At 46.2% G+C, this 66,502-nt stretch overlaps 1 protein-coding gene and 1 long non-coding RNA gene across 38 annotated transcripts; both read left to right on the forward strand.

Annotated features, from left to right (window-relative positions):
• Nucleotides 1–253: 253 nt before the first annotated feature.
• On the forward strand, nt 254–57,688 carry LOC121845709 (zinc finger protein 710-like). Of its 2 annotated transcripts, none has more exons than XM_042317524.1 (5): nt 254–489; nt 28,272–29,809; nt 34,714–34,905; nt 46,643–46,814; nt 55,617–57,688. In XM_042317524.1, the coding sequence occupies exons 2-5, from the start codon at nt 29,069–29,071 to the stop codon at nt 55,805–55,807; spliced, it is 1,296 nt and encodes a 431-aa protein (XP_042173458.1). In that variant the 5' UTR covers nt 254–489; nt 28,272–29,068; the 3' UTR covers nt 55,808–57,688. The 2 variants fall into 2 exon arrangements, with proteins under 2 accessions (XP_042173458.1, XP_042173459.1); XM_042317525.1 differs by lacking the exon at nt 254–489 and adding an exon at nt 24,663–24,760.
• Nucleotides 41,056–46,636, forward strand: LOC121845710. 36 transcript variants are annotated; one of them, XR_006082703.1, is made up of 15 exons: nt 41,056–41,545; nt 41,680–41,730; nt 42,058–42,159; nt 42,309–42,410; nt 42,479–42,725; nt 43,087–43,282; nt 43,333–43,379; nt 44,004–44,054; nt 44,109–44,155; nt 44,206–44,256; nt 44,303–44,451; nt 44,931–44,981; nt 45,164–45,316; nt 45,514–45,756; nt 45,960–45,988. It is a non-coding gene; the product is annotated as an uncharacterized LOC121845710 (long non-coding RNA). The 36 variants fall into 36 exon arrangements; XR_006082705.1 differs by lacking the exons at nt 43,333–43,379; nt 44,004–44,054; nt 44,109–44,155; nt 44,206–44,256; nt 45,960–45,988 and adding exons at nt 43,798–43,848; nt 46,033–46,090; nt 46,310–46,353; nt 46,426–46,636 and having other exon boundaries at nt 45,514–45,709; XR_006082714.1 differs by lacking the exons at nt 43,333–43,379; nt 44,004–44,054; nt 44,109–44,155; nt 44,206–44,256; nt 45,960–45,988 and adding exons at nt 43,798–43,848; nt 46,033–46,083; nt 46,426–46,636 and having other exon boundaries at nt 45,514–45,564; nt 45,659–45,709.
• Nucleotides 57,689–66,502: the final 8,814 nt, after the last annotated feature.

The raw sequence follows: 66,502 nt of genomic DNA on the forward strand, positions 1-66,502 counted from the left end.
AAGGCACACGTCATGTCATCCCTTTACTTATTGACCTTGAGCGAATTGATGAAGTCGGAGCGAGATTCCGCAAAGCCTGGTCTCTGCTCCACTCTGTTGGTGAAGTTCACCATAAACTTCCTTCACCATGGAATGAGGTTTAGTCCGCTAGGGGCAGACCTTGAGTTGGAGCCTATTGGCCTACCGAAATGTGTTCTATGACTAAAAAGAAAGTAAAGGTGATAAATGTATTATATCTTAGTAAAAATGGCAATACTAACGAGGTGTCTATTCTCCATGTCAGTTTATCAGCACTTCTCTCCTGTCTGCCAGCGAGGAGGAGGAGGAGGTCTCTGTTGTTTCTTCATTTACGTCACCCCTCTTTCAATCCCTTCCTCCTTCCGTCCTGCTCTACATACAACGTCAACGGGGGACACCACGTTCCAACTGGTTTCTCATATTAACACCCACCACAATCACTTCGCCACCATAAACCTCTTTTGGAACCAGGTGAGTTGAATATCTGTTAATTGGTGAAATAAAGGAAGGAAACAACAGAGCGAATAGAGTAGACCGGCCGGAGAGGCGACAGTGTTTCTAGTCTAGCGTCATGTATCTCATTCCTTTTCACTCGGTTTGGAAATGGCTCGCTGTGTATCGCGAGTGTGTAATGTGCTTGTTTTACGCGGTTGTTTCTTTATGGCGGTTAACATCGGCTTGTAAACAAAAAGCCCGTCTACGTCAGCCACTATGTAGCCAAAATGTCGTCTTTTATTTGACTTCCACATTCTATGTCCCATGCCACAAACCGATGGCGTCGTGAGGGGGGGATGGAGGGAGTGTGAAAGAGACCCACAAACGAGTAGCGAGGCCACACTAGGTATCCCCATCTCAGAGCTGAGCGCTCCATGCCACTAGCGGGTCTGGCCGAACCTATCTTTAGTAGGCCCGTCCAGAACCTGTCTTTCTTCAACTTAGTTTTCCTGTCAAGTTATCGGCCCATTTAAAGATACAGCGCGTGTTCAGAGGCTAATAATGACCAACCAATTGAAACAAGTCCCGATGTTTTTTTTGTGCTGGTGGATACATTTGGTACGACCATGGAGGAATGGTTAGGCTACTTTGAAACTGATAATGTAGGTCTGCCAGGTCTGAGTTGGTGAAGATACGTTGTTGCAGACACTCCATTGCATCAACATGCAATAGACTCGAGGCTGATGCTTCTTGTTCCAAATGAATGGATTTCTGACCCAATCTCTAGTCTTTTGTGAAGCATCAGCATTAGCCTCAACTACAGTTATAATCTAGTTAGTCCAGGGGAACACAGATCTGGCCCTAGGAGGTCTGGAGTACTGCTGCTTTTCTGTTCTACCTGATAATGAATTGCACCCACAATACAGTCAGGGACAGATATTTAGGCAACACAGTGATATGGATTATTGTACTGCATTACAGGTACGCCCAATGTAATAGATCATTAATAGTAGTCAGATCTTGGTGAATAAACACTGTCGCAGGTAGTGCACTGCATACCAGGTGCTACTGAACATCTGGTTTATGAGTTGATAGTCTGGTACTGGAGATTATAGTAATGTCATGGAGGTGGTACAGTAGATTATAGTAATGTCATGGAGGTGGTACAGTAGGTTATAGTAATGTCATGGAGGTGGTATAGTAGTTTATAGTAATAGTAATGTTATGGAGGTGGTACAGTAGATTATAGTAATGTCATAGAGGTGATACAGTAGATTATAGTAATGTCATGGAGGTGGTACAGTAGATTATAGTAATGCCATGGAGGTGGTACAGTAGATTATAGTAATGTCATGGAGGTGGTACAGTAGATTATAGTAATGTCATGGAGGTGGTACAGTAGGTTATAGTAATGTCATGGAGGTGGTATAGTAGTTTATAGTAATGTTATGGAGGTGGTACAGTAGATTATAGTAATGTCATGGAGGTGGTACAGTAGATTATAGTAATGTCATGGAGGTGGTACAGTAGATTATAGTAATGTCATGGAGGTGGTACAGTAGATTATAGTAATGCCATGGAGGTGGTACAGTAGATTATAGTAATGCCATGGAGGTGGTACAGTAGATTATAGTAATGCCATGGAGGTGGTACAGTAGATTATAGTAATGCCATGGAGGTGGTACAGTAGATTATAGTAATGCCATGGAGGTGGTACAGTAGATTATAGTAATGCCATGGAGGTGGTACAGTAGATTATAGTAATGCCATGGAGGTGGTACAGTAGATTATAGTAATGCCATGGAGGTGGTACAGTAGATTATAGTAATGCCATGGAGGTGGTACAGTAGATTATAGTAATGTCATGGAGGTGGTACAGTAGATTATAGTAATGTCATGGAGGTGGTACAGTAGATTATAGTAATGTCATGGAGGTGGTACAGTAGATTATAGTAATGTCATGGAGGTGGTACAGTAGATTATAGTAATGTCATGGAGGTGGTACAGTAGATTATAGTAATGTCATGGAGGTGGTACAGTAGATTATAGTAATGTCATGGAGGTGGTATAGTAGTTTATAGTACTAGTAATGTCATGGAGGTGGTATAGTAGTTTATAGTACTAGTAATGTCATGGAGGTGGTACAGTAGGTTATAGTAATGTCATGGAGGTGGTACAGTAGGTTATAGTAATGTCATGGAGGTGGTACAGTAGATTATAGTAATGTCATGGAGGTGGTACAGTAGGTTATAGTAATGTCATGGAGGTGGTATAGTAGTTTATAGTACTAGTAATGTCATGGAGGTGGTACAGTAGGTTATAGTAATGTCATGGAGGTGGTACAGTGGGTTATAGTAATGTCATGGAGGTATAGGATTGGTAGTAGATTAGTAATGTCATGGAGGTGGTACAGTAGATTATAGTAATGTCATGGAGGTGGTACAGTAGATTATAGTAATGTCATGGAGGTGGTACAGTAGATTATAGTAATAATAATGTCATGGAGGGGTACAGTAGATTATAGTAATGTCATGGAGGTGGTACAGTAGATTATAGTAATAATAATGTCATGGAGGGGGTACAGTAGATTATAGTAATGCCATGGAGATGGTATAGTAGATTATAGTAATGCCATGGAGATGGTATAGTAGATTATAGTAATGCCATGGAGGTGGTACAGTAGATTATAGTAATGTCATGGAGGTGGTACAGTAGATTATAGTAATGTCATGGAGGTGGTACAGTAGATTATAGTAATGTCATGGAGGTGGTACAGTAGATTATAGTAATAGTAATGTCATGGAGGTGGTACAGTAGATTATAGTAATGCCATGGAGGTGGCACAGTAGATTATAGTAATGCCATGGAGGTGGTACAGTAGATTATAGTAATGCCATGGAGGTGGTACAGTAGATTATAGTAATGCCATGGAGGTGGTACAGTAGATTATAGTAATGCCATGGAGGTGGTACAGTAGATTATAGTAATGCCATGGAGGTGGTACAGTAGATTATAGTAATGCCATGGAGGTGGTACAGTAGATTATAGTAATGTCATGGAGGTGGTACAGAAGATTATAGTAGATTATAGTAATGTCATGGAGGTGGTACAGAAGATTATAGTAATAGTAATGTCATGGAGGTGGTACAGTAGATTATAGTAATGTCATGGAGGTGGTACAGTAGATTATAGTAATAGTAATGTCATGGAGGTGGTACAGTAGATTATATTAATAGTAATGTCATGGAGGTGGTACAGTAGATTATAGTAATGTCATGGAGGTGGTACAGTAGATTATAGTAATAATAATGTCATGGAGGGGGTACAGTAGATTATAGTAATGTCATGGAGGTGGTATAGTAGATTATAGTAATGTCATGGAGGTGGTACAGAAGATTATAGTAGATTATAGTAATGTCATGGAGGTGGTACAGCAGATTATAGTAATGTCATGGAGGTGGTACAGTAGATTATAGTAATGTCATGGAGGTGGTACAGTAGATTATAGTAATGTCATGGAGGCGGTACAGTAGATTATAGTAATGTCATGGAGGTGGTATAGTAGATTATAGTAATGTCATGGAGGTGGTACAGAAGATTATAGTAGATTATAGTAATGTCATGGAGGTGGTACAGAAGATTATAGTAATAGTAATGTCATGGAGGTGGTACAGTAGATTATAGTAATGTCATGGAGGTGGTACAGTAGATTATAGTAATGTCATGGAGGTGGTACAGTAGATTATAGTAATGTCATAGAGGTGGTACAGTAGATTATAGTAATGTCATGGAGGTGGTACAGTAGATTATAGTAATGTCATGGAGGTGGTACAGTAGATTATAGTAATAGTAATGTCATGGAGGTGGTACAGTAGATTATAGTAATGTCATGGAGGTGGTACAGTAGATTATAGTAATGTCATGGAGGTGGTACAGTAGGTTATAGTAATGTCATGGAGGTGGTACAGTAGATTATAGTAATGTCATGGAGGTGGTACAGTAGATTATAGTAATGTCATGGAGGTGGTACAGTAGTTTATAGTATAGTAATGTCATGGAGGTGGTACAGTAGATTATAGTATAGTAATGTCATGGAGGTGGTACAGTAGTTATAGTAATGTCATGGAGGTGGTACAGTAGATTATAGTAATGTCATGGAGGTGGTACAGTAGATTATAGTAAGAGGTGGTATAGATTATAGTAATGTCATGGAGGTGGTACAGTAGATTATAGTAATATAATGTAATGGATGGAGGGTACAGTAGATTATAGTAATGTCATGGAGGTGGTACAGTAGATTATAGTAATAATAATGTCATGGAGGTGGTACAGTAGATTATAGTAATAATAATGTCATGGAGGGGGTACAGTAGATTATAGTAATGCCATGGAGATGGTATAGTAGATTATATTAATGCCATGGAGATGGTATAGTGGATTATAGTAATGCCATGGAAGTGATACAGTAGATTATAGTAATGTCATGGAGGTGGTACAGTAGATTATAGTAATGTCATGGAGGTGGTACAGTAGATTATAGTAAGAGTAATGTCATGGAGGTGGTACAGTAGATTATAGTAATGTCATGGAGGTGGTACAGTAGATTATAGTAATGTCATGGAGGTGGTACAGTAGATTATAGTAATGTCATGGAGGTGGTACAGTAGATTATAGTAATAGTAATGTCATGGAGGTGGTACAGTAGATTATAGTAATAGTAATGTCATGGAGGTGGTACTGTATATTATAGTAATGTCATGGAGGTGATATAGTAGATTATAGTAATAGTAATGTCATGGAGGTGGTACAGTAGATCATAGTAATGTCATGGAGGTGGTACAGTAGATTATAGTAATAGTAATGTCATGGAGGTGATACAGTAGATTATAGTAATGTCATGGAGGTGGTACAGTAGATTATAGTAATGTCATGGAGGTGGTACAGTAGATTATAGTAATGTCATGGAGGTGGTATAGTAGATTATAGTAATGTCATGGAGGTGGTACAGAAGATTATAGTAGATTATAGTAATGTCATGGAGGTGGTACAGAAGATTATAGTAATACTAATGTCATGGAGGTGGTACAGTAGATTATAGTAATGTCATGGAGGTGGTACAGTAGATTATAGTAATGTCATGGAGGTGGTACAGTAGATTATAGTAATGTCATGGAGGTGGTACAGTAGATTATAGTAATGTCATGGAGGTGGTACAGTAGATTATAGTAATGTCATGGAGGTGGTACAGTAGATTATAGTAATGTCATGGAGGTGGTACAGTAGATTATAGTAATAGTAATGTCATGGAGGTGGTACAGTAGATTATAGTAATGTCATGGAGGTGGTACAGTAGATTATAGTAATGTCATGGAGGTGGTACAGTAGATTATAGTAATGTCATGGAGGTGGTACAGTAGATTATAGTAATGTCATGGAGGTGGTACAGTAGATTATAGTAATGTCATGGAGGTGGTACAGTAGATTATAGTAATGTCATGGAGGTGGTACAGTAGATTATAGTAATGTCATGGAGGTGGTACAGTAGATTATAGTAATGTCATGGAGGTGGTACAGTAGATTATAGTAATGTCATGGAGGCGGTACAGTAGATTATAGTAATGTCATGGAGGTGGTACAGAAGATTATAGTAGATTATAGTAATGTCATGGAGGTGGTACAGAAGATTATAGTAATAGTAATGTCATGGAGGTGGTACAGTAGATTATAGTAATGTCATGGAGGTGGTACAGTAGATTATAGTAATGTCATGGAGGTGGTACAGTAGATTATAGTAATGTCATAGAGGTGGTACAGTAGATTATAGTAATGTCATGGAGGTGATACAGTAGATTATAGTAATGTCATGGAGGTGGTATAGTAGATTATAGTAATAGTAATGTCATGGAGGTGGTACAGTAGATTATAGTACTAGTAATGTCATGGAGGTGGTACAGTAGGTTATAGTAATGTCATGGAGGTGGTACAGTAGGTTATAGTAATGTCATGGAGGTGGTACAGTAGATTATAGTAATGTCATGGAGGTGGTACAGTAGGTTATAGTAATGTCATGGAGGTGGTATAGTAGTTTATAGTACTAGTAATGTCATGGAGGTGGTACAGTAGGTTATAGTAATGTCATGGAGGTGGTACAGAAGATTATAGTAATAGTAATGTCATGGAGGTGGTACAGTAGATTATATTAATAGTAATGTCATGGAGGTGGTACAGTAGATTATAGTAATGTCATGGAGGTGGTACAGTAGATTATAGTAATGTCATGGAGGTGGTACAGTAGATTATAGTAATAATAATGTCATGGAGGGGGTACAGTAGATTATAGTAATGTCATGGAGGTGGTACAGTAGATTATAGTAATAATAATGTCATGGAGGTGGTACAGTAGATTATAGTAATAATAATGTCATGGAGGGGGTACAGTAGATTATAGTAATGCCATGGAGATGGTATAGTAGATTATAGTAATGCCATGGAGATGGTATAGTAGATTATAGTAATGCCATGGAGGTGGTACAGTAGATTATAGTAATGTCATGGAGGTGGTACAGTAGATTATAGTAATGTCATGGAGGTGGTATAGTAGTTTATAGTACTAGTAATGTCATGGAGGTGGTACAGTAGGTTATAGTAATGTCATGGAGGTGGTACAGAATATTATAGTAATAGTAATGTCATGGAGGTGGTACAGTAGTTTATAGTACTAGTAATGTCATGGAGGTGGTACAGTAGGTTATAGTAATTTCATCCCTAAAGCCAACACCTCATTTGGCCGCCTTTCGTTCCAGTACTCTGCTGCCTGTGACTGGAACGAATTGCAAAAATCGCTGAAGTCGGAGACTTTTATCTCCCTCACCAACTTCAAACATCAGCTATCTGAGCAGCTAACCGATCGCTGCTGCTGTACATAGTCTATTGGTAAATAGCCCACCCATTTTCACCTACCTCATCCCCATACTGTTTTTATTTATTTACTTGCTCTTTTGCACACCAATATCTCTACCTGTACATGACCATCTGATCATTTTTCACTCCAGTGTTAATCTGCAAAATTGTAATTATTCGCCTACCTCCTCATGCCTTTTGCACACATTGTATATAGACTCCCCCCTTTGTTTTCTACTGTGTTATTGACTTGTTAATTGTTTATTCCATGTGTAACTCTGTGTTGTCTGCTCACACTGCTATGCTTTATCTTGGCCAGGTCGCAGTTGCAAATGAGAACTTGTTCTCAACTGGCCTACCTGGTTAAATAAAGGTGAAATAAAATAAAAAAGTAAAATAAACAGTAGATTATAGTAATAGTAATGTAATGGAGGTGGTACAGTAGATTATAGTAATGTCATGGAGGTGGTACAGTAGATTGTAGTAATGTCATGGAGGTGGTACAGTAGATTATAGTAATGTCATGGAGGTGGTACAGTAGATTATAGTAATAATAATGTCATGGAGGGGGTACAGTAGATTATAGTAATGCCATGGAGGTGATACAGTAGATTATAGTAATGTCATGGAGGTGGTACAGTAGATTATAGTAATGTCATGGAGGTGGTACAGTAGATTATAGTAATGTCATGGAGGTGGTACAGTAGATTATAGTAATGTCATGGAGGTGGTACAGTAGATTATAGTAATGTCATGGAGGTGGTACAGTAGATTATAGTAATGTCATGGAGATGGTACAGTAGATTATAGTAATGTCATGGAGGTGGTATAGTAGATTATAGTAATGTCATGGAGGTGGTACAGAAGATTATAGTAATAGTAATGTCATGGAGGTGGTACAGTAGATTATAGTAATAATAATGTCATGGAGGGGGTACAGTAGATTATAGTAATGCCATGGAGGATGGTATAGTAGATTATAGTAATGCCATGGAGATGGTACAGTAGATTATAGTAATGTCATGGAGGTGGTACAGTAGATTATAGTAATGTCATGGAGATGGTACAGTGGTACAGTAGATTATAGTAATGTCATGGAGGTGGTACAGAAGATTATAGTAATAGTAATGTCATGGAGGTGGTACAGTAGATTATAGTAATAGTAATGTCATGGAGGTGGTACAGTAGATTATAGTAATGTCATGGAGATGGTACAGTAGATTATAGTAATGTCATGGAGGTGGTACAGTAGATTATAGTAATGTCATGGAGGTGGTACAGTAGATTATAGTAATGTCATGGAGGTGGTACAGTAGATTATAGTAATAGTAATGTCATGGAGGTGGTACTGTATATTATAGTAATGTCATGGAGGTGATATAGTAGATTATAGTAATGTCATGGAGGTGGTATAGTAGATTATAGTAATAGTAATGTCATGGAGGTGGTACAGTAGATTATAGTAATAGTAATGTCATGGAGGTGGTACAGTACTTGTTAGTATTGCTAACCTTCGGATTACAGAGGCTCAGTGGGGTTCCAAAATAGCGGCCCTGGTGTTCAGTGCTGGTATTACCGAATGTCCCTGGATGGCACAAGGTCGGTATGAAGGTATGATGATCTTTATATCACCCAAACCTACCAGGCTGTGATAGACTGACAGGATGCTCTCAATGGTGCATCTGTAGGCGGTCTTAGGGGGCCAACCTCCTGATATTGAAGAGATGCTGTTACACCATTTTCACTCAACTCTGTAACTGTTTTAAAGTTACAGTTGGCCTTATGAAATCCCTGAACAGTTTCCTTTCTCTCTGACAACTGAGTTAGGAAGGACGTCTGTATCTTTGTAGTGACTGGGTATAATGATACGCCATCCAAATTGTAATTAATAACTTCACCATGTGCAAAGGGATATCCAATGTTCAATATCCATCTACCAATAGGTGCCCTTCTTTACGAGGCATTGGAAAACGTCCCTGGTCAAAATGTGGAAAAAGTCAAGAGGCGTGAATACTTTCTGAAGGTACTGTAGGTCCTTAGTGATGTGGACACCGAGGAGCCTAAAGCTCTCAACCCGCTCCACTACAGCCCTGTCGATGTGAATGGGGGCGTGCTTGGTTCTCCGTTTCCTGTAGTCCACCATCAACCAGTTTTGATAGTAAAGTGGAAAGTGCAAGAACAAAATTATGTTTGGATTCTTGCGAGGGCATAGTGTACTGTCGTCTTGTTATAGTCTTGTGTCTCGCTCTTCCGGCGCCTGGACGCTCTTCCGGCGCCGACAGAGATGGCCGCCTCGCTTCGCGTTCCTAGGAAACTATGCAGTTTTTTGTTTTTTTACGTGTTATTTCTTACATTAGTACCCCAGGTCATCTTAGGTTTCATTACATACAGCCGAGAAGAACTACTGAATATAAGATCAGCGTCAACTCACCATCAGTACGACCAAGAATATGTTTTTCGCGATGCGGATCCTGTGTTCTGCCTTACAACCAGTGTAACCGAGTGGATCACATGCAGCGACCAAAAAAAAAACGACTCAGAAAAAGAGGGAAACGAGGCGGTCTTCTGGTCAGACTCCGGAGACGGGCACATCGTGCACCACTCCCTAGCATTCTTCTTGCCAATGTCCAGTCTCTTGACAACAAGGTTGATGAAATCCGAGCAAGGGTAGCATTCCAGAGGGACATCAGAGACTGTAACGTTCTCTGCTTCACGGAAACATGGCTCACTGGAGAGACGCAATCCGAAGCGGTGCAGCCAGCGGGTTTCTCCACGCATCGCGCCGACAGAAACAAACATCTTTCTGGTAAGAAGAGGGGCGGGGGCGTATGCCTTATGGCCAACGTGACATGGTGTGATGAAAGAAACATACAGGAACTCAAATCCTTCTGTTCACCTGATGTAGAATTCCTCACAATCAAATGTAGACCGCATTATCTACCAAGAGAATTCTCTTCGATTATAATCACAGCCGTATATATCCCCCAAGCAGACACATCGATGGCTCTGAACGAACTTTATTTAACTCTCTGCAAACTGGAAACGATTTATCCGGAGGCTGCATTCATTGTAGCTGGGGATTTTAACAAGGCTAATCTGAAAACAAGACTCCCTAAATTTTATCAGCATATCGATTGTGCAACCAGGGGTGGAAAGACCCTGGATCATTGTTACTCTAACTTCCGCGACGCATATAAGGCCCTGCCCCGCCCCCTTTCGGAAAAGCTGACCACGACTCCATTTTGTTGATCCCTGCCTACAGACAGAAACTAAAACAAGAAGCTCCCACGCTGAGGTCTGTCCAACGCTGGTCCGACCAAGCTGACTCCACACTCCAAGACTGCTTCCATCACGTGGACTGGGAGATGTTTCGTATTGCGTCAGACAACAACATTGACGAATACGCTGATACGGTGTGCGAGTTCATTAGAACGTGCGTTGAAGATGTCGTTCCCATAGCAACGATTAAAACATTCCCTAACCAGAAACCGTGGATTGATGGCAGCATTCGTGTGAAACTGAAGGCACGAACCACTGCTTTTAATCAGGGCAAGGTGTCTGGTAACATGACTGAATACAAACAGTGCAGCTATTCCCTCCGCAAGGCTATCAAACAAGCTAAGCGCCAGTACAGAGACAAAGTAGAATCTCAATTCAACGGCTCAGACACAAGAGGCATGTGGCAGGGTCTACAGTCAATCACGGACTACAGGAAGAAACCCAGCCCAGTCACGGACCAGGATGTCTTGCTCCCAGGCAGACTAAATAACTTTTTGCCCGCTTTGAGGACAATACAGTGCCACTGACACGGCCTGCAACGGAAACATGCGGTCTCTCCTTCACTGCAGCCGAAGTGAGTAAGACATTTAAACGTGTTAACCCTCGCAAGGCTGCAGGCCCAGATGGCATCCCCAGCCGCGCCCTCAGAGCATGCGCAGACCAGCTGGCCGGTGTGTTTACGGACATATTCAATCAATCCCTATACCAGTCTGCTGTTCCCACATGCTTCAAGAGGGCCACCATTGTTCCTGTTCCCAAGAAAGCTAAGGTAACTGAGCTAAACGACTACCGCCCCGTAGCACTCACATCCGTCATCATGAAGTGCTTTGAGAGACTAGTCAAGGACCACATCACCCCCACCCTACCTGACACCCTTGACCCACTCCAATTTGCTTACCGCCCAAATAGGTCCACAGACGATGCAATCTCAACCACACTGCACACTGCCCTAACCCATCTGGACAAGAGGAATACCTATGTGAGAATGCTGTTCATCGACTACAGCTCGGCATTCAACACCATAGTACCCTCCAAGCTCGTCATCAAGCTCGAGACCCTGGGTCTCGACCCCGCCCGGTGCAACTGGGTACTGGACTTCCTGACGGGCCGCCCCAGGTGGTGAGGGTAGGCAACAACATCTCCTCCCCGCTGATCCTCAACACTGGGGCCCCACAAGGGTGCGTCCTGAGCCCTCTCCTGTACTCCCTGTTCACCCACGACTGCGTGGCCACGCACGCTCCAACTCAATCATCAAGGTTGCGGACGACACAACAGTGGTAGGCTTGATTACCAACAACGACGAGACGGCCTACAGGGAGGAGGTGAGGGCCCTCGGAGTGTGGTGTCAGGAAAATAACCTCACACTCAACGTCAACAAAACTAAGGAGATGATTGTGGACTTCAGGAAACAGCAGAGGGAACACCCCCATCCACATCGATGGAACAGTAGTGGAGAGGGTAGCAAGTTTTAAGTTCCTCGGCATACACATCACAGACAAACTGAATTGGTCCACTCACACAGACAGCATCGCGAGGAAGGCGCAGCAGCGCCTCTTCAACCTCAGGAGGCTGAAGAAATTTGGCTTGTCACCAAAAGCACTCACAAACTTCTACAGATGCACAATCGAGAGCATCCTGGCGGGCTGTATCACCGCCTGGTATGGCAACTGCACCGCCCTCAACCGTAAGGCTCTCCAGAGGGTAGTGAGGTCTGCACAACACATCACCGGGGGCAAACTACCTGCCCTCCAGGACACCTACACCACCCGATGCTACAGGAAGGCCATAAAGATCATCAAGGACATCAACCACCCGAGCCACTGCCTGTTCACCCCGCTGTCATCCAGAAGGCGAGGTCAGTACAGGTGCATCAAAGCTGGGACCGAGAGACTGAAAAACAGCTTCTATCTCAAGGCCATCAGACTGTTAAACAGCCACCACTAACATTGAGTGGCTACTGCCAACACACTGTCAATGACACTGACTCTACTCCAGCCACTTTAATCATGGGAATTGATGGGAAATTATGTAAATATATCACTAGCCACTTTAAACAATGCTACCTTATATAATGTTACTTACCCTACATTATTCATCTCATATGCATACGTTGATACTGTACTCTATATCATCGACTGCATCCTTATGTAATACATGTATCACTAGCCACTTTAACTATGCCACTTGGTTTACATACTTATCTCATATGTATATACTGTACTCGATATCATCTACTGTATCTTGCCTATGCTGCTCTGTACCATCACTCATTCATATATCCTTATGTACATATTCTTTATCCCCTTACACTGTGTTATAAGACAGTAGTTTTTTTGGAATTGTTAGTTAGATTACTTGTTGGTTATTACTGCATTGTCGGAACTAGAAGCACAAGCATTTCGCTACACTCGCATTAACATCTGCTAACCATGTGTATGTGACAAATAAAATTTGATTTGATTTGATTTGTGTTCAGCCCACTGACTCTCTCTTAATTAATGAACTCAACAGTTGTTATCATCACTCTAATTATAAAAATGAAATGATAGGTGTTGGCTTTGGGGATGACCAGTGAGATATACCTGCTGGAGCGTGTGCTACGGGTGGGTGTTGTTATCGTGACCAGTGAGCTGAGATAAGGCGGAGCTTTACCTAGCATAGATTTATAGATGACCTGGAGCCAGTGGGTCTGGTGCCGAATATGTAGCGAGGGCCAGCCGACTAGAGCATACAGGTCGCAGTGGTGGGCAGTATAAGGGATTAGATCTCTACTGTCCATAATCTATTAGATCTCTACTGTCTATAACCTATTAGATCTCTACTGTCTATAGTCTATTACATCTCTACTGTCTATAGTCTATTACATCTCTACTGTCTATAGTCTATTAGATCTCTACTGTCTATAGTCTATTAGATCTCTACTGTCTATAACCTATTAGATCTCTACTGTCCATAAATTATTAGATCTCTACTGTCCAGAATCTATTAGATCTCTACTGTCTATAATCTATTAGATCTCTACTGTCAATAATCTATTAGATCTCTACTGTCCATAATCTATTAGATCTCCACTGTCTATAACTTATTAGATCTCTACTGTCTATAACCTATTGGATCTCTACTGTCTATACTCTATTAGATCTCTGCTGTCCATAATCTATTAGATCTCTACTGTCTGTAATCTATTAGATCTCTACTGTCTGGAATCTATTAGATCTCTACTGTCTATAACCTATTCGATCTCTACTATCTATAGCCTATTAGATCTCTGTCTATAACCTATTCGATCTCTACTGTCTATAACCTATTAGATCTCTCTACTGTCTACAACCTATTGGATCTCTACGGTCTATAACCTATTAGAGCTCTACTGTCTGTAATCTACTGTATTAGATTTCTGTCAATAACCTATTAGATCTACTGTCTATAACCTATTATGTTACACTGTCATCATTAGAACCTGCTGGGCCCATTGGTGAGAAGAGGAAGGTGCAGTAGAACTGTAGTCTATGGAACCAATACAAAGAACACATTTTAATGGTCCAGTAAAACTATGTTGAATGTTTAACCTGGTAGACTACCTCCTACCCTACAGCAGGTGAATGTTTAACCTGGTAGACTACCTCCTACCCTACAGCAGGTGAATGTTTAACCTGGTAGACTACCTCCTACCTTACAGCAGGTGAATGTTTAACCTGGTAGTCTACCTCCTACCTTACAGCAGGTGAATGTTTAACCTGGTAGACTACCTCCTACCTTACAGCAGGTGAATGTTTAACCTGGTAGACTACCTCCTACCTTACAGCAGGTGAATGTTTAACCTGGTAGTCTACCTCCTACCTTACAGCAGGTGAATGTTTAACCTGGTAGACTACCTCCTACCCTACAGCAGGTGAATGTTTAACCTGGTGGACTACCTCCTATCTTACAGCAGGTCTGTTGATTGTTTAACCTGGTAGTCTACCTCCTTCCTTACAGCAGGTGAATGTTTAACCTGGTAGTCTACCTCCTACCTTACAGCAGGTGAATGTTTAACCTGGTAGTCTACCTCCTACCTTACAGCAGGTGAATGTTTAACCTGGTAGTCTACCTCCTACCTTACAGCAGGTGAATGTTTAACCTGGTAGTCTACCTCCTACCTTACAGCAGGTGTGTTGAATGTTTAACCTGGTAGTCTACCTCCTACCTTACAGCAGGTGAATGTTTAACCTGGTAGACTACCTCCTACCTTACAGCAGGTGAATGTTTAACCTGGTAGTCTACCTCCTACCTTACAGCAGGTGAATGTTTAACCTGGTAGACTACCTCCTACCTTACAGCAGGTGAATGTTTAACCTGGTAGACTACCTCCTACCTTACAGCAGGTGTGTTGAATGTTTAACCTGGTAGTCTACCTCCTACCTTACAGCAGGTGTGTTGAATGTTTAACCTGGTAGACTACTTCCTACCTTACAGCAGGTGAATGTTTACCCTGGTAGACTACCTCCTACATTACAGCAGGTGTGTTGAATGTTTAACCTGGTAGACTACCTCCTACCTTACAGCAGGTTTAACCTGGTAGTCTAACCTACAGCAGGTGAATGTTTAACCTACCTCCAACCTTACAGCAGGTGAATGTTTAACCTGGTAGACTACCTCATACCTTATAGCAGGTGAATGTTTCACCTGGTAGTCTACCTCCTACCTTACAGCAGGTGAATGTTTAACCTGGTAGAATACCTCCAACCTTACAGCAGGTGAATGTTTAACCTGGTAGTCTACCTCCTACCTTACAGCAGGTGAATGTTTAACCTGGTAGACTACCTCCTACCTTACAGCAGGTGTGTTGAATGTTTAACCTGGTAGACTACCTCCTACCTTACAGCAGGTGAATGTTTAACCTGTTACCTAACCTACAGCAGGTGAATGTTTAACCTGGTAGTCTACCTCCTACCTTACAGCAGGTGTGTTGAATGTTTAACCTGGTAGACTACCTCCTACCTTACAGCAGGTGAATGTTTAACCTGGTAGTCTACCTCCTACCTTACAGCAGGTGAATGTTTATCCTAGTAGACTACCTCCTACCTTACAGCAGGTGTGTTGAATGTTTAACCTGGTAGACTACCTCCTACCTTACAGCAGGTGAATGTTTAACCTGGTAGTCTACCTCCTACCTTACAGCAGGTGAATGTTTAACCTGGTAGACTACCTCCTACCTTACAGCAGGTGAATGTTTAACCTGGTAGTCTACCTCCTACCTTACAGCAGGTGTGTTGAATGTTTAACCTGGTAATCTACCTCCTACCTTACAGCAGGTGCATGTTTAACCTGGTAGTCTACCTCCTACCTTACAGCAGGTGAATGTTTAACCTGGTAGACTACCTCCTACCTTACAGCAGGTGAATGTTTAACCTGGTAGACTACCTCCTACCTTACAGCAGGTGAATGTTTAACCTGGTAGTCTACCTCCTACCTTACAGCAGGTGCATGTTTAACCTGGTAGTCTACCTCCTACCTTACAGCAGGTGAATGTTTAACCTGGTAGACTACCTCCTACGTTACAGCAGGTGTGTTGATTGTTTAACCTGGTAGAATACCTCCTACCTTACAGCGGATGAATGTTTAACCTGGTAGTCTACCTCCTACCTTACAGCAGGTGTTTTGAATGTTTAACCTGGTAGACTACCTTCTACCTTACAGCAGGTGAATGTTTAACCTGGTAGTCTACTTCCTACCTTACAGCAGGTGAATGTTTATCCTGGTAGACTACCTCCTACCTTACAGCAGGTGTGTTGAATGTTTAACCTGGTAATCTACCTCCTACCTTACAGCAGGTGTGTTGAATGTTTAACCTGGTAGACTACCTTCTACCTTACAGCAGGTGAATGTTTAACCTGGTAGTCTACTTCCTACCTTACAGCAGGTGAATGTTTAACCTGGTAGACTACCTTCTACCTTACAGCAGGTGAATGTTTAACCTGGTAGTCTACTTCCTACCTTACAGCAGGTGAATGTTTAACCTGGTAGTCTACCTCCTACCTTACAGCAGGTGAATGTTTATCCTGGTAGACTACCTCCTACCTTACAGCAGGTGTGTTGAAATATTTATCCTGGTAGTCTACCTCCTACCTTACAGCAGGTGTGTTGAATGTTTAACCTGGTAGACTACTTCCTACCTTACAGCAGGTGTGTTGAATGTTTAACCTGGTAGTCTACCTCCTACCTTACAGCAGGTGTGTTGAATGTTTAACCTGGTAGACTACCTCCTACCTTACAGCAGGTGAATGTTTAACCTGGTAGACTACCTCCTACCTTACAGCAGGTGAATGTTTAACCTGGTAGTCTACCTCCTACCTTACAGCAGGTGAATGTTTAACCTGGTAGACTACCTCATACCTTACAGCAGGTGAATGTTTAACCTGGTAGTCTACCTCCTACCTTACAGCAGGTGAATGTTTAACCTGGTAGACTACCTCCTACCTTACAGCAGGTGAATGTTTAATGTAGTCTACCTCCTACCTTTGAATGTTTAACCTGGTAGTCTACCTCCTACCTTACAGCAGGTGTGTTGAATGTTTAACCTGGTGAAGTTTAACCTGGTACTACCTCCTACCTTACAGCAGGTGTGTTGAATGTTTAACCTGGTAGTCTACCTCCTACCTTACAGCAGGTGTGTTGAATGTTTATACCTGGTAGACTACCTCCTACCTTACAGCAGGTGAATGTTTAACCTGGTAGACTACCTCCTACCTTACAGCAGGTGAATGTTTAACCTGGTAGACTACTTCCTACCTTACAGCAGGTGAATGTTTAACCTACTACCTCCTACCTTACAGCAGGTGAATGTTTAACCTGGTAGTCTACCTCCTACCTTACAGCAGGTGAATGTTTAACCTGGTAGACTACCTCCTACCTTACAGCAGTGTTGAATGTTTAACCTGGTAGTCTACCTCCTACCTTACAGCAGGTGTGTTGAATGTTTAACCTGGTAGTCTACCTCCTACCTTACAGCAGGTGAATGTTTAACCTGGTAGTCTACCTCCTACCTTACAGCAGGTGAATGTTTAACCTGGTAGTCTACCTCCTACCTTACAGCAGGTGAATGTTTAACCTGGTAGTCTACCTCCTACCTTACAGCAGGTGAATGTTTAACCTGGTAGTCTACCTCCTACCTTACAGCAGGTGAATGTTTAACCTGGTAGACTACCTCCTACCTTACAGCAGGTGTGTTGAATGTTTAACCTGGTAGACTACCTCCTACCTTACAGCAGGTGAATGTTTAACCTGGTAGTCTACCTCCTACCTTACAGCAGGTGAATGTTTAACCTGGTAGACTACCTCCTACGTTACAGCAGGTGTGTTGATTGTTTAACCTGGTAGAATACCTCCTACCTTACAGGGGATGAATGTTTAACCTGGTAATCTACCTCCTACCTTACAGCAGGTGAATGTTTAACCTGGTAGTCTACCTCCTACCTTACAGCAGGTGAATGTTTAACCTGGTAGACTACCTCCTACATTACAGCAGGAGTGTTGAATGATTAACCTGGTAGACTACCTCCTACCTTACAGCAGGTGAATGTTTAACCTGGTAGTCTACCTCCTACCTTACAGCAGGTGAATGTTTAACCTGGTAGACTACCTCCTACATTACAGCAGGAGTGTTGAATGATTAACCTGGTAGACTACCTCCTACCTTACAGCAGGTGAATGTTTAACCTGGTAGTCTACCTCCTACCAGGTTAATGTTTATTATTTTATTATTATATTTATTATTATTGATTTATTCCTGGCTAGGGTACAGGGTCTGTGCCTGGCTAGGGTACAGGGTCTGTGCCTGGCTAGGGTACAGGGTCTGTGCCTTAGTAGATGACCATAGGCTAACGTGGTTCGGACTCCATAACGTTTCGGCTCCCATGGGTATGAAGATACAGGGAGTATAGCTCCATGAACCTGTGTTCTTGAATTCATTGATCGAACTAATATTGTCAAGCTGTCTGTGTATTAAACTGTTTTGTGGTCGCCATGTTTGTGTAACAACACATCGTGGAGCAAGACTTTATCTCTCCTCTCTCTATATGTTTCTCTCTCTCTTTCCCTTCCCCCTCTCTCTCTTTCTGTTCCTCTGTCCTTCTCTCATTCTCCCCCACTCTCTGTCTCTGCCTCTCTCTCGCTCTTGTTTCTCTCTCTCTTTCCCTTCCCCCTCTCTCTCTTTCTGTTCCTCTGTCCTTCTCTCATTCTCCCCCACTCTCTGTCTCTGCCTCTCTCTCGCTCTTGTTTCTCTCTCTCTTTCCCTTCCCCCTCTCTCTCTTTCTGTTCCTCCTTGCTCTGTCCTCTCTCATTCTCCCCCACTCTCTCTGTCTCTGCCTCTCTCGCTCTTGTTTTCTCTCTCTTTTGCTCTCGGTTTCCATCTCACTCACTCCCTTCCTCCTCCCTCCCTCCTTCCGCTCTCTATTGCGCCCTCCCTCCCTCTGCATTCTCTCTCTCTCTCTCTCTCTCTCTCTCTCTCTCTCTCTCTCTCTCTCTCTCTCTCTCTCTCTCTCTCTCTCTCTCTCTCTGCATTCCCTCCCTCCCTCCCTCTCATGTTGCACCCTGCCCCTCCCGTTCTTTCTCTCTCACATTGCTCCCTGCCCCCATCTCCTCTCTCTTTCTCTCTTTCTCTCTCTACTATTCTCCCTTCCCCCACTGCTGCTGCCTCTTATTTTCCTTCTCCCTCACTCCACCATTTCACTCCCTCCCTCCCCTGTTCTCTTTATCTCCTCCCTTCCCTCCCCCCTCAATCCCTCTTTCATTCCATGCAATCATCTGTTCTAGCTCTCTCTCTCTGCTCTCTTTCTCTCTGCTCACTCTCTCTCCCTCTCTCCCTGTGCTTCCTCCATTACGCCCCCATTTTGTCCTCTCCTCTGAAAGCGTATCCTCCCTCTTCCCTCTTTCCACCATGTTCTCTCCATCTGTTTTCTCCCTCTCTCCTTCATATTCTCTCCATCATGTTGTTCCCCCTCTTCCAGACCATGTATTATACCAACTTTACTGACTGATATTTGATTCAGAAATATGCTTTAAACAAACCTCTGTGAATCTGATCTACTTAAAGCTAGTGTTAGTTATCTCTAGAAGTGTCCCAGTGTGTTGTTGTCTAACCATTACTCATTAGAATAATGGTGTCTCACATACTGTCTATTACAACACCAGACCAGGGGACAGTGTTGATCCCAGTTTCCCCCAGTACTAGTGTAGTGTTGACCAGGGGACAGTGTTGATCCCAGTTTCCCCCAGTACTAGTGTAGTGTTGACCAGGGGACAGACCAGGGGACAGTGTTGATCCCAGTTTCCCCCCCAGTTTCCCCCAGTACTAGTGTAGTGTTGACCAGGGGACAGTGTTGTTCCCAGTTTCCCCCAGTACTAGTGTAGTGTTGACCAGGGGCAGTGTTGATCCCAGTTTCCCCCAGTACTAGTGTAGTGTTGACCAGGGGACAGTGTTGATCCCAGTTTCCCCCAGTACTAGTGTAGTGTTGACCAGGGGACAGTGTTGATCCCAGTTTCCCCCAGTACTAGTGTAGTGTTGACCAGGGGACAGACCAGGGGACAGTGTTGATCCCAGTTTCCCCAGTACTAGTGTAGTGTTGACCAGGGGACAGTGTTGTTCCCAGTTTCCCCCAGTACTAGTGTAGTGTTGACCAGGGGACAGACCAGGGGACAGACCAGGGGACAGTGTTGAGCTCAGTTCCCCCAGTACTAGTGTAGTGTTGACCAGGGGACAGACCAGGGGACAGTGTTGAGCCCAGTTTCCCCCAGTACTAGTGTAGTGTTGACCAGGGGACAGACCAGGGGACAGTGTTGATCCCAGTTTCCCCAGTACTAGTGTAGTGTTGACCAGGGGACAGACCAGGGGACAGTGTTGATCCCAGTTTCCCCCAGTACTAGTGTAGTGTTGACCAGGGGACAGTGTTGATCCCAGTTTCCCCCAGTACTAGTGTAGTGTTGACCAGGGGACAGTGTTGATCCCAGTTTCCCCCAGTACTAGTGTAGTGTTGAGTTTCCCCCAGGGGACAGTGTTGATCCCAGTTTCCCCAGTACTAGTGTAGTGTTGACCAGGGGACAGTGTTGATCCCAGTTTCCCCAGTACTAGTGTAGTGTTGACCAGGGGACAGTGTTGATCCCAGTTTCCCCAGTACTAGTGTAGTGTTGACCAGGGGACAGTGTTGATCCCAGTTTCCCCAGTACTAGTGTAGTGTTGACCAGGGGACAGTGTTGATCCCAGTTTCCCCAGTACTAGTGTAGTGTTGACCAGGGGACAGACCAGGGGACAGTGTTGATCCCAGTTTCCCCCAGTACTAGTGTAGTGTTGACCAGGGGACAGTGTTGATCCCAGTTTCCCCAGTACTAGTGTAGTGTTGACCAGGGGACAGACCAGGGGACAGTGTTGAGCTCAGTTTCCCCAGTACTAGTGTAGTGTTGACCAGGGGACAGTGTTGAGCCCAGTTTCCCCCAGTACTAGTATAGTGTTGACCAGGGGACAGTGTTGAGCCCAGTTTCCCCAGTACTAGTGTAGTGTTGACCAGGGGACAGACCAGGGGACAGTGTTGATCCCAGTTTCCCCCAGTACTAGTGTAGTGTTGACCAGGGGACAGACCAGGGGACAGTGTTGAGCTCAGTTTCCCCAGTACTAGTGTAGTGTGACCAGGGGACAGTGTTGAGCTCAGTTTCCCCAGTACTAGTGTAGTGTTGACCAGGGGACAGACCAGGGGACAGTGTTGAGCTCAGTTTCCCCAGTACTAGTGTAGTGTTGACCAGGGGACAGTGTTGAGCTCAGTTTCCCCAGTACTAGTGTAGTGTTGACCAGGGGACAGACCAGGGGACAGTGTTGAGCTCAGTTTCCCCAGTACTAGTGTAGTGTTGACCAGGGGACAGACCAGGGGACAGTGTTGAGCCCAGTTTCCCCAGTACTAGTGTAGTGTTGACCAGGGGACAGACCAGGGGACAGTGTTGATCCCAGTTTCCCCAGTACTAGTGTAGTGTGACCAGGGGACAGACCAGGGGACAGTGTTGATCCCAGTTTCCCCAGTACTAGTGTAGTGTAGTGTTGACCAGGGGACAGTGTTGATCCCAGTTTCCCCAGTACTAGTGTAGTGTAGACCAGGGGACAGTGTTGAGCTCAGTTTCCCCAGTACTAGTGTAGTGTAGACCAGGGGACAGACCAGGGGACAGTGTTGATCCCAGTTTCCCCAGTACTAGTGTAGTGTTGACCAGGGGACAGACCAGGGGACAGTGTTGATCCCAGTTTCCCCAGTACTAGTGTAGTGTTGACCAGGGGACAGTGTTGATCCCAGTTTCCCCCAGTACTAGTGTAGTGTAGACCAGGGGACAGACCAGGGGACAGTGTTGAGCTCAGTTTCCCCCAGTACTAGTGTAGTGTTGACCAGGGGACAGTGTTGAGCTCAGTTTCAGTTTCCCCAGTACTAGTGTAGTGTTGACCAGGGGACAGTGTTGAGCTCAGTTTCCCCCAGTACTAGTGTAGTGTTGACCAGGGGACAGACCAGGGGACAGTGTTGAGTACTGACCAGGGGACAGGGACAGTGTTGTTTTCCCCAGTACTAGTGTAGTGTAGACCAGGGGACAGACCAGGGGACAGTGTTGAGCTCAGTTTCCCCAGTACTAGTGTAGTGTTGACCAGGGGACAGACCAGGGGACAGTGTGTTGAGCTCAGTTTCCCCCCCAGTACTAGTTGGGACAGGGGACAGACCAGGGGACAGTGTTGAGCTCAGTTTCCCCAGTACCCCAGTACTAGTGTAGTGTGACCAGGGACAGACCAGGGGACAGTGTTGAGCCCAGTTTCCCCAGTACTAGTGTAGTGTTGACCAGGGGACAGACCAGGGGACAGTGTTGATCCCAGTTTCCCCAGTACTAGTGTAGTGTTGACCAGGGGACAGACCAGGGGACAGTGTTGAGCTCAGTTTCCCCAGTACTAGTGTAGTGTTGACAAGGGGACAGACCAGGGGACAGTGTTGAGCTCAGTTTCCCCAGTACTAGTGTAGTGTTGACCAGGGGACAGACCAGGGGACAGTGTTGAGCTCAGTTTCCCCAGTACTAGTGTAGTGTAGACCAGGGGACAGTCTATTTACATGGTGAAAACCCCTATCAGTTTTTACCTAGACACTAGACCTTATTGGTTTGAGTCTATCAGCATGCATGCAGTTCAACATTATTTAACCTTTACTTAACTAGGCAAGTCAGTTAAGAATAAATTCTTATTTACAATGACGGCATACCCCGGAGATGCTTGGCCAATTGTGCACCGCCATATGGGACTCCCAATCACAGCCGGATGTGATCCCACCTGGATTCGAACCAGGGACTGTAGTGTCTTAGACAGCTGCACCACTCGGGAGCCCAAAATTCATGATTATTTGATTCAGTCAGTATTCTTCTAGTGTAACTATCCACCTGGTTGGTTTCATAACAGAAGAGCATCTGAGGAAACTATACTGAACAAAAATATAAACACAACATGCCAGAATTTCAAATATTCTACTGAGTTACAGTTCATAAGGAAATCAGTGTAATAAATTAATTAGGTCCTAATCTATGGATTTCACAGGACTGGGAATACAGCTATGCATCTGTTGGTCAAAGATAACAGTTTTAAACAGATAGGGGTGTGGATCAGAAAACCTGTCAGTATCTGGTGGACCACCGTTTGCCTCGTGCAGCGCGACACATCTCCTTCGCATAGAGTTGCTCAGGCAGTTGATTGGGACCTGTGGAATGTTGTGCCGCTCCTCTTCAATCCCAAACATGCTCAATGGGTGACATGTCTGTAGAGTATGCAGGCCATGGAAGAACTGGGACATTTTCAGCTTCCAGGAATTGTGTACAGACCCTTGCGACATGGGACCGTGCATTATAATGATCAAATATGAGGTGATGGCTGCGGCTAAATGGCACGACAATGGGCCTCAGGATCTCATCACAGTATCTCAGTGCATTCAACTTGTCATCGATAAAATGGAATTGTGTTCGTTGTCCGTAGCTTATGCCTGCCCATACCATCTGCCCGGTACAGTTGAAACCGAGATTCATCTGTGAAGGGCACACTTCTCCAGCGTGCCAGTGGTCATCGAAGGTGAGCATTTTCCCACTGAAATCGGTTACGACGCCAAACTGCAGTCATGTCAAGACCCTGGTGAGGACGACGAGCAGATGAGCTTCCCTGAGATGGTTTCTAACAGTTTGTGTATAAATTCTTTGGTTGTGTAAACTCAGTTTCATCAGCTGCCTGGGTGGCTGGTCTCAGACCATCCCACAGGTGAAGAAGCCCAATGTGGACGTCCTGGGCTGCCGTGGTTACACGGTTGTGAGGCCGGTGGGGGACCATTCTTGATCCACATGGGGAAAGTGTTGAGTGTGAAAGACCCAGCAGCGTTGCAGTTCTTGACTCAAACCTACTACCATAACCGTTCAAAGGCACTTTGTCTTTTGCCCGTTCATCCTCTGTTTGGCAACATACACAATCCATGTTTCAATTGTCTTAAGGCTTAAACATCCTTCTTTAGCCTGTCTCCTCCCCTTCATCTACACTGATTTAAGTGGATTGATCGAGAGCATCCTGATCTGTTGCATCCCCGCCTGGTATGGCAACTGCTCGGCATCTGACCGTAAGGCGCTACAGTGGGTACATGTACAAATGACCCCCGCACACTGACTTGGCCTCGTTATGGTTATTTTGTGTTACTTTTTCACATTTTTTACTTTAGTTTATTTGGTAAATATTTTCTTAACTCTTTCTTGAACTGCACTGTTGGTTAAGGGCTTGTAAGTAAGCATTTCACTGTAAGGTCTACAGTTGTTGTATTCGGCGCATGTGACAAAGTTTGATTTAACAAGTGACATCGATAAGGGATCATAGTTTTCACCTGGTCAGTCTGTCATGGAAAGAGCTGGCGCTCATAATGTTTTGTACTTGTGTGGAGAGAGAGAGACACACACACACACACACACTCTGGTAGGGGGAGGAGCCAGAAGGCCCGCCTCCTTCTTCCTGAGTATAAATAGGAGCAGAACACTTCCTCTCTTCTGTCTCTGAGACACTGTCTCTGTCTGGAGAATGAGGTCCTTGAAGCACCTGAAACATCACAACAGGAAGAATGTGGTGAGTTCTGGGCTGGTAACCACAGGATTAAGGTTAACATTTACCTTTGGTGTGTTCGGGTAGTTTGGTTTAGTGGTGATTAGTTGGAACAGTTTGAGAGTTGAGAAGGAAAATGGTATAGTTGTTGTTTAAAACGTTCTCCCTCCTTTTAGGTGAAACCTTTCTCCATATTTTGTCCCAACAGCCTCAAATGTCTGTTTAAAGCTCTTTCAACTCGCTCGCTTTCTTCATGATCTAATCTTTCATTTTGTCATCTCTCTGTCTCTCGCTCTCTCTCTCGCTCTCTCGCTCTCTGTCTCTCGCTCTGGCTCTCTCTCTCTCTCTCTCTCTCTCTCCTCTCTCTCTCTCGCTCTCTCTCTCTGTCTCTCTCTCTCTCTCTCGCTCTCTGTCTCTCGCTCTCTGTCTCTCGCTCTCTGTCTCTCGCTCTCTCTCTCGCTCTCTCTCTCTGTCTCTCGCTCTCTGTCTCTCGCTCTCTGTCTCTCGCTCTCTGTCTCTCGCTCTCTGTCTCTCGTTCTCTCTCTGTCGCTCTCTCTCGCTCTCTCTCTCTCTCTCTCTCTCTCTGTCTCTCTTTCTTCATGATCTAATCTTTCATTTTGTCATCTCTCGTGCTCTCTGTCTCTCCCTCTCTACACGATTTAATCTTTCATTTTGTCTGCCTTTCATTTAGTCATTTCTATCTCTCCCTCTTGCTTGCTCACTCCCTCTCCCCTCCCTTTTCTCTCCCCTCCCTTTCCTCTCTTTTTTGTTTGCTCACTGCCTCCCTCTCCCCCTCCCGCCTCTTTCACCCTCTCACTCTCATTCTCTGCCCTCCCTTCCTCTTTTCTCTCCAGTGCCTCTCTATTCATTCTCTCTCCCTCCCCCTCTCTTTCATTCTTTCTCCTTTCTTTCCTTCTCTTTCTCCCTCCCCCTTCTTTCTCCCTCCCTCTTTCCTTCTTTCTCCCTCCCTCTTTCCTTCTCTCTCTTTATCCTTCCCTCTCTTTCTCCCTCCCTCTTTCCTTCCTCTCTTTATCCCTCCCTCTTTCCTTCTCTCTCTTTATCCCTCCTTCTCTCTCTTTATCCCTCCTTCTCTCTTTCTTTCTCCCTCCCTCTCTCTTTCTCCATCCCTCCTTCTCTCTTTCTTTCTCCCTCCCTCTCTCTTTCTCCATCCCTCTCCCCCTCTCTCTTTCTCCCCCTCTCTCTTTCTCCCCCTCTCTCTTTCTCCCCCTCTCTCTTTCCTTCTCTCTTTTTCCTTCTCTCTCTCTTTTTCCTTCTCTTTCTCCCTCCCTCTCTTTTTCCTTCTCTCTCTTTCTCCCTCCCTCTCTTTTTCCTTCTCTCACTCTTTCTTCCTCCCCCTCTCTTCCTCCCCCTTTCATTCATCCTTTTTCTCCCCTCCCCCTCTCCTCCATCACCCGCTTTCATTTTCCTCTCTCTCTCTCTCGCTCTCTCTCTGTGTGTCTGTTCCCTGTGTCCTCTCTCTCTCTCTCTCTCTGTGTCTGTTCTCTGTGTCCTCTCTCTCTCTGTGTCTGTTCTCTGTGTCCTCTCTCTCTCTCTGTGTGTCTGTTCTCTGTGTCCTCTCTCTCTCTCTGTGTCCTCTCTCTCTCTCTCTGTGTCCTCTCTCTCTCTTTGTCCTCTCTCTCTCTCTGTCTGTCCTCTCTGTCCTTCTCTCTCTCTCTCGCTCTCTCTGTGTCTCTCTCTCTCGTCTCTCTCTCTCTGTGTGTCTCTCTCTCTCTCTCTCTGTCTGTCTTCTCTGTCCTCTCTCTCTCTGTCTGCTCTCTCTGTGTCTCTCTCTCTCTCTCTGTGTCCTCTCTCTCTCTCTCTCTCTCTGTGTCTCTCTCTCTCTCTCTCTCTCTCTCTCTCTCTCTCTCTCTCTCTCTGTGTCCTCTCTCTCTCTCTCTCTCTCTCTGTCTCTCTCTCTCTCTCTCTCTGTGTATCTCTCTCTCTCTCTCTCTAACTGTTCTCAGACCAGATCTGCCACCATATCATATTATCATGTGAGGACAACATTGGGTCTAACTGTTCTCAGACCAGATCTGTCACCATATCATATTAACATGTGAGGACAACATTGGGTCTAACTGTTCTCAGACCAGATCTGTCACCATATCATATTATCATGTGAGGACAACATTGGGTCTAACTGTTCTCAGACCAGATCTGTCACCATATCATATTATCATGTGAGGACAACATTGGGTCTAACTGTTCTCAGACCAGATCTGTCACCATATCATATTATCATGTGAGGACAACAGTATGTTACCATGAAAGTGTAGCTGTAGTCTTCTTACTGTGTGTGTTTTGCAGCTGTGTGGATTCATTCAGTTAGCTACATGTTCAGATTATATTATGGATCGGTATAGAATCTAGATGAATCTAAAGTAAAGGATCGTGAATGGGGATTTGATTTGATTGGTCCTCAACACACAGCTCCAACACTTCATTCAGCATAAATGACAGCCCTGAGACAGTGTGCCCCGGAGCAGGGTAGTTCTGAAGGTTTCTTTGCCATAGAAATTGGCTGACTAAAAGGTGAGCCTCTCATGTCACCTGTTATCCCGAGTTCAACTCAGTTGACCAACGTTAGATAGTTAACTCCTCTATCAAGATTCCTAATCCGCCTCTGTCATTTTACAGTTTAGTCATTTAGCAGACGCTCTTATCCACAATGAATTACAGGAGCAATTAGAGTGAAGTGCATTGCTCAAGGGCACGTTGACAGATTCTTCACCTAGTTGCCTCTGGGATTCGAACCAACAACCTTTCAGTTGCTGGCCCAACGCTCTTAACCGATAGGCTACCTCAGTTGAGTTGCTGTTATTGGTATTATTGATTATGGTTGACCAGGGGCTGATGGGTGATATTATTGATGATGGGTGACCAGGGGCTGATGGGTGATATTATTGATGATGGGTGATATTATTGATGATGGTTGACCAGGGGCTGATGGGTGATATTATTGATGATGGTTGACCAGGGGCTGATGGGTGATATTATTGATGATGGGTGATATTATTGATGATGGTTGACCAGGGGCTGATGGGTGATATTATTGATGATGGTTGATCAGGGGCAATGGGTGATATTATCAATGATGGTTGACCAGGGGCAATGGGTGATATTATTAATGATGGTTGACCAGGGGCTGATGGGTGATATTATTGATTATGGTTGACCAGGGGCTGATGGGTGATATTATCAATGATGGGTGACCATGGGCTGATGGGTGATATTATTAATGATGGTTGACCAGGGGCTGATGGGTGATATTATTGATTATGGTTGATATTATTGATGATGGTTGATATTATTAATGATGGTTGACCAGGGGCTGATGGGTGATATTATTGATTATGGTTGATATTATTGATGATGGTTGATATTATTGATGATGGTTGACCAGGGGCTGATGGGTGATATTATTGATGAATTCTCTCCTCACTGACTCTGCTGTTATCTCTGATCAACATCATAGATAGTAAAGATGTGTTGACTGCATTACTAACCTTGTTATTACTCCCTGTTTGTGTCTCAGGAGGAAGCCAGCAGGCGCCTGGTTAGATGTGAGCCCAGGGAGATGGCCAGACAGGTTGATTCTGGCACTCAGACTGATCCTGTGGTGGTTCTGTCTCTAGCCCAGGCTGCTGTTCTGGGGCTCATCTCTCAGAATGAGGTGTTTGGTGCTACCATCGCTCCTAATGGCTTCTACACAGGAGAACCTAAAGAGTCCCCTGCCCTGCCTGTAGAGGGGGTGGATTACGAATACGCTGATCAGCTGATAGGAGCTAACGGAGATTACCTGGGAGAAAACCTGCCTGAAGACGGACACATGCAGCCCAGCTGTAGCCAGAGGAGGTGGCACGGACCACCCCCCGAGGGGAAGATGGTAGGGCCCGAGCGCCATGCTGGAGTGCCTGTGGACGGGTCATCCCAAGTGAAAGGAGAAGGGGTTATCACTGGCCTGACGTCCTGTGTTCACATGCTGAACAACCTGGCTACTACTAGAGGGGGATTGGTCCAGGTTGACCCCGCCTCTCTCCGTGCCGCTGCCCAAAAAGGCTGTGCCGAGTGTGACAGAGACATGTCCAGCCAGCAGGCTAATACACACCCTCACACACACTCCCAGGCAGGGCACAGCCATAAAGGGGAGCCGGGGCATCGAGGCCTGCAGGGGCAGAGGGGGCATCAGGAGAGAGCAAGGGAGGAGGAGGAGGAGGGAGAGCAGGGAAACAGCCTGATGAAAGGAGGACAGGAGGAGACTATCAGCAGCTACTTCCAGTCCAGCGAGGTGGGGGGTACGAGGGGGAGATCTACCATGAGAACAGCCAGGGTATGATGTGGGGCAACCAGCTGGAGCAGGGGGTAGGGGGAAGAGGAGGAGCAGGAGCAGGAAGAGGAGGGACCCATCGTCACCACGGCCGGAGGGTTGACCGTCTAGACATCAACATCCAGATAGATGAGTCGTACTGCGTGGACATGGGGGAGGGGCTGAAGAGATGGAAGTGCCGTATGTGTGAAAAGTCTTACACTTCCAAGTACAACCTGGTAACTCACATCCTGGGTCACCAGGGCATCAAGCCCCACGCCTGCCCCCACTGTGGGAAGCTGTTTAAACAGCCCAGCCACCTGCAGACCCACCTGCTCACCCACCAGGGAACTAGGCCTCATAAATGCACCGTGTGTAAGAAGGGCTTCACCCAGACCTCCCACCTGAAGAGACACATGCTGCAGCACACCGACGTCAAACCTTACAGCTGCCGCTTCTGTCGCCGTGGCTTCGCCTACCCCAGCGAGCTCCGCGCCCACGAGACCAAACACGAGCGCGGGCGCTGCCACGTGTGTTCCCAGTGTGGCATGGAGTTCCCCACCTACGCCCATCTGAAGCGCCACCAGACCAGCCACCAGGGACCAACTAGTTACCAGTGTACAGAGTGCAACAAGTCCTTCACCTACCGCAGCCAGCTGCAGAACCATCTACTGAAACACCAGAGTCCTCGGCCATACTCCTGTTCCCACTGTGGGCTGGAGTTTGTTCAGCTGCACCACCTCCGCCAGCACGCCCTCACACACAAGGTACCTAACTCTGACCCCTACCCATAACCCTCCGCTAGCACGCCCTCACACACAAGGTACCTAACTCTGACCCCTACCCATAATCCTCCGCCAGCACGCCCTCACACACAAGGTACCTAACTCTGACCCCTACCCATAACCCTCCGCCAGCATGCCCTCACACACAAGGTACCTAACTCTGACCCCTACCCATGACCCTCAGCCATCACGCCCTCACACACAAGGTACCTAACTCTGACCCCAACCCATAACCCTCAGGCAGCACGCCCTCACGCACAAGGTACCTAACTCTGACCCCTAACCATAACCCTCCGCCAGCACACCCTCACACACAAGGTACCTAACTCTGACCCCTACCCATAACCCTCCGCCAGCACACCCTCACACACAAGGTACCTAACTCTGACCCCTAACCATAACGCTCCGCCAGCACACCCTCACACACTACATGGCCAAACGTATGTGGACACCCTTTCAAATTATTGGAATCAGCTATTTCAGCCACACCAGTTGCTGACAGGTGTATATAATTGAGTGCACAGCCATGCAATCTCCATAGACACACATTTGAAATGGAATTTCCTTACCTAAGAGCTCAGTGACTTTCAACGTGGCACCGTCATAGGATCCCACCTTTCCAACATGTCAGTTCATGAAATTTCTGCCCTTGTAGAGCTGCCCCGGTCAACTGTAAGTGCTGTTATTGTGAAGTGGAAATGTCTAGGAGCAACAACGGCTCAGCCGCGAAGTGGTAGGGCACACAATCTCACAGAACGGGACCGCCTAGTGCTGAAGCCCATAAAAATGGTCTGTTCTCGGTTGCAACACTCGATACAGAGTTCCAAACTGCCATTCATTTTTCCCCATGGTGGATTTTTAAAGACATTTCAAATAAGAGCTGTGATTTGTGTGGGCTTACCCATGTGTAGCGTTTTGATGGCTGTGATAATCTCTCTAAGGTGCCTTTTTATAAATATATTCACCAACCAAAACATGTTGGCACAAGAACTGTTCGTCGGAAGACTCATGAAATGGGTTACCATGGCCGAGCAGCCACACACAAGCCTAAGATCGCCAAGCGCCGGCTGGAGTGGTGTAAAGCTCGCCGCCATTGCATCCTGGAACCATAGAAACGCGTTCTCTGGAGTGATGAATCACGCTTCACCATCTGGCAGTCTGTCTGTCAAATCTGGGTTTGGTGGATGCCAGGTAACTACCTGCCCAAATGAATAGTGCCAACTGTAATGTTTGGTGGATGAGGAATAATGGCCTGGGGCTGTTTTTCATGGTCTGGGCTAAGCCCCTTAGTTCCAGTGAAGGGAGATCTTAATGCTACAGCATGCATTCTAGGCTATTCTGTGCTTCCAACTTTGCAGCAACAGTTTGGGGGAAGGCCCTTTCCTGTTTCAGCATGACAATGTCCCCATGCACAAAGTGAGGTCCATACAGAAATGGTTTGCCGAGATCGGTATGGAAGAACTTGACTGGCCTGCACACAGCCCTGACCTCAATCCCATTGAACACCTTTGGGATGAATTAGAACGCCGACTGTGTGCCGACCTCACTAATGCTCTTGTGGCTGAATGGAAGAAAGTCCCTGCAGCAATGTTCCAACATCTAGTAGAAAGCCTTCCCAGAAGAGTGGAGACTGTTAAAGCAGCAAAGGGGGGGCCAAGTCCATATTAATGCCCATGATTTTGGAATGAGATGTTGGACGAGCAGGTGTCCACATACCTTTGGCCATGTAGCTAATCCTGACCTTTAACCCTAGCCCTCCGCCAGCATCCCTCACCCACAATATACCTAAACCCTAACTATAACCCCTGACCTTCAACCCTAGCCTTCTGCCAGCATCCCTCACCCACAATATACCTTAACCCTAACTCTAACCCCTGACCTTTAACCCTAGCCCTCCGCCAGCATCCCTCACCCACAATATACCTAAACCATAACTCTAACCCCTGACCCTTAACCCTAGCCCTCCGCCAGCATCCCTCACCCACAATATACCTAAACCATAACTCTAACCCCTGACCTTCAACCCTAGCCTTCTGCCAGCATCCCTCACCCACATTATACCTTAACCCTAACTCTAACCCCTGACCTTTAACCCTAGCCCTCCGCCAGCATCCCTCGACCAACAATATACCTAAACCATAACTCTAACCGCTGACCTTCAACCCTAGCCCTCCGCCTGCATCCATCAATCACAAGGTACTGACCATCTGAGACCACTGGAACCCCTAGCTCTAACCATAACCCAGAAGGTTTCAAAGGCCATGGTAGACTGGCTATGCTCTCAGTGGTTCAGTTTAGTTAGTCTTTATTAAAAGTAGTTATTTCCAGGAACTGTATATAGTCCTTGGTTCTGATTAGATGACCAACCTGAGAGATGTAGTCAGTGGTGTTGGTATAGATTAGATGACCAACCTGAGAGATGTAGTCAGTGGTGTTGGTATAGATTAGATGACCAACTTGAGAGATGTAGTCAGTGGTGTTGGTATAGATTAGATGACCAACCTGAGAGATGTAGTCAGTGGTGTTGGTATAGATTAGATGACCAACTTGAGAGATGTAGTCAGTGGTGTTGGTATAGATTAGATGACCAACCTGAGAGATGTAGTCAGTGGTGTTGGTATAGATTAGATGACCAACCTGAGAAGTGTAGTCAGTGGTGTTGGTATAGATTAGATGACCAACCTGAGAGGTGTAGTCAGTGGTGTTGGTATAGATTAGATGACCAACCTGAGAGGTGTTGTCAGTGGTGTTGGTATAGATTAGATGACCAACCTGAGAGGTGTTGTCAGTCAGTGGTGTTGGTATAGATTAGATGACCAACCTGAGAGGTGTTGGTATAGATTAGATGACCAACCTGAGAGTCAGTGGTGTTGGTATAGATTAGATGACCAACCTGAGAAGTGTAGTCAGTCAGTGGTGTTGGTATAGATTAGATGACCAACCTGAGAAGTGTAGTCAGTCAGTGGTGTTGGTATAGATTAGATGACCAACCTGAGAGATTGAGACGGGCGGACACGGATGCACAGACAGGGGGGGGGGGACGCACAGATGGGGGGAGACGGACGCACAGACGGGGGGACGGGGGGATGCACAGACATACGAGGTGGGTTGAAGTTGGACAGACAGGGGGTGGAGACGGACAGTCAGACACGGTGGGTTGAGCCAGACGGTCAGACACGGTGGGTTGAGCCAGACGGTCAGACACGGTGGGTTGAGCCAGACGGTCAGACACGGTGGGTTGAGCCAGACGGTCAGACACGGTGGGTTGAGACAGACTGGATTGACTGTGGGAAAGGGGATACCTTGTCAGTTCCACAACTGAATGCATTCAACTGAAATGTGTCTTCCACATTTAACCCATCTCTCTGAATCAGAGAGGTGCGGGGGGCTGCCTTAATTGACATCTACGTCATTGGCGCCCGAGGAGAAGTTGTTTGGGGTAACTGCCTTGCCCAAGGGCAGAACGGCAGACTTTTCAACCTTGCCAACTCGGGATTCGAACTAGTGACCTTTCGGTTACTGGGCCAAAGCTCTTAACCGCTGGGCTACCTGTGTCTGTCTGTCTGTCTGCTATCTAGAACAAAGAATACATGATCTTTCATGTATCCCAATCAGACCTGGCTCAGATGCATATGAATCATATCAGTACTAGTGCTTGATTTAGTGTGCAATGGAATGGAATAATCCCAAACAGACCAACCAAGTTAAGTACTACCCAGCCTTTAGAAGTATTTGACCAAGCTAGGTCTGATCCCAGTATAACAGACCAACCAAGTTAAGTACCACCCAGCCAATAGAAGTATTTGACCAAGCTAGGTCTGATCCCAGTATAACAGACCAACCAAGTTAAGTACCACCCAGCCAATAGAAGTATTTGACCAAGCTAGGTCTGTCTGTATCCCAATAGAAGTATAAAAGACCAGACCAAGTTAAGTACCACCCAGCCAATAGAAGTATTTGACCAAGCTAGGTCTGATCCCAGTATAACAGACCAACCAAGTTAAGACCAACCAAGTTAAGTACCACCCAGCCAATAGAAGTATTTGACCAAGCTAGGTCTGATCCCAGTATGATCCCAGTATAACAGACCAACCAAGTTAAGTACCACCCAGCCAATAGAAGTATTTGACCAAGCTAGGTCTGATCCCAGTATAACAGACCAACCAAGTTAAGTACCACCCAGCCAAGTTAACAGACCAACCCACCCAGCCAATAGAAGTATTTGACCAAGCTAGGTCTGATCCCAGTATAACAGACCAACCAAGTTAAGTACCACCCAGCCAATAGAAGTATTTGACCAAGCTAGGTCTGATCCCAGTATAACAGACCAACCCACCCAGCCAATAGAAGTATTTGACCAAGCTAGGTCTGATCCCAGTATAACAGACCAACCAAGTTAAGTACCACCCAGCCAATAGAAGTATTTGACCAAGCTAGGTCTGATCCCAGTATAACAGACCAACCAAGTTAAGTACCACCCAGCCAATAGAAGTATTTGACCAAGCTAGGTCTGATCCCAGTATAAAGACCAACCAAGTTAAGTACCACCCAGCCAATAGAAGTATTTGACCAAGCTAGGTCTGATCCCAGTATAACAGACCAACCAAGTTAAGTACCACCCAGCCTTTAGAAGTATTTGACCAAGCTAGGTCTGATCCCAGTATAACAGACCAACCAAGTTAAGTACCACCCAGCCTTTAGAAGTATTTGACCAAGCTAGGTCTGATCCCAGTATAGTCATGCTTTTCCTTCAGCTTCTTTACAGAATTTGAACTAACTTCATGTTCATTCATTCGGCTGCAATGGTCCTCATCTAACTGTCCTCCTGTGTTCTTATTGGTCAGTGGTCCTCCATCTAACTGTCCTCCTGTGTTCTTATTGGTCAGGGAATGAAGGGTCATAAGTGTGAGGTGTGTTCCCGTGAGTTCACCTTGTCAGCCAACCTGAAGAGACACATGTTGATCCACAACAGCATCAGACCCTTCCAGTGTCACATCTGCTTCAAGAGCTTCATCCAGAAACAGACGCTCAAAACGCACATGATCGTCCACCTGCCCGTCAAACCCTTCAAATGCAAGGTGAGTTTATATCCAGGGTTGGAACAAGTTCAGGGAACACAACCGGAAAATAACAGCAAGGGAACCTGGAAGGAACGTGATCCATAACATAACTGTTATTTTAAAAGCATGGGAACCGGTTAATAACGTTATTTTATGTTCCAGGCATTTGTTTCTGGTCCTACAACAAAACGCCTATACAAAGCCCCACGCTGTCACTCAAACGTATTCTGTCTGCCTGCCAGGTGAAAATCTTTACCTGTCTGTGTTTAGGCTACCTGCCCCTCCCCCCTCCGAAGCATAGGCTACTGTACTGAGTACAAGCTTGATTCAGAAGATAGGGAGACAGGTTTTTATTAGCTAGAGAAGAATGGATTCACTTTTTCAGACACTATAGGCCTGGTATCACATTTCATGTTGGCTTTACACTACATTACTAAAAGTATGTGGACATCTTCTCGTCAAACATCTCATTCCAAAATTATGGACATTAATATGGAGTTGGTCCCCCCTTTGCTGCTATAACAGCCTCCACTCTTCTGGGAAGACTTTCCACTAGATGGAACATTGTTGCAGGTACTTGCTTCTATTCAGCCACAAGAGCATTAGTGAGGTCGGGCACTAATGTTGGGCAATTAGGTCTGGCTCGCAGTTGGCGTTCCAATTCATTCCATGGGTGTTCGGTGGGGTTGAGGTCAGGGCTGTGTGCAGGCCAGTCAAGTTGTGTGCAGGCCAGTCATACCGACCTCGACAAACCATTTCTGTATAGACCTCACTTTGTGCACAGGGGCATTGTCATGCTGAAACAGGAAAGGGCCTTCCCCAAACTGTTGCAACACAGTTGGAAGAACAGTATCGTCTAGAATGTCGTAGCGTTAAGATCTCCCTTCACTGGAACTAAGGGGCCTAGCCCGAACCATGAACAGCCCCAAACATTCCTCCTCCACTAAACTTAACAGTTGGCACTATTTATTCAGGCACGTAGCATTCTACTGGCATCTGCCAAACCCAAGTCCAATGGCAGCGAGCTTTACACGACTCCAGGCGACGCTTGGCATTGCACATGGTGATCTTAGTCTTGTGTGCGGCTGCTCGGCCATGGAAACCCATTTTATTACAGATTAAAAACAGAAATACCTTATTGACATAAATATTCAGACCCTTTGCTATGAGACTCCAAATTGAGCTCCAGTGCATCCTGTTTCCATCGATCATCCTTGACGTTTCTACAACTTGATTGGAGTCCACCTGTGGTAAATTCAATTGATCGGACATGATTTGGAAAATCACACACCTGCCTATATAAGAGCAAAACCAAGCCGTGAGGTCAAAGGAATTGTCCGTAGAGCTCCGAGACAGAATTGTGTCGAGGCACAGATCTGGGGAAGGGTGACAAAAATTGTCTGCAGCATTGAAGGTCCCCAAGAACACAGTGGCCTCAATTATTCTTAAATGGAAGAATTTGGAACCACCATCTCTTCCTAGAGCTGGCCGCCCAGCCAAACTGAGCCATCAAGGGAGAAGGCCCTTGGTTAGGGAGGTGACCAAGAACCCGATGGTCACTCTGACAGAGGTCTAGAGATCCTCTGTGGAGTTGGGAGAACCTTCCAGAAGGACAACCATCTATGCAGCACTCCACCAATCAGGCCTTTATGGTAGTGGCCAGACGGAAGCCACTCCTCAGTCAAAGGCACCTGACAGCACGCTTGGAGTTTGTCAAAAGGCAAAGAATCTCAGACCATGAGAAACTAGATTCTCTGGTCTGATGAAACTAAGATTATTTTATTTTATTTTAATTTCACCTTTTATTTAACCAGGTAGGCCAGTTGAGAACAAGTTCTCATTTACAACTGTGACCTGGCCAAGATCAAAATCAAATCAAATCAAATTTTATTTGTCACATACACATGGTTAGCAGATGTTAATGCGAGTGTAGCGAAATGCTTGTGCTTCTAGTTCCGACAATGCAGTAATAACGAGCAAGTAATCTAACTAACAATTCCAAAAAAAACTACTGTCATACACAGTGTAAGGGGATAAAGAATATGTACATAAGGATATATGAATGAGTGATGGTACAGAGCAGCATAGGCAAGATACAGTAGATGATATCGAGTACAGTATATACATATGAGATAAGTATGTAAACCAAGTGGCATAGTTAAAGTGGCTAGTGATACATGTATTACATAAGGATGCAGTCGATTTTATAGAGTACAGTATCAACGTATGCATATGAGATGAACAATGTAGGGTAAGTAACATTATATAAGGTAGCATTGTTTAAAGTGGCTAGTGATATATTTACATCATTTCCCATCAATTCCCATGATTAAAGTGGCTGGAGTAGAGTCAGTGTCATTGACAGTGTGTTGGCAGCAGCCACTCAATGTTAGTGGTGGCTGTTTAACAGTCTGATGGCCTTGAGATAGAAGCTGTTTTTCAGTCTCTCGGTCCCAGCTTTGATGCACCTGTACTGACCTCGCCTTCTGGATGACAGCGGGGTGAACAGGCAGTGGCTCGGGTGGTTGATGTCCTTGATGATCTTTATGGCCTTCCTGTAGCATCGGGTGGTGTAGGTGTCCTGGAGGGCAGGTAGTTTGCCCCGGTGATGCGTTGTGCAGACCTCACTACCCTCTGGAGAGCCTTACGGTTGAGGGCGGTGCAGTTGCCATACCAGGCGGTGATACAGCCCGCCAGGATGCTCTCGATTGTGCATCTGTAGAAGTTTGAGTGCTTTTGGTGACAAGCCAAATTTCTTCAGCCTCCTGAGGTTGAAGAGGCGCTGCTGCGCCTTCTTCACGATGCTGTCTGTGTGAGTGGACCAATTCAGTTTGTCTGTGATGTGTATGCCAAGGAACTTAAAACTTGCTACCCTCTCCACTACTGTTCCATCGATGTGGATGGGGGGTGTTCCCTCTGCTGTTTCCTGAAGTCCACAATCATCTCCTTAGTTTTGTTGACGTTGAGTGTGAGGTTATTTTCCTGACACCACACTCCGAGGGCCCTCACCTCCTCCCTGTAGGCCGTCTCGTCGTTGTTGGTAATCAAGCCTACCACTGTTGTGTCCGCAAACTTGATGATTGAGTTGGAGGCGTGCGTGGCCACGCAGTCATGGGTGAACAGGGAGTACAGGAGAGGGCTCAGAACGCACCCTTGTGGGGCCCCAGTGTTGAGGATCAGCGGGGAGGAGATGTTGTTGCCTACCCTCACCACCTGGGGGCGGCCCGTCAGGAAGTCCAGTACCCAGTTGCACAGGGCGGGGTCGAGACCCAGGGTCTCGAGCTTGATGACGAATCTTGGAGGGTACTATGGTGTTGAATGCCGAGTTGTAGTCGATGAACAGCATTCTCACATAGGTATTCCTCTTGTCCAGATGGGTTAGGGCAGTGTGCAGTGTGGTTGAGATTGCATCGTCTGTGGACCTATTTGGGCGGTAAGCAAATTGGAGTGGGTCTAGGGTGTCAGGTAGGGTGGAGGTGATATGGTCCTTGACTAGTCTCTCAAAGCACTTCATGATGACGGAAGTGAGTGCTACGGGGCGGTAGTCGTTTAGCTCAGTTACCTTAGCTTTCTTGGGAACAGGAACAATGGTGGCCCTCTTGAAGCATGTGGGAACAGCAGACTGGTATAGGGATTGATTGAATATGTCCGTAAACACACCGGCCAGCTGGTCTGCGCATGCTCTGAGGGCGCGGCTGGGGATGCCGTCTGGGCCTGCAGCCTTGCGAGGGTTAACACGTTTAAATGTCTTACTCACCTCGGCTGCAGTGAAGGAGAGACCGCATGTTTTCGTTGCAGGCGTGTCAGTGGCACTGTATTGTCCTCAAAGCGGGCAAAAAAGTTATTTAGTCTGCCTGGGAGCAAGACATCCTGGTCCGTGACTGGGCTGGATTTCTTCCTGTAGTCCGTGATTGACTGTAGACCCTGCCACATGCCTCTTGTGTCTGAGCCGTTGAATTGAGATTCTACTTTGTCTCTGTACTGGCGCTTAGCTTGTTTGATAGCCTTGCGGAGGGAATAGCTGCACTGTTTGTATTCAGTCATGTTACCAGACACCTTGCCCTGATTAAAAGCAGTGGTTCGCGCTTTCAGTTTCACACGAATGCTGCCATCAATCCACGGTTTCTGGTTAGGGAATGTTTTAATCGTTGCTATGGGAACGAGATCTTCAACGCACGTTCTAATGAACTCGCACACCGAATCAGCGTATTCGTCAATGTTGTTGTCTGACGCAATATGAAACATCTCCCAGTCCACGTGATGGAAGCAGTCTTGGACCAGCGTTGGACAGACCTCAGCGTGGGAGCCTCTTGTTTTAGTTTCTGTCTGTAGGCAGGGATCAACAAAATGGAGTCGTGGTCAGCTTTTCCGAAAGGGGGGCGGGGCAGGGCCTTATATGCGTCGCGGAAGTTAGAGTAACAATGATCCAGGGTCTTTCCACCCCTGGTTGCGCAATCGATATGCTGATAAAATTTAGGGAGTCATGTTAAAGCAATGCAATAGGCCACAGAGGTGAAATAATTACAATTTAGCATTAACACTGGAGTGATAGATGTGCAGATGATGGCCTGAATGCCAAGAGTCACGTATGTAGGAAACCTGGTACCATCCCTACGGTGAAGCATGGTGGTGGTGGCAGCATCATGCTGTGGGAATGTTTTTCAGCGGCAGGGACTGGGAGACTAGTCAGGATCGAGGGAAAGATGAACGGAGCAAAGAACAGAGAGATCCTTGATGAAAACCTGCCCCAGAGCGCTCAGGACCTCAGACTGGGGTGAAGGTTCACCTTCCAAGAGGACACCAACCCTAAGCACACTGTCAAAACAAAGCAGGAGTGGCTTTGGGACAATTCACTAAATGTCCTTGAGTGGCCCAGCCAGAGCCCGGACTTGAACCCAATCGAACATTTCTGGAGAGACCTGAAAATAGCTGTGCAGAAACGCTCCCCATCAACTGACAGCTTGAGAGAATCTGCAGAGAATGGAAGAAACACCCCAAATATAATTGTGCCAAGCTTATAGCTTCATAACCAAGAAGACTCGAGGCTGTAATCTCTGCCAAAGGTGTTTCAACAAAGTACTGAGTAAAGGGTATGAATACTTATGTAATTATTATATTTTTTATATATATATAAATATATATACTTTGCTACAGTGAGTGTACAGCTTGTATAACTTTTTAAAAACTTTTTATAATTTTGGGGGGACAGCGAATTTACACTGTTATACAAGCTGTACACTATTTACTTTACATTGTAGCAAAGTGTCAATTCTTCAGTGTTGTCACATGAAAAGGTATACTCAAATATTTACAAAAATGTGAGGGGTGTACTCACTTCTATGATATACTATATATATAATGACCTGGTGAGTTTATATGGTGTATATATGACCTGGTGAGTTTATATGGTGTATATATGACCTGGTGAGTTTATATGGTGTATATATGACCTGGTGAGTTTATATGGTGTATATATGACCTGGTGAGTTTATATGGTGTATATATGACCTGGTGAGTTTGTATATTATATATGACCTGGTGAGTTTATATGGTATATAGGACCTGGTGAGTTTATATGGTATATAGGACCTGGTGAGTTTATATGGTATATAGGACCTGGTGAGTTTATATGGTATATAGGACCTGGTGAGTTTATATGGTATATAGGACCTGGTGAGTTTATATGGTATATAGGACCTGGTGAGTTTATATGGTATATAGGACCTGGTGAGTTTATATGGTATATATCGACCTGGTGAGTTTATATTGTATATAGGACCTGGTGAGTTTATATTGTATATAGGACCTGGTGAGTTTATATTGTATATATGACCTGGTGAGGTTATATTATACAGTGACAAGAACAAGTATATGAACCCTTTGAATTACCTGGAATTCTGCATAAATTGGTCATAAAATCAGTCACAACAATAGACAAACACAGTCTGCTAAAACTAATGACACACATTATTGTATTTTTATTGTCTGGTGAGTTTATATTTATATGATTTATTACCTGGTGAGATTATATATGTAAATTATATATTACCTGGGGAGATTATATATGTAAGTTATATATGACCTGGTGAGATTCTATATTTATATGATATATTACCTGGTGAGTTTTTGGCCTGCCTGTCAAACCCTTCAAATGCAAGGTGAGGAAAGGATGTACGGATTACCTTTACAAACATCTGCATTAAAGGATCCTCAATTTCTGATTCCATCCAGTGGACATAACATTGGTGTTTGTCTACAGGGGAGGGTTTCGGACACTGTTATTTGAATTCTGAAATAACCGCCCCCTAGTCTTTCGTGTTGCAGGTTGGTTACTGCCTCAAATAGGGACTTGTAGCAGGGACTACAGTTAGGTCTTGGGGGTTGGTTAATAGGGACTGGTAGCAGTGACTATAGTTAGGTCTTGGGGGTTGGTTAATAGGGACTGGTAGCAGCCAGGGCCTACAGTTAGGTCTTGGTGGTTGGTTAATAGGGACTGGTAGCAGCCAGGGCCTACAGTTAGGTCTTGGGGGTTGGTTAATAGGGACTGGTAGCAGTGACTATAGTTAGGTCTTGGGGGTTGGTTAATAGGGACTGGTAGCAGGGACTAGTCTTGGGGGTTGGTTAATAGGGACTGGTAGCAGCCAGGGACTACAGTTAGGTCTTGGGGGTTGGTTAATAGGGACTGGTAGCAGACCAGTTAGGTCTGGGGGTTGGTTAATAGGGACTGGTAGCAGGGACTATAGTTAGGTCTTGGGGGTTGGTTAATAGGGACTGGTAGCAGCCAGGGGTTAGGTCTTGGGGGTTGGTTAATAGGGACTGGTAGCAGCCAGGGACTACGGTTAGGTCTTGGGGGTTGGTTAATAGGGACTGGTAGCAGCCAGGGACTACGGTTAGGTCTTGGGGGTTGGTTAATAGGGACTGGTAGCAGCCAGGGACTACGGTTAGGTCTTGGGGGTTGGTTAATAGGGACTGGTAGCAGCCAGGGACTATAGTTAGGTCTTGGGGGTTGGTTAATAGGGACTGGTAGCAGTGACTATAGTTAGGTCTTGGGGTTGGTTAATAGGGACTGGTAGCAGCCAGGGACTACAGTTAGGTCTTGGGGGGTTGGTTAATAGGTCTTGGGGGGTTGGTTAGCAGCCAGGGACTGGTAGCAGCAGGGACTACGGTTAGGTCTTGGGGGTTGGTTAATAGGGACTGGTAGCAGCCAGGGACTACGGTTAGGTCTTGGGGGTTGGTTAATAGGGACTGGTAGCAGCCAGGGACTACGGTTAGGTCTTGGGGGTTGTTAGGTCTTGGGGGTTGGTTAATAGGGTTAATAGGGACTAGGTCTTGGGGTTGGTTAATAGGGACTGGTAGCAGGGACTATAGTTAGGTCTTGGGGGTTGGTTAATAGGGACTGGTAGCAGCCAGGGACTAGTTAGGTCTTGGGGGTTGGTTAATAGGGACTGGTAGCAGCCAGGGACTACAGTTAGGTCTTGGGGGTTGGTTAATAGGGACTGGTAGCAGCCAGGGACTACGGTTAGGTCTTGGGGGTTGGTTAATAGGGGGACTGGTAGGGACTGGTAGCAGCAGCCAGGGACTACAGGGTTAGGTCTTGGGGGTTGGTTAATAGGGACTGGTAGCAGCCAGGGACTACAGTTAGGTCTTGGGGGTTGGTTAATAGGGACTGGTAGCAGTGACTATAGTTAGGTCTTGGGGGTTGGTTAATAGGGACTGGTAGCAGTGACTATAGTTAGGTCTTGGGGGTTGGTTAATAGGGACTGGTAGCAGCCAGGGACTACGGTTAGGTCTTGGGGGTTGGTTAATAGGGACTGGTAGCAGCCAGGGACTACGGTTAGGTCTTGGGGGTTGGTTAATAGGGACTAGCAGCCAGGGACTACAGTTAGGTCTTGGGGGTTGGTTAATAGGGACTGGTAGCAGCCAGGGACTTAGTTAGGTCTTGGGGGTTGGTTAATAGGGACTGGTAGCAGCCAGGGACTACAGTTAGGTCTTGGGGGTTGGTTAATAGGGACTGGTAGCAGCCAGGGACTACAGTTAGGTCTTGGGGGTTGGTTAATAGGGACTGGTAGCAGCCAGGGATAGTTAGGTCTTGGGGGTTGGTTAGGTCTTAGGGGGGTTGGTTAATAGGGACTGGTAGCAGCCAGGGACTACTATAGTTAGGGGGTTGGTTAATAGGGAGTTAGCCAGGGACTCAGTTAGGTCTTGGGGGTTGGTTAATAGGGACTGGTAGCAGTGACTATAGTTAGGTCTTGGGGGTTGGTTAATAGGGACTGGTAGCAGTGACTATAGTTAGGTCTTGGGGGTTGGTTAATAGGGACTGGTAGCAGCCAGGGCCTACAGTTAGGTCTTGGGGGTTGGTTAATAGGGACTGGTAGCAGCCAGGGCCTACAGTTAGGTCTTGGGGTTGGTTAATAGGGACTGGTAGCAGCCAGGGCCTACAGTTAGGTCTTGGGGGTTGGTTAATAGGGACTGGTAGCAGTGACTATAGTTAGGTCTTGGGGGTTGGTTAATAGGGACTGGTAGCAGGACTATAGTTAGGTCTTGGGGGTTGGTTAATAGGGGGACTGGTAGACTACAGTTAGGTCTTGGGGGTTGGTTAATAGGGACTGGTAGCAGCCAGGGACTACAGTTAGGGGGGTTGGTTAATAGGGACTGGTAGCAGCCAGGGACTACGGTTAGGTCTTGGGGGTTGGTTAATAGGGACTGGTAGCAGCCAGGGACTATAGTTAGGTCTTGGGGGTTGGTTAATAGGGACTGGTAGCAGCCAGGGACTGGGGGTTGGTTAGGTCTTAGCAGGGGGTTGGTTAATAGGGACTGGTAGCAGCCAGGGACTAGGTCTTGGGGGTTAGGTCTTAGCAGCCAGGGGGGGTTGGTTAATAGGGACTGGTAGCAGCCAGGGACTACGGTTAGGTCTTGGGGGTTGGTTAATAGGGACTGGTAGCAGCCAGGGACTACAGTTAGGTCTTGGGGGTTGGTTAATAGGGACTGGTAGCAGCCAGGGACTTTAGTTAGGTCTTGGGGGTTGGTTAATAGGGACTGGTAGCAGTGACTAGGGACTAGTTAGGTCTTGGGGGTTGGTTAATAGGGACTGGTAGCAGCCAGGGACTAGCAGTTAGGTCTTGGGGGTTGGTTAATAGGGACTGGTAGCAGCCAGGGCCTACAGTTAGGTCTTGGGGGTTGGTTAATAGGGACTGGTAGCAGCCAGGGCCTAGGTCAGTTAGGTCTTGGGGGTTGGTTAATAGGGACTGGTAGCAGTGACTATAGTTAGGTCTTGGGGGGTTGGTTAATAGGGACTGGTAGCAGCCAGGGACTAGTTAGGTCTTGGGGGTTGGTTAATAGGGACTGGTAGCAGCCAGGGACTACAGTTAGGTCTTGGGGGTTGGTTAATAGGGACTGGGACAGGGACTACGGTTAGGTCTTGGGGGTTGGTTAATAGGGACTGGTAGCAGCCAGGGACTACGGTTAGGTCTTGGGGGTTGGTTAATAGGGACTGGTAGCAGCCAGGGACTATAGTTAGGTCTTGGGGGTTGGTTAATAGGGACTGGTAGCAGTGACTATAGTTAGGTCTAATAGGGTTAGCAGGTCTTAGGGGGGTTGGTTAATAGGGACTGGTAGCAGTGACTATAGTTAGGTCTTAGGGGGGTTGGTTAATAGGGACTGGTAGCAGCCAGTGACTTTAGTTAGGTCTTGGGGGTTGGTTAATAGGGACTGGTAGCAGCCAGGGACTACAGTTAGGTCTTGGGGGTTGGTTAATAGGGACTGGTAGCAGCCAGGGACTATAGTTAGGTCTTGGGGGTTGGTTAATAGGGACTGGTAGCAGGGACTATAGTTAGGTCTTGGGGGGTTACTAGGGACTGGTTAGGTTAGGTCTTAGGGGGGTTGGTTAATAGGGACGGTGGTTAATAGGACTGGTAGCCAGGGACTACGGTTAGGTCTTGGGGGTTGGTTAATAGGGACTGGTAGCAGCCAGGGACTACGGTTAGGTCTTGGGGGTTGGTTAATAGGGACCAGCAGCCAGGGCAGCCAGTTAGGTCTACGGTTAGGTCTTGGGGGTTGGTTAATAGGGACTGGTAGCAGCCAGGGACTACGGTTAGGTCTTAGGGGGGGTTGGTTAATAGGGACTGGTAGCAGCCAGGGACTACGGTTAGGTCTTGGGGGTTGGTTAATAGGGACTGGTAGCAGCCAGGGACTACAGTTAGGTCTTGGGGGTTGGTTAATAGGGGTAGCAGTTGGGGGTTGGGGACTGGTTGGTTAATAGGGACTGGGGACTGGTTAGGTCTTGGGGGTTGGTTAATAGGGACTGGTAGCAGCCAGGGACTACGGTTAGGTCTTGGGGGTTGGTTAATAGGGACTGGTAGCAGCCAGGGCCTACGGTTAGGTCTTGGGGGTTGGTTAATAGGGACTGGTAGCAGCCAGGGACTACGGTTAGGTCTTAGGGACTGGTAGCAGCCAGGGGGGGTTGGTTAATAGGGACTAATAGGGACTGGTTAGGTCTTGGGGTTGGTTAGCAGGGACTATAGTTAGGTCTTGGGGGGGGGTTGGTTAATAGGGACTGGTAGCAGCCAGGGACTACAGTTAGGTCTTGGGGGTTGGTTAATAGGGACTGGCAGCAGGGACTACGGTTAGGTCTTGGGCGTTGGTTAATAGGGACTGGTAGCAGCCAGGGATTACGGTTAGGTCTTGGGGGTAGGTTAATAGGGACTGGTAGCAGGGATTACGGTTAGGTCTTGGGGGTTGGTTAATAGGGACTGGTAGCAGGGACTATAGTTAGGTCTTGGGGGTTGGTTAATAGGGACTGGTAGCAGCCAGGGACTACAGTTAGGTCTTGGGGGTTGGTTAATAGGGACTGGTAGCAGCCAGGGCCTACTGGTAGCAGCCAGGTTAGGGGTCTAGGGACTACGGTTAGGGGGTTGGTTAATAGGGTTAATGGGGGGGACTGGTAGCAGTTGGTTAATAGGGACTACAGTTAGGTCTTGGGGGGGGTTGGTTAATAGGGACTGGTAGCAGTAGCAGGGACTATAGTTAGGTCTTGGGGTGGTTAATAGGGACTGGTAGCAGCCAGGGACTAATAGTTAGGTCTTGGGGGTTGGTTAATAGGGACTGGTAGCAGCCAGGGACTACTTGGGGGTTGGTTAATAGGGTTAGGTCTTGGGGGTTGGTTAATAGGGACTGGTAGCAGCCAGGGACTACGGTTAGGTCTTGGGTCTTGGGGGTTGGTTAATAGGGACTGGTAGCAGCCAGGGACTACGGTTAGGTCTTGGGGGGGTTGGTTAATAGGGACTGGTAGCAGGGACTACAGTTAGGTCTTGGGGGTTGGTTAATAGGGACTGGTAGCAGGGACTAGTTAGGTTAGGTCTTAGCAGCCAGGGGGGTTGGTTAATAGGGACTGGTAGCAGCCAGGGACTACAGGGTTAGGTCTTAGGGGTTGGTTAATAGGGACTGGTAGCAGCCAGGGACTACAGTTAGGTCAGTTTAGGGAGGTCTACAGTTAGGTCTTGGGGTTGGTTAATAGGGACTGGTAGCAGGGACTACAGTTAGGTCTTGGGGGTTGGTTAATAGGGACTGGTAGCAGCCAGGGACTACGGTTAGGTCTTGGGGGTTGGTTAATAGGGACTGGTAGCAGGGACTACAGTTAGGTCTTGGGGGTTGTTTAATAGGGACTGGTAGCAGGGACTACAGTTATTAGCCATGCCCTGATGTTGTCAAGCCAAACGATCACGAACATATAATGTTACTCGTGCTTTGACTTTTCCAGGTGTGCGGGAAGTCGTTCAACAGAATGTACAACCTGCTGGGTCACATGCACCTCCACGCCGGCTCCAAACCCTTCAAGTGTCCTTACTGCTCCTCCAAGTTTAACCTGAAGGGGAACCTCAGCCGACACATGAAGGTCAAACACGGCATGGACATCTCACCTGACGGACAAGGTAGGGCTTGACCCCTAACCCTTTACCCTAACCATTTACCTTAACCCAAACCCTAACGCTTTACCCCTAACGCTTTACCCCTAACGCTTTACCCTTTACCCCTAACGCTTTACCCTTTACCCCTAACGCTTTACCCTTTACCCCTAACGCTTTACCCCTATCGCTTTACCCCTAACGCTTTACCCTTTACCCCTAACGCTTTACCCCTAACGCTTTACCCCTAACCCTTTACCCCTAACGCTTTACCCTTTACCCCTAACCTTTACCCCTAACGCTTTACCCCTAACGCTTTACCCTTTACCCCTAACCCTTTACCCCTAACGCTTTACCCCTAACGCTTTACCCTTTACCCCTAACCCTTTACCCCTAACCCTTTACCCCTAACGCTTTACCCTAAGAACAAACACTTTACCCCTAACCCTTTACCCTTTACCCCTAACCCTTTACCCCTAACCCTTTACCCCTAACCCTTTATCCTAACCCTTTACCCCTAACCCTTTACCCTAAGAACAAACCCTTTACCCTAACCCTTTACCCCTAACCCTTTACCCTAAGAACAAACCCTTTACCCCTAACCCTTTACCCTAAGACCTAACCCTTTACTCTAACCCTTTACCCCTAACCCTTTACCCTAAGACCTAACCCTTTACCCCTAACCCTTTACCCTAAGAACAAACCCTTTACCCCTAACCCTTTACCCCTAACCCTTTACCCTAAGAACAAACCCTTTACCCTAAGAACAAACCCTTTACCCTAACCCTTTACCCCTAACCCTTTACCCTAAGAACAAACCCTTTACCCTAAGAACAAACCCTTTACCCTAACCCTTTACCCCTAACCCTTTACCCTAAGACCTAACCCTTTACCCCTAACCCTTTACCCTAAGAACAAACCCTTTACCCCTAACCCTTTACCCTAAGACCTAACCCTTTACTTTAACCCTTTACCCCTAACCCTTTACCCTAAGACCTAACCCTTTACTCTAACCCCCACTTTACTCTAAGCGTGGGAGCTTCTTGTTTTAGTTTCTGTCTGTAGGCAGGGATCAACAAAATGGAGTGGTCAGCTCCACAACGTGGTCAGCTTTTCCGAAAGGGGGGCGGGGCAGGGCCTTATATGCGTCGCGGAAGTTAGAGTAACAATGATCCAGGGTCTTTCCACCCCTGGTTGCGCAATCGATATGCTGATCAAATTTAGGGAGTCTTGTTTTCAGATTGGCCTTGTTAAAATCCCCAGCTACAATGAATGCAGCCTCCGGATAAATCGTTTCCAGTTTGCAGAGAGTTAAATAAAGTTCGTTCAGAGCCATCGATGTGTCTGCTTGGGGGATATATACGGCTGTGATTATAATCGAAGAGAATTCTCTTGGTAGATAATGCGGTCTACATTTGATTGTGAGGAATTCTAAATCAGGTGAACAGAAGGATTTGAGTTCCTGTATGTTTCTTTCATCACACCATGTCACGTTGGCCATAAGGCATACGCCCCCGCCCGTCTTCTTACCAGAAAGATGTTTGTTTCTGTCGGCGCGATGCGTGGAGAAACCCGCTGGCTGCACCGCTTCGGATTGCGTCTCTCCAGTTAGCCATGTTTCCGTGAAGCAGAGAACGTTACAGTCTCTGATGTCCCTCTGGAATGCTACCCTTGCTCGGATTTCATCAACCTTGTTGTCAAGAGACTGGACATTGGCAAGAAGAATGCTAGGGAGTGGTGCACGATGTGCCCGTCTCCGGAGTCTGACCAGAAGACCACTTCGTTTCCCTCTTTTTCTGAGTCGTTTTTTTGGGTCGCTGCATGTGATCCACACACTGGTTGTAAGGCAGAACACAGGATCCGCATCGCGAAAAACATATTCTTGGTCGTACTGATGGTGAGTTGACGCTGATCTTATATTCAGTAGTTCTTCTCGGCTGTATGTAATGAAACCTAAGATGACCTGGGGTACTAGTGTAAGAAATAACACGTAAAAAAACAAAAAACTGCATAGTTTCCTAGGAACGCGAAGCGAGGCGGCCATCTCTGTCGGCGCCGGAAGTACACTCTGCTAACCCTGATGTCCTTGCTGTGTCTGAATCCTGGCTCAGGAAGGCCACCAAAAATTCAGAGATTTCCATACCCAACTATAACATCTTCCGTCAAGATAGAACTGCTAAAGGGGGAGGAGTTGCAGTCTACTGCAGAGAGAGCCTGCAAAGTAATATCATACTTTCCAGGTCCATACCCAAACAGTTCGAACTACTAATTTTGAAAATTACTCTCTCCAGAAATAAGTCTCTCACTGTTGCCGGCTGCTACCGACCCCCCCTCAGCTCCCAGCTGTGCCCTGGACACCATTTGTGAATTGATCGCCCCCCATCTAGCCTCAGAGTTTGTTCTGTTAGGTGACCTAAACTGGGATATGCTTAACACCCTGCCAGTCCTACAATCTAAGCTAGATGCCCTCAATCTCACACAAATCATCAAGGAACCCACCAGGTACAACCCTAACTCTGTAAACAAGGGCACCCTCATAGACGTCATCCTGACCAACTGGCCCTCCAAATACACCTCCGCTGTCTTCAACCAGGATCTCAGCGATCACTGCCTCATTGCCTGTATCCGCTACGGAGCCGCAGTCAAACGACCACCCCTCATCACTGTCAAACGCTCCCTAAAACACTTCTGTGAGCAGGCCTTTCTAATCGACCTGGCCCGGGTATCCTGGAAGGACATTGACCTCATCCCGTCAGTTGAGGATGCCTGGTCATTCTTTAAAAGTAACTTCCTTACCATTTTAGATAAGCATGCTCCGTTCAAAAAATGCAGAACTAAGAACAGATACAGTCCTTGGTTCACCCCAGACCTGACTGCCCTCGACCAGCACAAAAACATCCTGTGGCGGACTGCAATAGCATCGAATAGTCCCCGGGATATGCAACTGTTCAGGGAAGTCCGGAACCAATACACGCAGTCAGTCAGGAAAGCTAAGGCCAGCTTCTTCAGGCAGAAGTTTGCATCCTGTAGCTCCAACTCCAAAAAGTTCTGGGACACTGTGAAGTCCATGGAGAACAAGAGCACCTCCTCCCAGCTGCCCACTGCACTGAGGCTAGGTAACACGGTCACCACCGATAAATCCATGATTATCGAAAACTTCAATAAGCATTTCTCAACGGCTGGCCATGCCTTCCGCCTGGCTACTCCAACCTCGGCCAACAGCTCTGCCCCCCCGGCAGCTCCTCGCCCAAGCCTCTCCAGGTTCTCCTTTACCCAAATCCAGATAGCAGATGTTCTGAAAGAGCTGCAAAACCTGGACCCGTACAAATCAGCTGGGCTTGACAATCTGGACCCCCTATTCAGCGATTTTTTTTCATTAACTCCCACGAGGTCTGTCCAACGCTGGTCCGACCAAGCTGACTCCACACTCCAAGACTGCTTCCATCACGTGGACTGGGAGATGTTTCGTATTGCGTCAGACAACAACATTGACGAATACGCTGATACGGTGTGCGAGTTCATTAGAACGTGCGTTGAAGATGTCGTTCCCATAGCAACGATTAAAACATTCCCTAACCAGAAACCGTGGATTGATGGCAGCATTCGTGTGAAACTGAAGGCGCGAACCACTGCTTTTAATCAGGGCAAGGTGTCTGGTAACATGACTGAATACAAACAGTGCAGCTATTCCCTCCGCAAGGCTATCAAACAAGCTAAGCGCCAGTACAGAGACAAAATAGAATCTCAATTCAACGGCTCAGACACAAGAGGCATGTGGCAGGGTCTACAGTCAATCACGGACTACAGGAAGAAACCCAGCCCAGTCACGGACCAGGATGTCTTGCTCCCAGGCAGACTAAATAACTTTTTGCCCGCTTTGAGGACAATACAGTGCCACTGACACGGCCTGCAACGAAAACATGCGGTCTCTCCTTCACTGCAGCCGAAGTGAGTAAGACATTTAAACGTGTTAACCCTCGCAAGGCTGCAGGCCCAGACGGCATCCCCAGCCGCGCCCTCAGAGCATGCGCAGACCAGCTGGCCGGTGTGTTTACGGACATATTCAATCAATCCCTATACCAGTCTGCTGTTCCCACATGCTTCAAGAGGGCCACCATTGTTCCTGTTCCCAAGAAAGCTAAGGTAACTGAGCTAAACGACTACCGCCCCGTAGCACTCACATCCGTCATCATGAAGTGCTTTGAGAGACTAGTCAAGGACCATATCACCTCCAACCTACCTGACACCCTTGACCCACTCCAATTTGCTTACCGCCCAAATAGGTCCACAGACGATGCAATCTCAACCACACTGCACACTGCCCTAACCCATCTGGACAAGAGGAATACCAATGTGAGAATGCTGTTCATCGACTACAGCTCGGCATTCAACACCATAGTACCCTCCAAGCTCGTCTTCAAGCTTGAGACCCTGGGTCTCGACCCCGCCCTGTGCAACTGGGTACTGGACTTCCTGAAGGGCCGCCCCCAGGTGGTGAGGGTAGGCAACAACATCTCCTCCCCGCTGATCCTCAACACTGGGGCCCCACAAGGGTGCGTTCTGAGCCCTCTCCTGTACTCCCTGTTCACCCATGACTGCGTGGCCATGCACGCCTCCAACTCAATCATCAAGTTTGCGGACGACACAACAGTGGTAGGCTTGATTACCAACAATGACGAGACGGCCTACAGGGAGGAGGTGAGGGCCCTCGGAGTGTGGTGTCAGGAAAATAACCTCACACTCAACGTCAACAAAACTAAGGAGATGATTGTGGACTTCAGGAAACAGCAGAGGGAACACCCCCCCATCCACATCGATGGAACAGTAGTGGAGAGGGTAGCAAGTTTTAAGTTCCTCGGCATACACATCACAGACAAACTGAACTGGTCCACTCACACAGACAGCATCGTGAGGAAGGCGCAGCAGCGCCTCTTCAACCTCAGGAGGCTGAAGAAATTTGGCTTGTCACCAAAAGCACTCACAAACTTCTACAGATGCACAATCGAGAGCATCCTGGCGGGCTGTATCACCGCCTGGTATGGCAACTGCACCGCCCTCAACCGTAAGGCTCTCCAGAGGGTAGTGAGGTCTGCACAACGCATCACCGGGGCAAACTACCTGCCCTCCAGGACACCTACACCACCCGATGCTACAGGAAGGCCACAAAGATCATCAAGGACATCAACCACCCGAGCCACTGCCTGTTCACCCCGCTGTCATCCAGAAGGCGAGGTCAGTACAGGTGCATCAAAGCTGGGACCGAGAGACTGAAAAACAGCTTCTATCTCAAGGCCATCAGACTGTTAAACAGCCACCACTAACATTGAGTGGCTACTGCCAACACACTGTCAATGACACTGACTCTACTCCAGCCACTTTAATCATGGGAATTGATGGGAAATGATGTAAATATATCACTAGCCACTTTAAACAATGCTACCTTATATAATGTTACTTACCCTACATTATTCATCTCATATGCATACGTTGATACTGTACTCTATATCATCGACTGCATCCTTATGTAATACATGTATCACTAGCCACTTTAACTAATGCCACTTGGTTTACATACTCATCTCATATGTATATACTGTACTCAATATCATCTACTGTATCTTGCCTATGCTGCTCTGTACCATCACTCATTCATATATCCTTATGTACATATTCTTTATCCCCTTACACTGTGTATAAGACAGTAGTTTACTGTATGCCTTTCCGAGCTAAAGGTTAGCTTAGCTGATGACCGGTTAGCTGAAGACCGCTAGCATAGCTGGTGGTTAGCCGGCTAGCTTCAGTTGAGGGGTTCCGGTTCCGAAGTAAATATAAATACTTTAGGAAAAATAGCTACATTGGGTGAGGCGGGTTGCAGGAGAGTATTTGGAAGCTTAGGTTTAGCAAAATGTTTTTGAAGAAAAATATGTAAAAAACGAAAAATAGACGATATATACGAGGGACACGACGAGACAGGACGACTTACTGCTACGCCATCTTGGATCACCACTAACCCTTTACCCCTAACCCTTTACCCTAAGAACAAACCCTTTACCCTAACCCTTTACCCCTAACCCTTTACCCTAAGACCAAACCCTTTACCCCTAACCCTTTACCCTAAGAACAAACCCTTTACCCCTAACCCTTTACCCTAAGAACAAACCCTTTACCCCTAAACCCTTTACCCTAAGAACAAACTTTACCCTTTACCCTAACCCTAAGAACAAACCCCTAACCCTTTACCCCCTAACCCTTTACCCCTAACCCTTTACCCTAAGACCAAACCCTTTACCCCTAACCCTTTACCCTAAGAACAAACCCTTTACCCCTAACCCTTTACCCTAAGAACAAACCCTTTACCCCTAACCCTTTACCCTAAGACCTAACCCTTTACCCTAACCCTTAAGAACAAACCCCTACCCCCCTAACCCTTTACCCTAAGAACAAACCCTTTACCCTAAGAACAAACCCTTTACCCTAACCCTTACCCTAAGAACAAACCCTTTACCCTAAGACCCAAACCCTTTACCCCTAACCCTTTACCCTAAGAACAAACCCTTTACCCCTAACCCTTTACCCTAACCCTTTACCCTAACCCTTTACCCTAAGAACAAACCCTTTACCCTAACCCTAACCCTTTACCCCCTAACCCTTTACCCTAAGAACAAACCCTTTACCCTAAGACCCAAACCCTTTACCCTAACCCTTTACCCCTAACCCTTAACCCTTTACCCTAAGAACAAACCCTTTACCCTAACAAACCCTTTACCCCTAACCCTTTACCCTAAGAACAAACCCTTACCCCTAACCCTTTACCCTAAGAACCCTTTACCCTTTACCCCTAACCCCTAACCCTTTACCCCTAACCCTTTACCCTAAGACCTAACCCTTTTAACCCTTTACCCTAACCCTTTACCCCTAACCCTTTACCCTAAGAACAAACCCTTTACCCCTAACCCTTTACCCTAAGAACAAACCCTTTACCCTAACCCTTTACCCTAAGACCCCAAACCCTTTACCCCTAACCCTTTACCCTAAGAACAAACCCTTTACCCCTAACCCTTTACCCTTTAAGAACTAACCCTTTACCCTTTACCCTAACCCTTTAACCCTTTACCCTAAGAACCCTTTTTAACCCTTTACCCCTAACCCTTTACCCCTAACCCTTTACCCTAAGAACAAACCCTTTACCCTAAGAACAAACCCTTTACCCCTAACCCTTTACCCCTAACCCTTTACCCTAACCCTTTACCCTAACCCTTTACCCCTAACCCTTTACCCTAAGAACAAACCCTTTACCCCTAACCCTTTACCCTAAGAACCCTTTAAACCCTTTACCCTAACCCTTTACCCCTAACCCTTTACCCTAAGACCCTAACTTTAAACCCTTTACCCTAACCCTTTTTAACCCCCTAACCCTTTACCCTAAGAACCCTTTACCCCTAACCCTTTACCCTAAGAACAAACCCTTTACCCTAACCCTTTACCCCTAACCCCCCTAACCCTTTACCCTAAGACCTAACCCTTTACCCTAACCCTTTACCCCCTAACCCTTTACTCTAACCCTTTACCCCTAACCCTTTACCCTAAGAACAAACCCTTTACCCCCTAACCCTTTACCCTAAGAACCCAAACCCTTTACCCCTAACCCTTTACCCTAAGAACAAACCCTTTAACCCTTTACCCCCTAACCCTTTACCCTAACCCTTTACCCTAAGACCTAACCCTTTACCCCTAACCCTTTACCCTAACCCAGCATGAACATCTCCCCTGACGGACAAGGTACCCTAACCTTTATCCCTAACCCTTTACCCTAACCCAGCATGGACATCTCCCCTGACGGACAAGGTAGGGCTTTATCCCTAACCCTTTACCCTAACCCAGCATGAACATCTCCCCTGACGGACAAGGTAGGGCTTTACTCTCCTTCCTCTCATCTCACGATCCATCACTTATTTATTCAGCCACCTAACTACCATTCCTGTAGCCTTCTTATTGTAGGCTTAGTGTTAGTAACAGTCAATGAGCAGCCTGACTTGGTGGTTGTATATCCTGTTTGTTAAAACTTTGTTTGTGATCCAGTTGGTTCTACCACTGTGTTCTGGGTTGGGGTTAGGGTTTGTTCTTACACTGTGTTCTGGGTTGGGGTTAGGGTTTGTTCTACCACTGTGTTCTGGGTTAGGGTTGGTTCAACCACTGGGTTCTGGGTTGGTTCAACCACTGGGTTCTGGGTTTGTTCAACCTCTGGGTTGGGGTTAGGGTTGGTCCTACCACTGTGTTCTGGGTTTGTTCAACCACTGGGTTCTGGATTGGGGTTGGGGTTGGTCCTACCACTGTGTTCTGGGTTAGGGTTTGTTCAACCACTGTTTTCTGGGTTGGGGTTAGGGTTTGTTCAACCACTGTGTTCTGGGTTGGGATTAGGGTTGGTTCTACCACTGTTCTGGGTTGGGGTTGGTTCAACCACTGTGTTCTGGGTTGGGGTTGGTTCAACCACTGTGTTCTGGGTTGGGGTTGGTTCAACCACTGTGTTCTGGGTTGGGGTTGGTTCAACCACTGTGTTCTGGGTTGGGGTTGGTTCAACCACTGTGTTCCTCGGGGTTGGGGTTGGTTCAACCACTGTGTTCTGGGTTGGGGTTGGTTCAACCACTGTGTTCTGGGTTGGGGTTGGTTCAACCACTGTGTTCTGGGTTGGGGTTGGTTCTACCACTGTGTTCTGGGTTGGGGTTGGTTCTACCACTGTGTTCTGGGTTGGGGTTGGTTCTACCACTGTGTTCTGGGTTGGTTCAACCACTGTACTCTCCCTAACAGCCCTGTTTCTCTGTGTGTTCCCAGATGCTCTTCCTGGGATGGAGGGCCAGGGCCACTATGAGGAGGACAACTTTGACTTTGAGACCTCAGGGGCAAACAACAACATGGATAATGGAGGCTCCCAGAACCTCACCAAGCTCACCACGGCCAACATGGACGACATGGACAACTATTACAACTTTGGGAAGGATACAGCTAACTACAACACGTCTTGAGCAGCAGGAGAATAGTGTTAATGGACTACAGACCATTAGACACCATGGATTAATGGAGAAGAGACCATGGGTTAATGGTGGACTAACTGCAGACCATGGGTTATTGGTGGACTAACTACAGACCATGGGTTATTGGTGGACTAACTACAGACCATGGGTTATTGGTGGACTAACTACAGACCATGGGTTATTGGTGGACTAACTACAGACCATGGGTTATTGGTGGACTAACTACAGACCATAGGTTATTGGTGGACTAACTACAGACCATGGTTTATTGGTGGACTAACTACAGACCATGGGTTATTGGTGGACTAACTACAGACCATGGGAAAACAGAAAGGAAAATGCCACACTGCTGCTCATGCTCCCAGCTGATATTTATTTATAACGTTTCCACCCTTAGGTCTTCATCAGGTATCCAGGACCTAATGGTGGAAACATTGTTATGAATAGATATCTGGGAGCACAAGCAGCAGTGTGGCGTTTTCCTTTCTGTTTTCCATGAGTTTACCTAGAACTCCAGCACCTGTGGAAAGTACCTGGATGTGTGTATGTTCTTCAGCTTTTGTTAATGGAGAGGAGACCATGGGTGGGGAACAGACAACATGGCTGCCGTGCTGTGGCAGTGAGAGAGACTGGGTTAGGGCGTGCTGTGGCAGTGAGAGAGACTGGGTTAGGGCGTGCTGTGGCAGTGAGTCTAGGTTAGGGCGTGCTGTGGCAGTGAGAGAGACTGGGTTAAGGTTAGGGCGTGCTGTGGCAGTGAGACACAGGGAGGGGGTTCATGGACTCTTTAAGAACCAGAACTGACCTGTCCTGATGGAGGGGCAGGACATGCACTTCAACAGCCAATTCGCTCCACCCGTCTCTGATAGAAGTGACTCTGAGACTGACGATTGTGTCTAGAAGTCCTTTGGTATATTCTACCAGACATGATTGGTCTAACGTCCTTTGGGATATTCTACCAGACATGATTGGTCTAGAAGTCTTTGGGATATTCTACCAGACATGATTGGTCTAGAAGTCTTTGGGATATTCTACCAGACATGATTGGTCTAGAAGTCCTTTGGGATAATCGACCAGACATGATTGGTCTAGAAGTCTTTGGGATATTCTACCAGACATGATTGGTCTAGAAGTCCTTTGGGATAATCGACCAGACATGATTGGTCTAGAAGTCTTTGGGATATTCTACCAGACATGATTGGTCTAGAAGTCCTTTGGGATAATCGACAAGACATGATTGGTCTAGAAGTCTTTGGGATATTCTACCAGACATGATTGGTCTAGAAGTCCTTTGGGATAATCTACCAGACATGATTGGTCTAGAAGTCTTTGGGATATTCTACCAGACATGATTGGTCTAGAAGTCTTTGGGATATTCTACCAGACATGATTGGTCTAGAAGTCTTTGGGATATTCTACCAGACATGATTGGTCTAAAGTCCTTTGGGATATTCTACCAGACATGATTGGTCTAAAGTCCTTTGGGATATTCTACCAGACATGATTGGTCTAGAAGTCTTTGGGATATTCTACCAGACATGATTGGTCTAGAAGTCTTTGGGATATTCTACCAGACATGATTGGTCTAGAAGTCTTTGGGATATTCTACCAGACATGATTGGTCTAGAAGTCCTTTGGGATAATCGACCAGACATGATTGGTCTAGAAGTCTTTGGGATATTCTACCAGACATGATTGGTCTAGAAGTCCTTTGGGATAATCTACCAGACATGATTGGTCTAGAAGTCTTTGGGATATTCTACCAGACATGATTGGTCTAGAAGTCTTTGGGATATTCTACCAGACATGATTGGTCTAGAAGTCTTTGGGATATTCTACCAGACATGATTGGTCTAGAAGTCCTTTGGGATAATCGACCAGACATGATTGGTCTAGAAGTCTTTGGGATATTCTACCAGACATGATTGGTCTAGAAATCCTTGGGATATTCTATCAGACATATAGTGACAGATCTAAACTCTGATAAGTTGTGGTATGGAACTGTATCAGCACTCAGAAATCAGTTTTACACAGAAACATCTTACCTGCCATGGAATCATTCACCAATCAGTATGTTTTGACAGAAGGCCGTGCCAGATGCAGTATAACTCTGATCTTAGATCCAAATAGACACACTGTATACAGCGCCTTCAGAAAGTCTTCACACCCCTGGACTTTTTACACATGTTGTGTTACAGCCTGGATTTAAAATGGATTCAATGTCACTGGCCTACACACAATAATACCCCATAATGTCAAGGTGAATTTATGTTTGTAGAATTTTTTATGAGAAGCTGAAATGTCTTGAGTCAGTAAGTATTCAACCCCTTTATTATGGCCAGCCTAAATAAGTTCAGGAATAAAAATGTGCTTACCAAGTTGCATGGACTCAGTCTGTGTGCAATAATACTGTTTAGCATGTTTCTTGAATGACTACCTTATCTCTGTACCCCACACATACAGATAATTGTAAGGTCCCTCAGTCGAGCAGTGAATTTCAAACACAGATACAACCACAAAGACCAGAGAGGTTTTCCAATGCCTTGCAAAGAAGGGCACCTATTGGTAGATGGGTAAAATAAAAAAGCAGACATTGATTATCTCTTTGAGCAGGGTGAAGTTTTTAATTACACTTTGGATAGCATATCAATATACCAAGTCACTACAAAGATGCAGGTGTCCTTCCTAACTCAGTTGCAGGAGAGGAAGGAAATCGCTCAGGGATTTCACCATGTGGCCAATGGTGACTTTAAAACAGTTAGAGTTTAATGGCTGTGATAGAAAACTGAGGATGGATCAACAACATTGTAGTTACTCCACAATACTAACTTGAATGACAGAGTGAAAAGAAGGACGCCTCTACAGAATACAAATATTCTAAAACATGCATCCTTTTGTAAGGCACTAAAGTAATACTACAAAAAATATGTCAAAGAAATTAACACTTTGTATTCAGGACATAAAGTTATGTTTGGGGCACATCCAATACAACACATCACTGAGTACCACTCTCCATATTTTCAAGCATGGTGGTGACTGCATCATGTTATGGGTGTGCTTTTCATCATTAAGGACTGGGGAGGTTTTCAGGATAAAAAAGAACTGAATGGAGCTAAGCACAGACAAAATCCTAGAGGAAGACCTGGTTCAGTCTGCTTTCCAACAGACACTGGGAGATGAATTCACCTTTCAGCAGGACAAAAACTTAAAATACAAGGCCAAATATACACGGAACAAAAATATAAACGCAACATGCTACAATTTCAAAGATTCTACTGAGTTACAGGTCATAAGGAAATCAGTCAATTGAAATAAATTCATTAGACCCTAATCTATGGATTTCACATAACTTGAAATACAGATATGCATCTGTTGGCCACAGATACCTTAACAAAAAGGTATGTGCATGGATCAGAAAACCAGTCAGTATCTTTTTTTACCCTTATTTAACTAGGCAAGTCAGTTAAGGGCAAATTCTTATTTTCAATGACGGCCTAGGAACAGTGGGTTAACTGCCTGTTCATGGGCAGAACGACAGATTTGTACCTTGTCAGCTCGGCGATTTGAACTTGCAACCTTTCGGTAACTAGTCCAACACTCTAACCACTGGGCTACCCTGCCGCCCATTTGGTGTCACCCCCATTTGCCTCAAGCACCGCAACACATCTCCATCGCATAGAGTTGATAAGGCTGTTAATTGTGACCTGTGGAATGTTGTGCCACTCCTCTTCAATGGCTGTGTGCAGTTGCTGGATATTGGCAGGAACTGGAACACACTGTCATACACGTTGATACAGAGCATCCCAAACATGCTCAATTAATGACATGTCTGGTGAGTATGCAGGCCATGGAAGAACTGGGACATTTTCAGCTTCCAGGAATTGTGTTCAGATCCATGTGACATGGGCCCGTGCATTATCATACTGAAACATGAGGTGATGGCGGTGGATGAATGGATGAGTGGACAATGGGCCTCAGGATCTCATCACGGTATCTCTGCATTCAAATTGCCATCGATAAAATGCAGTTGTGTTCATTATCCATAGTTTATGCCTGCCCATACCATAACCCCGCCGCCACCATGGGGTACTCTGTTCATCAGCAAACCTCTCGTACACTCGACGCCATACACACTGTCTGCCATCTGCCCGGGACAGTTGAAACTGGGATTAATCCATGAAGAGCACACTTTTCCAGCGTGCCAGTGACAATTGAAGGTGAGCATTTTCCCACTGAAGATGGTTATGACGCCGAACACGCAGATGAGCTTCCCTGAGACAGTTTTTGACAGTTTGTGCAGAAATTCTTTGGTTGTGCAAACCCACAGTTTCATCAGCTGTCCAGCTGGCTGGTCTCAGACAATCCCGCTGGTGAAGAAGCTGGTTATGGAGGTCCTGGGCTACAGTGGTTACACGTAGTCTGCGGTTCTGAGGCTGGTTGGACGTACTGCCAAATTCTCTAAAACTACGTCGAAGGCAGCTTATGGTAGAAATTAACATTAAATTATCAGGCAACAGCTCTGGCGGACATTCTTGCCGTCAGCATGCCAATCGCACGCTCCCTTAAAACTTGAGACTTCTTGGCATTGTGCTGTGTGACAAAACTGCACATTTGTGTGGCCTTTTATTGTCCCCAGCACAAGGGGTACCTGTGTAATGGTCATGCTGTTTAATCAGCTTCTTGATTTGCCACACCTGTCAGGTGGATGGATTATCTTGGCAAAGGATAAATGCTCACTAATGGATGTCAACAAATTAGTGCACAACATTTGAGTGAAATAAGCTTTTTGTGTGTATGAAACATTTCTGGGATCTTTTATTTCAGCTCATTAAACATGGGTTCAACACTTATCTATTTTTGTTCAGTATACATTTGAGTGCTTACCAAGATGACATTGAATGTTCCGGTGTGGCCTAGTTACAGTTTTTACTTAAAACTACTTGAAAATCTATGGCAAGACCTTAAAATGGCAGTCTAGCAATGATCAACAACCAACTTGACAGAGCTTGAAGAATTAAAAAGCTCTTAGAGATTTACCCAGAAAGACACAGGTGTAATCGTTGCCAAAGGTGATTCTAACATGTATTGACTCAGGGGGTTGAATACTTATCTAATCACAATATATTAGTATTTTGTGTAGATCATTGACAAAAAAATGACAATTAAATCCATTTGAATCCCACTTTGTAAAACAACCAAATCTGGAAAGAGTCGAGAGGTACTTTCTATTAGACATTGATACATATAACAGGTTTGAATGATCTTCACAACATGCCTGATCTGCAGCATGGAGGAGCACAGGAACAGTCTTCTATGAGCTGATCTGGAGTAAGGTCTATACTTCCCAAAGTGACTGCTGTCTGCTGTTTCTGCTGGCTAATACTACAACATGTTGCTGATGTGTAACCACTTACAGTACTGTCTCCTTACTCTACAAACAAACCTTTTTCCCCCACCTTGTTTCACTTGGTTTAGCTTGACATTCAGACCAGATCTGGACCGGGCTACCTGAGACGGTACGACCAGATCTGGACCGGGCTACCTGAGACGGTACGACCAGATCTGGACCGGGCTACCTGAGACGGTACGACCAGATCTGGACCGGGCTACCTGAGACGGTACGACCAGATCTGGACCGGGCTACCTGAGACGGTACGACCAGATCTGGCTACCTGAGGGCTACGACCAGATCTGGACCGGGCTACCTGAGACGGTACGACCAGATCTGGACCGGGCTACCTGAGACGGTACGACCAGATCTGGACCGGGCTACCTGAGACGGTACGACCAGATCTGGACCGGGCTACCTGAGACGGTACGACCAGATCTGGACCGGGCTACCTGAGATGGTACAAGCAAGACTTTTAACTACACACAGTGGTCAATACAAGCAGGACTCTGTAACATCACACAGTGGTCAATAACTGGCCCGGGCACATTTTTTAGACCATTCCATTGGTCCTAAAGTGTCCCGGAGCACTGGGCGAGTTAAAACGAATTCACCCTCTCTCTGGTTCTGTTTTGGGGAACACCTGCCCCCCCCCCATCCTACTATGCAGGGAGCCTTGATTCACACTAAAACTAAAACCCTGGTATAGTTTTTTGGAATGAAGAAAATCCAACTGAAACCTCACATTACTATTTAATAAAGGTTCTTTGGTTTCTGTTTTTCAGTCTTGTTTTAATCTGTCTGCATTCTGTAATTCCTCAAACGGAACTTTTGTTGTAATGACTAGACAGTATGTTTCAACCTTGTAAGTTAGTACAGTATATAACCCTATTGTGCTCCCATATCATACAGTCAAAGAGTCCAACTGCTTCTGAGGTCTAATCATGTCTTTCTAATCCTAACCCTGGAATTGTTTAGCCCAGCCTGTGATGTCATGTTTCAGTTGGAATCTACTTGTGCCTCCATGTTGCCACCTGCTGTACAGACAACACAGTAGGAACAGCTTTCTGAATCTTGCCTGTGAAAGAATCTGTGGCCCTCCATTAGTGGTACAGTGACTCCCGGACGTCAGAGGAATTTCACCTTTACCTTCCCTGGGCTGGAAGATCAGCCGCCTCTGTCCATTTGATAAATAGTTCAATAAAAAACTTGAATAGCCACCAATAAATATTCAAATGAAACTTTGTGTAGTGTGAACACCACAGTGTGGAGTCCAAAGGTGTTAAGGAGCGCTGCCATCTCTCCCTGAGATGCTCATTGCTGTCAGCGTCCTACAGCGTGGAGACGTCAGCGTCCTACAGCGTGGAGACGTCAGCGTCCTACAGCGTGGAGACGTCAGTGTCCTACAGCGTGGAGACGTCAGCGTCCTACAGCGTAAAGACGTCAGCACAGCGTAGAGACAGTGACCATACATACATACCCCAACCAGAAGCCATGGATTACAGGCAACATCCACACTGAGCTAAAGGCTATAGCTGCCACTTTCAAGTAGCAGGACTCTAATCCTGAAGCTTATAAGAAATTCCAAAATCCCTGACGAACCATCAAACAGGCAAAGTGTAAATACAGGACTAAGATCGAACCGTACTACACCGGCTCTGACACTTGTCGGATGTGGCAGGGCTTGCAATCCATTACAGACTACAAAGAGAAGCACAGCCAAGAGCTGCCCAGTGACACGAGCCTACCAGATGAGCTAAACTACTTCTACGCTCTCTTCGAGACAAATAAAATCATTCTAAAATATTCGAAAGCCAGGTTAACAAACAGATCACCGTACCTTCTCCACTATGCAATCTGGTTTCCGAGCTGGTCAAGGGTGCACCTCAGCCACGCTCAAGGTCCTAAATGATATCATTATCACCAACGATAAAAGACAGTACAGTGCAGCCGTCTTCATCGACCTGGCCAAGGCTTTCGATTCTGTCAATCACCGCATTCTTATCGGCAGACTCAATAGCCTTGGTTTCTCAAATGACTGCCTCGCCTGGTTCACCAACTACTTCTCAGATAGAGTTCAGTGTGTCAAATCGGAGGGCCTGTTGTCCGGACCTCTGGCAGTCCCTACGGGGGTGCCACAGGGTTCAGTTCTTGGGTCGACTCTTTTTTTCTGTATATATCAATGATGTCGCTCTTGCTGCTGGTGAGACGACACCATTCTGTATACATCTGGCCCTTCTTTGGACACTGTGCTAACAAACCTCCAAACGAGCTTCAATGCCATACAACACTCCTTCCAAGGCCTCCAACTGCTTTTAAATGCAAGTAAAACTAAGTGCATGCTCTTCAACCGATTGCTGCTCGCACCCTCCCGCCCGACTAGCATCACTACTCCGGATGGTTCTGACTTAGAATATGTGGACAACTACACATACCTAGGTGTCTGGTTAGACTGTAAACTCTCCTTCCAGACTCACATTAAGAATCTCCAATCCAAAATGAAATCTAGAATCGGCTTCCTATTTCGCAACGAAGCCTCCTTATCTCATGCTGCCGAACATACCCTCGTAAAACTGACTATCCTGCCGATCATTGACTCCGGTCAAGTCATTTATAAAATAGCCTCCAAAACTCTACTCAGCAAACTGGATGCAGTCTATCACAGTGCCATCTGTTTGGTCACCAAATCCCCATTCACCACCCACCACTGCGACCTGTATGCTCTCGTTGGCTGGCCCTCACTACATATTTGTCGCCAAACCCACTGGCTCCAGGTCATCTATAAGTCTATGCTAGGTAAAGCTCCACCTTATCTCAGCCACTGGTCACCATAGCCACACCCACCCGTAGCACTCCAGCAGGTATATTTCACTGGTCATCCCCAAAGCCTATTCCTCCTTTGGCCGCCTTTCCTTCCAGTTCTCTGCTGCCAATGACTAGAGCGAATTTCAAAAATCACTGAAGCTGGAGTCTTACAACTCCCTCTCTAACTTTAAGCAACACCTGTCAGAGCAGCTTGCCGATCACTGTACCTGTACACAGCCAATCTGTAAATAGCACACCCAACTACCCCTATATTGTTATTTATCCTCTTGCTCTTTTGCACCCCAGTATCTACTTGCACATCATCATCTGCACATCTATCACTCCAGTATTAATGCTAAATTGTTTTTATTTTGCCTCTATGGCCTATTTATTGCCTTACCTCCCTACTCTTCTACATTTGCACACACTGTACATAGATTTTTCTATTGTGTTATTGACTGTATGTTTGTTTATGTGCAACTCTGTGTTGTTGTTTTTGTCGCACTGCTTTGCTTTATCTTGGCCAGGTCGCAGTTGTAAATGAGAACTTGTTCTCAACTAGCCTACCTGGTTAAATAAAGGTGGAAAAAAATAACATGCATGAGAGCACCAGCTGTTCCAGACGACTGTGTGATCACGCTCTCCGTAGCTGATCTGAGTAAAATCTTTAAACAGGTCAACTTTCACAAGGCCGCAGGGCCAGATGGATTGTCAAGACGTGTACTGCGAGCATGCGCTGACCGGCAAGTGTCTTCACTGACATTTTCAACCTCTCCCTGTCCGAGTCTGTAATACCAACATGTTTTAAGCAGACCACCATAGTCCCTGTGCCCAAGAACACTAAGGTAATCTGCCTAAATGTCTGTAGCCATGAAGTGCTTTTAAAGGCAACACCATTATCACTTCAACACCATTATCCCAGAAACCCTCGAGCCACTCCAATTTGAATACCGCCAACAGATCCACAGATGATGCAATCTCTATTGCACTCCACACTGCCCTTTCCCACCTGGACAAAAGGAACACCTATGTGAGAATGCTATTCATTGACTACAGCTCAGCGTTCAACACCATTGTGCCCTCATCAATAAGCTAAGGATCCTGGGACTAAACACCTCCCTCTGCAACTGGATCCTGGACTTCCTGACGGACCTGCCCCCAGGTGGTAAGGGTAGGTAACAACACATTTGCCATGCTGATCCTCAACACAAGGGCCCCTCATGGGTGCGTACTCAGTCCCCTCTTGTACTCCCTGTTCACTCATGACTGCATGGCCAGGCTTGACTCCAACACCATCATTAAGTTTGCCGATGACACAACAGTGGTAGGCCTGATCACCGACAACAACGAGACAGCCTATAGGGAGGAGGTCTGAGACCTGGCCGTGTGGTGGTAGGACAACAACCTCTCCCTCAACGTGATCAAGACAAGGCAGAAGGAGGACCGAGCACGCCCCCATTCTCATCGACGGGGCTGTCCACATTCCTTGGTGTCCACATCACCAACAAACTAACATGACAGCACACCAAGACAGTTGTGAAGAGGGCACGACAAAATCTATTCCCCCTCAGTAGACTGAAAAGATTTGTCATGGGTCCTCAGATCCTCAAAAGGTTCTACAGCTGCAAAATCGAGTTCATCCTGACTGGTTGCATCACTGCCTGGTATGGCAACTGCTCGGCCTCCGACCGCAAGGCACTTCAGAGGGTTGTGCATACGGCCCAGTACATCACTGGGGCCAAGCTTCCTGCCATCCAGGACCTCTATATCAGGCAGTGTCAGAGGAAGGCCCTAACAATTGTCAAAGACTCCAGCCACCCTGGTCGTAGACTGTTCTCTCTGCAACCGCACGGCAAGCGGTACCGGAGCGCCAAGTCTAGGTTCAAGAGGCTTCTTAAAAGCTTCTACCCCCAAGCCATAAGACTCCTGAACAGCTAATTAAAATGGCTACCCAAACTATTTGCACTGCCCCCCCCCCTTTTCACGTTGCTGGTACTCTGATATTATCTATGCATAGTCACTTGAATAACTCTACCTACATGAACATATTACCTCGACTAACCGGTGCACCCGCACATTGACTCTTTACCGGTACCACCTGTATATAGTCTCGCTATTGTTATTTTACTGATGCTCTTTAATTACTGGTTCCTGTTATTTCTTATTGTTATTCATATTTTTTAAACTGCGTTGTTGGTTAGGGTTTGTAAGTAAGCATTTCACTAAGGTCTACACCTGTTGTATTTGGCGCATACAATTTGATTTGAGACGTCAGTACAGCGTAGCGACGTCAGCAGCCTACAGTGTAGAAGTCTTTGATTTGAGTAGTCGGCACAGCGTGGAGACGCCGGCACAGCGTGGAGACGCCGGCACAGCGTGGAGACGCCGGCACAGCTTGGAGACGCCGGCACAGCTTGGAGACGCCGGCACAGAGTGGAGACAGACGCCGGCACAGAGTGGAGACAGACGCCGGCACAGAGTGGAGACAGACGCCG

Source organism: Oncorhynchus tshawytscha, unplaced genomic scaffold (genome assembly GCF_018296145.1).
Source record: "Oncorhynchus tshawytscha isolate Ot180627B unplaced genomic scaffold, Otsh_v2.0 Un_scaffold_6196_pilon_pilon, whole genome shotgun sequence".
In the NCBI taxonomy this organism is placed as follows: Eukaryota; Metazoa; Chordata; class Actinopteri; order Salmoniformes; family Salmonidae; genus Oncorhynchus; species Oncorhynchus tshawytscha.

Excerpts from the sequence above, each read along its gene's own strand:
- LOC121845709 (XM_042317524.1), top strand. The coding sequence starts at position 29,069 with ATGATGTGGGGCAACCAGCTGGAGCAGGGGGTAGGGGGAAGAGGAGGA. Across the intron at positions 29,810-34,713 it reads AGCACGCCCTCACACACAAG|GGAATGAAGGGTCATAAGTG; the intron begins GTACCTAACTCT and ends CTTATTGGTCAG. Across the intron at positions 46,815-55,616 it reads CATCTCACCTGACGGACAAG|ATGCTCTTCCTGGGATGGAG; the intron begins GTAGGGCTTGAC and ends GTGTGTTCCCAG.